Below are 72,089 nucleotides of genomic sequence, written 5' to 3'. Positions count from 1 at the left end.
GGTGGTTTCTTGTACACCCGTGAAATTTGGCCAGGTTATGCAGTTTGCATTACTGCACAATTGCGCCTGCCTAGCTATGCCGCTTTTGCAATCATTCACGCGTGGCAGCCAGATAGGCTGGTCCCCGTCGGACACTGCCAACGAACTGGGTATATCTGTTTCCAGGTCTTCTCACCTGGGTGCTACTGATTCCAGCTTTGACGGCTACACTCTACTCAACCAGAGCAGTAAGTTGAACCTCAACTTTGGTCACTTTGTGAAAGTGTGGAGAACTACAGCTCAGTTGTTTGGCACGCCACCACTCTCCATCCAGCACTATGGACGGCACTGCCTACATCTGGCTCTAATTAGTCCACCGTTGATTTCATCTGAATGACCTCTGCCGGGAACACTCAGAATGATGTTCTGAGTTGTTGAAACATAGGAGCGTTTCACTGCTTTTAAGGCTTCTTAGGAAGAATTCCTGAATCTTGCTGCCAGTGGGCCTCCGACTGTTCCGGGTGAACATCTCCTTCTAATTCCCCCGTCGTTTCTTGTACACCCGTGAAATTTGGGGAGGTTATGCAGTTTGCATTGGTGCACAATTGCGCCTGCCTAGCTCTGCCGCCGTTGCAAACATTCAGGCATGGCAGCCTGATAGGCTGGTCCCAGTCGGACACTGCCAACGAACTGGGTATATCTGCTTCCCGTTCTTCCCACCTGAGTGCTACTGATTCCAGCTTTATCTGCTACACTCTACTCAACCGGCGCAGTAATTTGAACCTCAACTTAGGGCACTTTGTGAAAGTGTTGAGAACTAGAGCTCAGTTGTTTGGCACGCCACCACTCTCCATCCAGCACTATAGACGGCACTGTCTACATCTGGCTCTAATTAGTCCACCGTTGATTTCATCTGAATGACCTCTGCCGGGAACACTCAGAATGAGGTTCTGAGTTGTTAGAACATAGGAGCGTTTCACTGCTTTCAAGGCTTCTTAGGAAGAATTCCTGAATCTTGCTGCCAGTGGGCCTCCGACTGTTCCGGGTGAACATCTCCTTCTAAATCCCCCGTCGTTTCTTGTACACCCGTGAAATTTGGCCAGGTTATGCAGTTTGCACTCCTGCACAATTGCGCCTGCCTAGCTCTGTCGTCCTTGCAAACATTCAAGCGTGGCAGCCAGATAGGCTGGTCCGCGTAGGATACTGTCAGTGGACTGGGTATATTAGCTTCCTGTTCTTCTCACCTGAGTGCTACTGATTCCAGCTTTATCTACTACACTCTACTCAACCGGAGCAGTAAGTTGAAGCCCAACTTAGGGCACTTTGTGAAAGTGTTGAGAACTAGAGCTCAGTAGTTTGGCACGCCACCACTGTCCATCCAGCACTATGGACGGCACTGCATACATCTGGCTCTAATTAGCCCACGGTTGTGTTCAGCCGAATGACCTCTGCCGGGAACACTCAGAATGAGGTTCTGAGTTGTTGCAACATAGGAGCGTTTCACTGCTTTCAAGGCTTCTTAGGAAGAATTTCGAAATCTTGCTGGCAGCAGGCCTCCGGCTGTTTCGGGTGAACATCTCCTTGTCAATCCCCGGTGGTTTCTTGTATACCCGTGAAATTTGACCAGGTTATGCAGTTTGCATTGCTGCACAATTGCGCCTGCCTAGCTCTGCTGCGGTTGCAAACATTCACGCGTGGCAGCCAGATAGGCTGGTCCCCGTAGGACAGTGCCAGCAGACTGGGTATATCTGCTTCCCGTTCTTCTCACCTGAGTGCTATTGATTCCAGCTTTGACGGCTACACTCTACTCAACCGGAGCAGTAAGTTGAACCTCAACTTAGGGCACTTTGTGAAAGTGTTGAGAACAAGAGCTCAGTTGTTTGGCACGCCACCACTCTCCATCCAGCACTATGGACGGCACTGCCTACATCTGGCTCTAATTAGTCCACGGTTGTGTTCAGCCGAATGACCTCTGCCGGGAACAGTCAGAATGAGGTTCTGAGTTGTTGCAACATAGGAGTGTTTCACTGCTTTCAATGCTTCTTAGGAATAATTTCGGAATCTTGCTGCCGGCAGGCCTCCGGCTGTTCCGGGTGAACATCTCCTTGTAAATCCCCCGTGGTTTCTTGTACACCCAAGAAATTTGAAGAGGTTATGCAGTTTGCATTTCTGCACAATTGCACCTGCCTAGCTCTGCCGCTGTTGCAAACATTCAGGCGTGGCAGCCAGATAGGCTGGTCCCCGTCGGACACTGCCAACCAACTGGGTATATCTGTTTCCCGTTCTTCTCACCTGAGTGCTACTGATTCCAGCTTTATGTGCTACACTCAACTTATCTGGAGCAGTAAGTTGAACCTCAACTTAGGGCACTTTGTGAAAGTGTTGAGAACTAGAGCTCAGTTGTTTGGCACGCCACCACTGTCCATCCAGCACTATGGACGGCACTGCCTACATCTGGCTCTAATTAGTCCACGGTTGTGTTCAGCCGAATGATCTCTGACGGGAACACTCAGAATGAAGTTCTGAGTTGTTGCAACATAGGAGCGTTTCACTGCTTTCAAGGCTTCTTAGGAAGAATTCCGGAATCTTGCTGCCGGCAGGCCTCCGGCTGTTCCGGGTGAACTTCTCCTTCTAAATCCCCCGTCGTTTCTTGTACACCCGTGAAATTTGGGGAGGTTATGCAGTTTGCATTGCTGCACAATTGCGCCTGCATAGCTCTGCCGCGGTTGCAAACATTCAGGCGTGGCAGCCAGATAGGCTGGTCCCCGTAGGACACTGCCAGCAGACTGGGTATATCTGCTTCCCGTTCTTCTCACCTGAGTGCTATTGATTCCAGCTTTGAGGGCTACACTCTACTCAACCGGAGCAGTAAGTTGAATCTCAACTTAGGGCACTTTGTTAAAGTGTTGAGAACTAGAGCTCAGTTGTTTGGCACGCCACCACTGTCCTTCCAGCACTATGGACGGCACTGCCTACATCTGGCTCTAATTAGTCCACGGTTGTGTTCAGCCGCATGACCTCTGCCTGGAACACTCAGAATGAGATTCGGAGTTATTACAACAGAGGAGCATTTCACTGCTTCAAGGCTTCATAGGAATAATTCCGGAATGTTGCTGCCGGCACGCCTCCGGCTGTTCCGGGTGAACATCTATTTCTAAATCCCCCGTCGTTTCTTGTACACCCGTGAAATTTGGGGAGGTTATGCAGTTTGCATTTCTGCACAATTGCGCCTGCCTAGCTCTGCCGCTGTTACAAACATTCAGGCGTGGCAGCCAGATAGGCTGGTCCCCGTAGGACACTGCCAGCGAACTGGGTATATCTGTTTCCCGTTCTTCTCACCTGAGTGCTACTGATTCCAGCTTTATCTGCTACACTCTACTCAACAGGAGCAGTAAGTTGAACCTCAACTTATGGCACTTTGTGAAAGTGTTGAGAACTAGAGCTCAGTTGTTTGGCTTGCCACCACTGTCCATCCAGCACTATGGACGGCACTGCCTACATCTGGCACTAATTAGTCCACGGTTGTGTTCAGCCGAATGACCTCTGCTTGGAACACTCAGAATGAAGTTCTGAGCTGTTGCAACATAGGAGCGTTTCACTGCTTTCAAGGCTTCTTAGGAAAAATTCCGGATTCTTGCTGCCGGCAGGCCTCCGGCTATTCCGGGTGAACTTCTCCTTCTAAATCCCCAGTCGTTTCTTGTACACCCGTGAAATTTGGGGAGGTTATGCAGTTTGCATTGCTGCACAATTGCGCCTGCCTAGCTCTGCCGCGGTTGCAAACATTCAGGCGTGGCAGGTAGATAGACTTGTCCCCATCGGACACTGCCAACGGACTGGGTATATCTGCTTCCCGTTCTTCTCACCTGAGTGCTACTGATTCCAGCTTTATCTGCTACACTCTACTCAACCGGAGCAGTAAGTTGAACCTCAACTTAGGGCACTTTGTGAAAGTGTTCAGAACTAGAGCTCAGTTGTTGGGCACGCCACCACTGTCCATCCAGCACTATGGACGGCACTGCCTACATCTGGCTCTAATTAGTCCACGGTTGTGTTCAGCCAAATGACCTCTGCCGGGAACACTCAGAATGAGCTTCTGAGTTATTGCAACATAGGAGCGTTTCACTGCTTTCAAGGCTTCACAGGAAGAATTCCGGAATCTTGCTTCCGGCAGGCCTCCAGCTGTTCCGGATGAACATCTCCTTGTAAATCCCCCGTGGTTTCTTGTACACCCGTGAAATTTGGCCAGGTTATGCAGTTTGCACTCCTGCACAATTGCGCCTTCCTAGCTCTGCCGTGCTTGCAAACATTCAGGCGTGGCAGCCAGATATGCTGGTCCGCGTAGGATACTGTCAGTGGACTGGGTATATTAGCTTCCTGTTCTTCTCACCTGAGTGCTACTGATTCCAGCTTTATCTACTACACTCTACTCAACCGGAGCAATAAGTTGAAGCCCAACTTAGGGCACTTTGTGAAAGTGTTGAGAACTAGAGCTCATTTGTTTGGCACGCCACCACTGTCCATCCAGCACTATGGTCGGCACTGCCTACATCTGGCTCTAATCAGTCCACGGTTGTGTTCAGCCGAATGACCTCTGCCGGGAACACTCAGAATGAGGTTCTGAGTTGTTGGAATATAGGAGCGTTTCACTGCTTTCAAGGCTTCTTAGGAAGAATTTCGAAATCTTGCTGGCGGCAGGCCTCCGGCTGTTCCCGGTGAACATCTCCTTGTCATCACCGGTGGTTTCTTGTTCACCCGTGAAATTTGGCCAGGTTATGCAGTTTGCATTGCTGCACAATTGCGCCTGCCTAGCTCTGACGCGGTTGCAAACATTCAGGCGTGGCAGCCAGATAGGCTGGTCCCCGTCGGACACTGCCAACAAACTTGGTATATCTGCTTCCCGTTCTTCTCCCCTGGGTGCTACTGATTCCAGCTTTGACGGCTACACTCTACTCAACCAGAGCAGTAAGTTGAACCTCAACTTTGGGCACTTTGTGAAAGTGTTGAGAACTAGAGCTCAGTTGTTTGGCACGCCACCACTCTCCATCCTGCACTATGGACGGCACTGCCTACATCTGGCTCTAATTAGTCCACGGTTGTGTTCAGTCGAATGACCTCTGCCGGGAACACTCAGAATGATGTTCTGAGTTGTTGCGTCATAGGAGCGTTTCACTGCTTTCAAGGATTCTTAGGAAGAATTCCGGAATCTTGCTGCCGGCAGGCCTCCGGCTGTTCCGGGTGAACATCTCCTTCTAAATCCCCCGTCGTTTCTTGTACACCCGTGAAACTTGGGGAGCTTATGCAGTTTGCATTGATGCACAATTGCGCCTGCCTAGCTCTGCCGCGGTTGCAAACATTCACGCGTGGCAGCCAGATAGGCTGGTCCCCGTAGGACACTGCCAGCAGATTGGTATATCTGCTTCCCGTTCTTCTCACCTGAGTGCTACTGATTCCGGCTTTGACGCCTACACTCTACTCAACCAGAGCAGGAAGTTGAACCTCAACTTAGGGCACTTTGTGAAAGTGTTGAGAAGTAGAGCTCAGTTGTTTGGCACGCCACCACTGTCCATCCAGCACTATGGACAGCACTGCCTACATCTGGCTCTAATTAGTCCACGGTTGTGTTCAGCCGAATGACCTCTGCCTGGAACACTCAGAATGAGGTTCTGAGTTATTACAACAGAGGAGCATTTCACTGCTTCAAGGCTTCATAGGAAGAATTCCGGAATGTTGCTGCCGGCACGCCTCCGGCTGTTCCGGGTGAACATCTCCTTCTAAATCCCCCGTCGTTTCTTGTACACCCGTGAAATTTGGGGAGGTCATGCAGTTTGCAGTGCTGCACAATTGCGCCTGCCTAGCTCTGCCGCTTGTGCAAAATTCAGGCGTGGCAGCCAGATAGGCTGGTCCCCGTAGGACACTGCCAACGAACTAGGTATATCTGCTTCCCGTTCTTCTCACCTGAGTGCTACTGATTCCAGCTTTATCTGCTATACTCTACTCAACCGGAGCAGTAAGTTGAACCTCAACCTTTGGCACTTTGTGAAAGTGTTGAGAACTAGAGCTCAGTTGTTTGGCACGCCACCAATGTCCATCTAGCACTAAGGACGGCACTGCCTACATCTGGCTCTAATTAGTCCACGGTTGTGTTCAGCCGAATGACCTCTGCCTGGAACACTCAGAATGAGGTTCTGAGTTATTGCAACAGAGGAGCATTTCACTGCTTTAAGGCTTCACAGGAAGAATTTCGGAATCTTGCTGCCCGCAGGCCTCCGGCTGTTCCGGGTGAACATCTCCTTGTCAATCCCCGGTGGTTTCTTGTACACCCTTGAAATTTGGCCAGGTTATGCAGTTTCCATTGCTGCACAATTGCGCCTGCCTAGCTCTGTCGCGGATGCAAACATTCACGCGTGGCAGCCAGATAGGCTGGTCCCCGTAGGACACTGCCAGCAGACTGGGTATATCTGCTTCCCGTTCTTCTCACCTGAGTGCTATTGATTCCAGCTTTGACGGCTACACTCTACTCAACCGGAGCAGTAAGTTGAACCTCAACTTAGGGCACTTTGTGAAAGTGTTGAGAACTAGAGCTCAGTTGTTTGGCACGCCACCTCTCTCCATCCAGCACTATGGACGGCACTGCCTACATCTGGCTCTAATTAGTCCACGGTTGTGTTCAGCCGAATGACCTCTGCCGGGAACACTCAGAATTATTTTCTGAGTTGTTGGAACACAGGAGCGTTTCACTGCTTTCAAAGCTTCACAGGAAGAATTCCGGAATCTTGCTGCCGGCAGGCCTCCGGCTGTTCCTGGTGAACATCTCCTTCTAAATCCCCCGTCGTTTCTTGTACACCCGTGAAATTTGGGGAGGTTATGCAGTTTGCATTGCTGCACAATTGCGCCTGCCTAGCTCTGCCGCGGTTGCAAACATTCAGGCGTGGCAGCCAGATAGGCTGGTCCCAGTAGGAAACTGCCAGCAGACTGGGTATATCTGCTTCCCGTTCTTCTCACCTGAGTGCTATTGATTCCAGCTTTGACGGCTTCACTCTACTCAACCGGAGCAATAAGTTGAACCTCAACTTAGGGCACTTTGTTAAAGTGTTGAGAACTAGAGCTCAGTTGTTTGGCACGCCACCACTGTCCATCCAATACTATTGACGGCACTGCCTACATCTGGCTCTAATTAGTCCACGGTTGTGTTCAGCTGCATGACCTCTGCCTGGAACACTCAGAATGAGGTTCGGAATTATTACAACAGAGGAGCATTTCACTGCCTTAAGGCTTCATAGGAAGAATTCCGGAATGTTGCTGCCGGCACGCCTCCGGCTGTTCCGGGTGAACATCTCCTTCTAAATCCCCCGTCGTTTCTTGTACACCCGTGAAATTTGGGGAGGTTATGCAGTTTGCATTGCTGCACAATTGCGCCTGCCTAGCTCTGCCGCGGTTGCAAACATTCAGGCGTGGCAGCCAGATAGGCTTGTCTCCATCGGACACTGCCAACGGACTGGGTATATCTGCTTCCCGTTCTTCTCACCTGAGTGCTACTGATTCCAGCTTTATCTGCTACACTCTACTCAACCGGAGCAGTAAGTTGAACCTCAACTTAGGGCACTTTGTGAAAGTGTTGAGAACTAGAGCTCAGTTGTTGGGCACGCCACCACTCTCCATCCAGCACTATGGACGGCACTGCCTACATCTGGCTCTAATTAGTCCACAGTTGTGTTCAGCCGAATGACCTCTGCCGGGAACACTCAGAATGAGCTTCTGAGTTATTGCAACATAGGAGCGTTTCACTGCTTTCAAGGCTTCACAGGAAGAATTCCGGAATCTTGCTGCCGGCAGGCCTCCGTCTGTTCCGGGTGAACATCTCCTTGTCAATCCCCGGTGGTTTCTTGTACACCCGTGAAATTTGGCCAGGTTATGCAGTTTGCATTGCTGCACAATTGTGCCTGCCTAGCTCTGCCGTGGTTGCAAACATTCAGGCGTGGCAGCCAGATAGGCTGGTCCCCGTCGGACACTGCCAACGAATTTGGTATATCTGCTTCTCGTTCTTCTCCCCTGGGTGCTACTGATTCCAGCTTTGAGGGCTATACTCTACTCAACCGGAGCAGTAAGTTGAACCTCAACTTATGGCACTTTGTGAAAGTGTTGAGAACTAGAGCTCAGTTGTTTGGCACGCCACCACTCTCCATCCAGCACTATGGACGGCACTGCCTACATCTGGCTCTAATTAGTCCACGGTTGTGTTCAGCCGAATGACCTCTACCAGGAACACTCAGAATGAGGTTCTGAGTTGTTGCAACATAGGAGCGTTTCACTGCTTTCAATGCTTCTTAGGAAGAATTTCGGATTCTTGCTGCCGGCAGGCCTCCGGCTGTTCCGGTTGAACATCTCCTTGTAAATCCCCCGTGGTTTCTTGTACACCCGTGAAATTTGGGGAGGTTATGCAGTTTGCATTGCTGCACAATTGCGCCTGCCTAGCTCTGCCGCGTTTGCAAACATTCAGGCGTGGCCGCCAGATAGGCTGGTCCCCGTCCGACACTGCCAACGAACTGGGTATATCTGTTTCCCGTTCTTCTCACCTGAGTGCTACTGATTCCAGCTTTATGTGCTACACTCTACTCATCTGGAGTAGTAAGTTGAACCTCAACTTAGGGCACTTTGTGAAAGCGTTGAGAACTAGAGCTCAGTTTTTTGGCACGCCACCACTGTCCATCCAGCACTATGGACGGCACTGCCTACATCTGGCTCTAATTAGTCCACGGTTGTGTTCAGCCGAATGACCTCTGCCGGGAACACTCAGAATGAAGTTCTGAGTTGTTGCAACATAGGAGCGTTTCACTGCTTTCAAGGCTTCTAAGGAAGAATTCCGGAATCTTGCTGCCGGCAGGCCTCCGGCTGTTCCGGGTGAACTTCTCCTTCTAAATCCCCCGTCGTTTCTTGTACACCCGTGAAATTTGGGGAGGTTATGCAGTTTGCATTGCTGCACAATTGCGCCTGCCTAGCTCTGCCGCGGTTGCAAACATTCACGCGTGGCAGCCAGATAGGCTGGTCCCCGTAGGACACTGCCAGCAGACTGGTATATCTGCTTCCCTTTCTTCTAACCTGAGTGCTACTGATTCCAGCTTTGACGGCTACACTCTACTCAACCGGAGCAGTAAGTTGAACCTCAACTTTGGGCACTTTGTGAAAGTGTTGAGAACTAGAGCTCAGTTGTTTGGCACGCCACCACTGTCCATCCAGCACTATGGACGGCACTCCTTACATCTGGCTCTAATTAGTCCACGGTTGTGTTCAGCCGAATGACCTCTGCCGGGAACACTCAGAATGATGTTCTGAGTTGTTGGAACATAGGAGCGTTTCACTGCTTTCAAAGCTTCACAGGAAGAATAGCAGAATCTTGCTGCCGGCAGTCCTCCGGCTGTTCCGGGTGAACATCTCCTTCTAAATCCCCCGTCGTTTCTTGTACACCCGTGAAATTTGGGGAGGTTATGCAGTTTGCATTGCTGCACAATTGCGCCTGCCTAGCTCTGCCGCGGTTGCAAACATTCAGGCGTGGCAGCCAGATAGGCTGGTCTCCGTCGGACACTGCCAACGAACTTGGTATATCTGCTTCCCGTTCTTCTCCCCTGGGTGCTACTGATTCCAGCTTTGACGGCTACACTCTACTCAACCGGAGCAGTAAGTTGAACCTCAACTTAGGGCACTTTGTGAAAGTGTTGAGAACTAGAGCTCAGTTGTTTGGCACGCCACCACTCTCCATCCAGCACTATGGACTGCACTGCCTACATCTGGCTCTAATTAGTCCACGGTTGTGTTCAGCCGAATGACCTCTGCCGGGAACACTCAGAATGATGTTCTGAGTTGTTGGAACATAGGACCGTTTCACTGCTTTCAAGGCTTCTTAGGAAGAATTCCGGAATCTTGCTGCCGGCAGGCCTCCGGCTGTTCCGGGTGAACATCTCCTTCTAAATCCCCCGTCGTTTCTTGTACACCCGTGAAATTTGGGGAGGTTATGCAGTTTGCATTGATGCACAATTGCGCCTGCCTAGCTCTGCCGCGGTTGCAAACATTCAGGCGTGGCAGGTAGATAGGCTTGTCCCCAACGGACACTGCCAACGGACTGGGTATATCTGCTTCCCGTTCTTCTCACCTGAGTGCTACTGATTCCAGCTTTATCTGCTACACTCTACTCAACCGGAGCAGTAAGTTGAACCTCAACTTAGGGCACTTTGTGAAAGTATTGAGAACTAGAGCTCAGTTGTTGGGCACGCCACCACTGTCCATCCAGCACTATGGACGGCACTGCCTACATCTGGCTCTAATTAGTCCACGGTTGTGTTCACCCGAATGACCTCTGCCGGGAACACTCAGAATGAGCTTCTGAGTTATTGCAACATAGGAGCGTTTCACTGCTTTCAAGGCTTCACAGGAAGAATTCCGGAATCTTGCTGCCGGCATTCCTCCGGCTGTTCAGGATGAACATCTCCTTTTAAATCCCCCGTGGTTTCTTGTAAACCCGTGAAATTTGGCCAGGTTATGCAGTTTGCACTGCTGCACAATTACGCCTGCCTAGCTCTGCCGTGCTTGCAAACATTCAGGCGTGGCAGCCAGATACGCTGGTCCGCGTAGGATACTGCCAGTGTACTGTATATATTAGCTTCCTGTTCTTGTCACCTGAGTGCTACTGATTCCAGCTTTATCTACTACACTCTACTCAACCGGAGCAGTAAGTTGAAGCCCAACTTAGGGCACTTTGTGAAAGTGTTGAGAACTAGAGCTCAGTTGTTTGGCACGCCACCACTGTCCATCCAGCACTATGGACGGCACTGCCTACATCTGGCTCTAATTAGTCCACGGTTGTGTTCACCCGAATGACCTCTGCCGGGAACACTCAGAATGAGGTTCTGAGTTGTTGGAACATAGGAGCGTTTCACTGCTTTCAAGGCTTCTTAGGAAGAATTTCGGAATTTTGCTGCCGGCAGGCCTCCGGCTGTTCCATATGAACATTTCCTTGTAAATCCCCCGTGGTTTCTTGTAGACCCGTGAAATTTGGCCAGGTTATGCAGTTTGAACTCCTGCACAATTGCCCCTGCCTAGCTCTGCCGTGCTTGCAAACATTCAGGCGTGGCAGCCAGATACGCTGGTCCGCGTAAGATACTGTCAGTGGACTGGGTATATTAGCTTCCTGTTCTTCTAACCTGAGTGCTACTGATTCCAGCTTTATCTACTACACTCTACTCAACCAGAGCAGTAAGTTGAAGTCCATCTAAGGGCACTTTGTGAAAGTGTTGAGAACTAGAGCTCAGTTGTTTGGCACTCCACCACTCTCCATCCAGCACTATGGACGGCACTGCCTACATCTGGCTCTAATTAGTCCACGGTTGATTTCAGCCGAATGACCTCTGCCGGGAACACTCAGACAATGTTCTGAGTTGTTGGAACATAGGAGCGTTTCACTGCTTTCAAGGCTTCTTAGGAAGAATTTCGAAATCTTGCTGGCGGCAGGCCTCCGGCTGTTCCGGGTGAACATCTCCTTGTCAATCCCCGGTGGTTTCTTGTACACCCGTGAAATTTGGCCAGGTTATGCAGTTTGCATTGCTGCACAATTGCGCCTGCCTAGCTCTGCCGCGGTTGCAAACATTCAGGCGTGGCAGCCAGATAGGCTGGTCCCCGTCGGACACTGCCAACGAACTTGGTATATCTGCTTCCCGTTCTTCTCCCCTGGGTGCTACTGATTCCAGCTTTGACGGCCACACTCTACTCAACCGGAGCAGTAAGTTGAACCTCAACTTAGGGCACTTTGTGAAAGTGTTGAGAACTAGAGCTCAGTTGTTTGGCACGCCACCACTGTCCTTCCAGCACTATGAACGGCACTGCTTACAGCTGGCTCTAATTAGTCCACGGTTGTGTTCAGCTGAATGACCTCTGCCGGGAACACTCAGAATGAGGTTCTGAGTTGTTGCAACATAGGAGCGTTTCACTGCTTTCAAAGCTTCACAGGAAGAATTCCGGAATCTTGCTGCCGGCAGTCCTCCGGCTGTTCCGGGTGAACATCTCCTTGTCAATCCCCGGTGGTTTCTTGTACACCCGTGAAATTTGGCCAGGTTATGCAGTTTGAATTGCTGCACAATTGTGCCTGCCTAACTCTGCCGCGGTTGCAAACATTCAGGCGTGGCAGCCAGATAGGCTGGTCTCCGTCGGACACTGCCAACGAACTTGGTATATCTGCTTCCCGTTCTTCTCCCCTGGGTGCTACTGATTCCAGCTTTGACGGCTACACTCTACTCAACCGGAGCAGTAAGTTGAACCTCAACTTAGGGCACTTTGTGAAAGTGTTAAGAACTATAGCTCAGTTGTTTGGCACGCCACCACTGTCCTTCCAGCACTATGAACGACACTGCCTACAGCTGGCTCTAATTAGTCCACGGTTGTGTTCAGCCGAATGACCTCTGCCGGGAACACTCAGAATGAGGTTCTGAGTTGTTGCATCATAGGAGCGTTTCACTGCTTTCAATGCTTCTTAGGAAGAATTCCGGAATCTTGTTGCTAGCAGGCCTCCGGCTGTTCCGGGTGAACATCTCCTTCTAAATCCCCCGTCGTTTCTTGTACACCCGTGAAACTTGGGGAGCTTATGCAGTTTGCATTGATGCACAATTGCGCCTGCCTAGCTCTGCCGCGGTTGCAAACATTCAGGCGTGGCAGCCAGATAGGCTGGTCCCCGTAGAACACTGCCAGCAGACTGGTATATCTGCTTCCCGTTCTTCTCACCTGAGTGCTACTGATTCCAGCTTTATCTGCTACACTCTACTCAACCGGAGCAGTAAGTTGAACCTCAACTTAGGGCACGTTGTGAAAGTGTTGAGAACTAGAGCTCAGTTGTTTGGCACGCCACCACTCTCCATCCAGCACTATGGACGGCACTGCCTACATCTGGCTCTAATTAGTCCACGGTTGTGTTCAGCCGAATGACCTCTGCCGGGAACACTCAGAATGAGCTTCTGAGTTATTGCAACATAGGAGCGTTTCACTGCTTTCAAGGCTTCACAGGAAGAATTCCGGAATCCTGCTGCCGGCAGGCCTCTGGCTGTTCCGGATGAACATCTCCTTTTAAATCCCCTGTGGTTTCTTGTAAACCCGTGAAATTTGGCCAGGTTATGCAGTTTGCACTGCTGCACAATTGGGCCTGCCTAGCTCTGCCGTGCTTGCAAACATTCAGACGTGGCAGCCAAATACGCTGGTCCGTGTAGGATACTGCCAGTGGACTGTATATATTAGCTTCCTGTTCTTCTCACCTGAGTGCTACTTTTTCCAGCTTTATCTACTACACTCTACTCAACCGGAGCAGTAAGTTGAAGCCCAACTTAGGGCACTTTGTGAAAGTGTTGAGAACTAGAGCTCAGTTGTTTGGCACGCCACCACTCTCCATCCAGCACTATGGACGGCACTGCCTACATCTGGCTCTAATTAGTCCACGGTTGTGTTCAGCCGAATGACCTCTGCGGGGAACACTCAGAATGAGGTTCTGAGTTGTTGGAACATAGGAGCGTTTCACTGCTTTCAAGGCTTCTTAGGAAGAATTTCGGAATTTTGCTGCCGGCAGGCCTCCGGCTGTTCCGGGTGAACATCTCCTTGTCAATTCCCGGTGGTTTCTTGTACACCCGTGAAATTCGGCCAGGTTATGCAGTTTGCATTGCTGCACAATTGCGCCTGCCTAGCTCTGCCACGGTTGCAAACATTCAGGCGTGGAAGCCAGATAGGCTGGTCCCCGTCGGACACTGCCAACGAACTTGGTATATCTGCTTCCCGTTCTTCTCCCCTGGGTGCTACTGATTCCAGCTTTGACGGCTACACTCTACTCAACCGGAGCAGTAAGTTGAACCTCAACTTAGGGCACGTTGTGAAAGTGTTGAGAACTAGAGCTCAGTTGTTAGGCACGCCACCACTCTCCATCCAGCACTATGGACGGCACTGCCTACATCTGGCTCTAATTAGTCCACGGTTGTGTTCAGCCGAATGACCTCTGCCGGGAACATTCAGAATGAGGTTCTGAGTTGTTGCAACATAGGAGCGTTTCACTGCTTTCAATGCTTCTTAGGAAGAATTTCGGAATCTTGCTGCCGGCAGGCCTCCGGCTGTTCCGGGTGAACATCTCCTTGTAAATCCCCCGTGGTTTCTTGTACACCCGTGAAATTTGGGGAGGTTATGCAGTTTGCATTGCTGCACAATTGCGCCTGCCTAGCTCTGCCGCTGTTGCAAACATTCAGGCGTGGCAGCCAGATAGGCTGGTCCCCGTAGGACACTGCCAACGAACTGGTATATCTGTTTCCCGTTCTTCTCACCTGAGTGCTACTTATTCCAGCTTTATGTGCTACACTCTACTCATCTGGAGCAGTAAGTTGAACCTCAACTTAGGGCACTTTGTGAAAGTGTTCAGAACTAGAGCTCAGTTGTTTGGCACGCCACCACTGTCCATCCAGCACTATGGACGCCACTGCCTACATCTGGCTCTAATTAGTCCTCGGTTGTGTTCAGCCGAATGACCTCTGCCGGGAACACTCAGAATGAGGTTCTGAGTTGTTGGAACATAGGAGCGTTTCACTGCTTTCAAGGCCTCTTAGGAAGAATTTCGAAATCTTGCTGGCGGCAGGCCTCCGGCTGTTCCGGGTGAACATATCCTTGTCAATCCCCGGTGGTTTCTTGTACACCCGTGAAATTTGGCCAGGTTATGCAGTTTGCATTGCTGCACAATTGCGCCTGCCTAGCTCTGCCGCGGTTGCAAACATTCAGGCGTGGAAGCCAGATAGGCTGGTCCCCGTCGGACACTGCCAACGAACTGGGTATATCTGCTTCCCGTTCTTCTCCCCTGGGTGCTACTGATTCCAGCTTTGACGGCTACACTCTACTCAACCGGAGCAGTAAGTTGAACCTCAACTTAGGGCAATTTGTGAAAGTGTTGAGAAGTAGAGCTCAGTTGTTTGGCATGCCACCACTGTCCATCCAGCACTATGGACGGCACTGACTACATCTGCCTCTAATTAGTACACGGTTGTGTTCAGCCGCATGACCTCTGCCTGGAACACTCAGAATGAGGTTCTGAGTTGTTGGAACATAGGAGCGTTTCACTGCTTTCAAGGCTTCTTAGGAAGAATTTCGGAATTTTGCTGCCAGCAGGCCTCCGGCTGTTCCGGGTGAACATCTCCTTGTCAATCCCCGGTGGTTTCTTGTTCACCCGTGAAATTTGGCCAGGTTATGCAGTTTGCATTGATGCATAATTGCGCCTGCCTAGCTCTGCCGCGGTTGCAAACATTCAGGCATGGAAGCCAGATAGGCTGGTCCCCGTCGGACACTGCCAACGAACTTGGTATATCTGCTTCCCGTTCTTCTCCCCTGGGTGCTACTGATTCCAGCTTTGACGCCTACACTCTACTCAACCAGAGCAGTAAGTTGAACCTCAACTTAGGGCACTTTGTGAAAGTGTTGAGAACTAGAGCTCAGTTGTTTGGCACGCCACCACTCTCCATCCAGCACTATGGACGGCACTGCCTACATCTGGCTCTAATTAGTCCACGGTTGTGTTCAGCCGAATGACCTCTGCCGGGAACACTCAGAATGATGTTCTGAGTTGTTGGAACATAGGAGCGTTTCACTGCTTTCAAAGCTTCACAGGAAGAATTCCGGAATCTTGCTGCCGGCAGTCCTCCGGCTGTTCCGGGTGAACATCTCCTTCTAAATCCCCCGTCCTTTCTTGTACACCCGTGAAATTTGGGGAGGTTATGCAGTTTGCATTGCTGCACAATTGCGCCTGCCTAGATCTGCCGCGGTTGCAAACATTCAGGCGTGGCAGCCAGATAGGCTGGTTCCCGTAGGACACTGCCAGCAGACTGGGTATATCTGCTTCCCGTTCTTCTCACCTGAGTGCTATTGATTCCAGCTTTGACGGCTACACTCTACTCAACCGGAGCAGTAAGTTGAACCTCAACTTAGGGCACTCTGTGAAAGTGTTGAGAACTAGAGCTCAGTTGTTTGGCACGCCACCACTGTCCATCCAGCACTATGGACGCCACTGCCTACATCTGGCTCTAATCAGTCCTCGGTTGTGTTCAGCCGAATGACCTCTGCCGGGAACACTCAGAATGAGGTTCTGAGTTGTTGGAACATAGGAGCGTTTCACTGCTTTCAAGGCTTCTTAGGAAGAATTTCGAAATCTTGCTGGCGGCAGGCCTCCGGCTGTTCCGGGTGAACATCTCCTTGTCAATCCCCGGTGGTTTCTTGTACACCCGTGAAATTTGGCCAGGTTATGCAGTTTGCATTGCTGCACAATTGCACCTGCCTAGCTCCGCCGCGGTTGCAAACATTCAGGCGTGGCAGCCAGATAGGCTGGTCCCCTTAGGACACTGCCAGGGGACTGGGTATATCTGCTTCCCGTTCTTCTCACCTGGGTGATACTGATTCCAGCTTTGACGGCTACACTCTACTCAACCGGAGCAGTAAGTTGAACCTCAACTTAGGGCACTTTGTGAAAGTGTTGAGAACTAGAGCTCAGTTGTTTGGCACGCCACCCCTCTCCATCCAGCACTATGAACGGCACTGCCTACATCTGGCTCTAATTAGTCCACGGTTGATTTCAGCTGAATGACCTCTGCCGGGAACACTCAGAATGATGTTCTGAGTTGTTGAAACATAGAAGCGTTTCACTGCTTTTAAGGCTTCTTAGGAAGAATTCCGGAATCTTGCTGCCGGCAGGCCTCCGGCTGTTCCTGTTGAACATCTCCTTCTAATTCCCCCGTCGTTCCTTGTACACCCGTGAAATTTGGGGAGGTTATGCAGTTTGCATTGCTGCACAATTGCGCCTGCCTAGCTCTGCCGCGGTTGCAAACATTCACGCGTGGCAGCCTGATAGGCTGGTCCCAGTCGGACACTGCCAACGAACTGGGTATATCTGCTTCCCGTTCTTCGCACCTGAGTGCTACTGATTCCAGCTTTATCTGCTACACTCTACTCAACCGGAGCAGTAAGTTGAACCTCAACTTCGGGCATTTTGTGAAAGTGTTGAGAACTAGAGCTCAGTTGTTGGGCACGCCACCACTGTCCTTCCAGCACTACGGACGGCACTGCCTACATCTGGCTCTAATTAGTCCACGGTTGTGTTCAGCCGAATGAACTCTGCCGGGAACACTCAGAATGAGGTTCTGAGTTATTGCAACAGAGGAGCGTTTCACTGCTTTCAAGGCTTCACAGGTAGGATTTCGGAATCTTGCTGCCGACAGGCCTCCGGCTGTTCCGGGTGAACATCTCCTTGTCAATCCCCGGTGGTTTCTTGTATACCCGTGAAATTTGACCAGGTATTACAGTTTGCATTGCTGCACAATTGCGCCTGCCTTGCTCTGCCGCGGTTGCAAACATTCAGGCGTGGCAGCCAGATAGGCTGGTCCCCGTAGGACAGTGCCAGCAGACTGGGTATATCTGCTTCCCGTTCTTCTCACCTGAGTGCTATTGATTCCAGCTTTGAGGGCTACACTCTACTCAACCGGAGCAGTAAGTTGAACCTCAACTTAGGGCACTTTGTGAAAGTGTTGAGAACTAGAGCTCAGTTGTTTGGCACGCCACCACTCTCCATACAGCACTATGGACGGCACTGCCTACATCTGGCTCTAATTAGTCCACGGTTGTGTTCAGCCGAATGACCTCTGCCGGGAACACTCAGAATGAGGTTCTGAGTTGTTGGAACATAGGAACGTTTCACTGCTTTCAAGGCTTCTTAGGAAGAATTCCTGAATCTTGCTGCCATCGGGCCTTCGGCTGTTCCGGGTGAACATCTCCTTCTAAATCCCCCGTCGTTTCTTGTACACCCGTGACATTTGGGGAGGTTATGCAGTTTGCATTGCTGCACAATTGCGCCTGCCTAGCTCTGCTGCTTTTGCAAACATTCAGGCGTGGCAGCCAGATAGGCTGGTCCCCGTCGGACACTGCCAATGAACTGGGTATATCTGGCTTCCCGTTCTTCTCACCTGAGTGCTACCGATTCCAGCGTTATCTGCTACACTCTACTCAACCGGAGCAGTAAGATGAACCTTAACTTAGGGCACTTTGTGAAAGGGTTGAGAACTAGAGCTGAGTTGTTGGGCACGCCACCACTGTCCATCCAGCACTATGGACGGCACTGCCTACTTCTGGCTCTAATTAGTCCACGGTCCTGTTCAGCCGAATGACCTCTGCCGGGAACACTCAGAATGATGTTCTGAGTTATTGCAACATAGGAGCGTTTCACTGCTTTCAAGGCTTCACAGGAAGAATTCCGGAATCTCTCTGCCGGCAGTCCTCCGGCTGTTCTGGGTGAACATCTCCTTCTAAATCCCCCGTCGTTTCTTGTACACCCGTGAAATTTGGGGAGGTTATGCAGTTTGCATTGCTGCACAATTGCGCCTGCCTAGCTCTGCCGCGGTTGCAAACATTCACGCGTGGCAGCCAGATAGGCTGGTCCCCGTAAGACAGTGCCAGCAGACTGGGTATATCTGCTTCCCGTTCTTCTCACCTGAGTGCTATTGATTCCAGCTTTATCTGCTACACTCTACTCAATCGGAGCAGTAATTTGAACCTCAACTTAGGGCACTTTGTGAAAGTGTTGAGAACTAGAGCTCAGTTGTTTGGCACGCCACCACTGTCCATCCAGCACAATGGACGGCACTGCCTACATCTGGCTCTAATTAGTCCACGGTTGTGTTCAGCCGAATGACCTCTGCCGGGAACACTCAGAATGAAGTTCTGAGTTAGTGCAACATAGGAGTGTTTCACTGCTTTCAAGGCTTCCTAGTAAGAATTCCGGAATCTTGCTGCCGGCAGGCCCCGGCTGTTCCGGGTGAACATCTCCTTCTAAATCCCCCGTCGTTTCTTGTACACCCGTGAAATTTGGGGAGGTTATGCAGTCTGCATTGCTGCACAATTGGGCCTGCCTAGCTCTGCCGCGGTTGCAAACATTCAGGCGTGGCAGGTAGATAGGCGTGTCCCCATCGGACACTGCCAACGGAATGGGTATATCTGCTTCCCGTTCTTTTCACCTGAATGCTACTGATTCCAGCTTTATCTACTACACTCTACTCAACCGGAGCAGTAAGTTGAACCTCAACTTAGGGCACTTTGTGAAAGTGTTGAGAACTAGAGCTCAGTTGTTTGACACGCCACCACTGTCCATCCAGCACTATGGACGGCACTCCATACATCTGGCTCTAATTAGTCCTCGGTTGTGTTCAGCCGAATGACCTCTGCCGGGAACACTCGGAATGATGTTCTGAGTTGTTGGAACATAGGAGCGTTTCACTGCTTCCAAAGCTTCACAGGAAGAATTCCGGAACCTTGCTGGCGGCAGGCCTCCGGCTGTTCCTGGTGAACATCTCCTTCTAAATCCCCCGTCGTTTCTTGTACACCCGTGAAATTTGGGGAGGTAATGCAGTTTACATTGCTGCACAATTGCGCCTGCCTAGCTCTGCCGCGGTTGCAAACATTCAGGCGTGGCAGCCAGATAGGCTGGTCCCCGTAGGACACTGCCAGCAGACTGGGTATATCTGCTTCCCGTTCTTCTCACCTGAGTGCTATTGATTCCAGCTTTGACGGCTACACTCTACTCAACCGGAGCAGTAAGTTGAACCTCAACTTAGGGCACTCTGTGAAAGTGTTGAGAACTAGAGCTCAGTTGTTTGACACGCCACCACTGTCCATCCAGCACTATGGACGCCTCTGCCTACATCTGGCTCTAATTAGTCCTCGGTTGTGTTCAGCCGAATGACCTCTGCCGGGAACACTCAGAATGAGGTTCTGAGTTGTTGCATCATAGGAGCGTTTCACTGCTTTCAAGGCTTCTTAGGAAGAATTTCGAAATCTTGCTGGCGGCAGGCCTCCGGCTGTTCCGGGTGAACATCTCCTTGTCAATCCCCGGTGGTTTCTTGTACACCCGTGAAATTTGGCTAGGTTATGCAGTTTGCATTGCTGCACAATTGCGCCTGCCTAGCTCTGCCGCTTTTGCAAACATTCACGCGTGGCAGCCAGATAGGCTGGTCCCCGTCGGACACTGCCAACGAACTGGGTATATCTGTTTCCCGTTCTTCTCACCTGGGTGCTACTGATTCCAGCTTTGACGGCTACACTCTACTCAACCAGAGCAGTAAGTTGAACCTCAACTTTGGGCACTTTGTGAAAGTGTTGAGAACTAGAGCTCAGTTGTTTGGCACGCCACCACTCTCCATCCAGCACTATGGACGGCACTGCCTACATCTGGGTCTAATTATTCCACGGTTGATTTCAGCTGAATGACCTCTGCCGGGAACACTCAGAATGATGTTCTGAGTTGTTGAAACATAGGAGCGTTTCACTGCTTTTAAGGCTTCTTAGGAAGAATTCCGGAATCTTGCTGCCGGCAGGCCTCCGACTGTTCCGGGTGAACATCTCCTTCTAATTCCCCCGTCATTTCTTGTACACCCGTGAAATTTGGGGAGGTTATGCAGTTTGCATTGGTGCACAATTGCGCCTGCCTAGGTCTGCCGCGGTTGCAAACATTCAGGCGTGGCAGCGTGATAGGCTGGTCCCAGTCGGACACTGCCAACGAACTGGGTATATCTGCTTCCCGTTCTTCGCACCTGAGTGCTACTGATTCCAGCTTTATCTGCTACACTCTACTCAACGGGAGCAGTAATTTGAACCTCAACTTAGGGCACTTTGTGAAAGTGTTGAGAACTAGAGCTCAGTTGTTTGGCACGCCACCACTGTCCATCCAGCACTATGGACGGCACTGCCTACATCTGGCTCTAATTAGTCCACGGTTGTGTTCAGCCGAATGACCTCTGCCGGGAACACTCAGAATGAGGTTCTGAGTTGTTGGAACATAGGAGCGTTTCACTGCTTTCAAGGCTTCTTAGGAAGAATTCCTGAATCTTGCTGCCAGTAGGCCTCCGACTGTTCCGTGTGAACATCTCCTTCTAAATCCCCCGTCGTTTCTTGTACACCCGAGAAATTTGAACAGGTTATGCAGTTTGCATTTCTGCACAATTGGGCCTGCCTAGCTCTGCCGCTGTTGCAAACATTCAGGCGTGGCAGTCAGATAGGCTGGTCCCCGGAGGACACTGCCAACGAACTGGGTCTATCTGTTTCCGGTACTTCTCACCTGAGTGCTACTGATTCCAGCTTTATCTGCTACACTCTACTCAACCGGAGCAGTAATTTGAACCTCAACTTAGGGCACTTTGTGAAAGTGTTGAGAACTAGAGCTCAGTTGTTTGGCACGCCACCACTGTCCATCCAGCACTATGGACGGCACTGCCTACATCTGGCTCTAATTAGTCCACGGTTGTGTTCAGCCGAATGACCTCTGCCGGGAACACTCAGAATGAAGTTCTGAGCTGTTGCAACATAGGAGCGTTTCACTGCTTTCAAGGCTTCTTAGTAAAAATTCCGGAATCTTGCTGCCGGCAGGCCTCCGGTTGTTCCGGGTGAACATCTCCTTCTAAATCCCCCGTCGTTTCTTGTACACCCGTGAAATTTGGCCAGGTTATGCAGTTTGCACTCCTGCACAATTGCGCCTGCCTAGCTCTGTCGTGCTTGCAAACATTCTGGCGTGGCAGCCAGATAAGCTGGTCCGCGTAGGATACTGTCAGTGGACTGGGTATATTAGCTTCCTGTTCTTCTCACCTGAGTGCTACTGATTCCAGCTTTATCTACTACACTCTACTCAACCGGAGCAGTAAGTTGAAGCCCAACTTAGGGCACTTTGTGAAAGTGTTGAGAACTAGAGCTCAGTTGTTTGGCACGCCACCACTGTCCATCCAGCACTATGGACGGCACTGCCTACATCTGGCTCTAATTAGCCCACGGTTGTGTTCAGCCGAATGACCTCTGCCGGGAACACTCAGAACGAGGTTCTGAGTTGTTGCAACACAGGAGCATTTCACTGCTTTCAAGGCTTCTTAGGAAGAATTCCGGAATCTTGCTGGCAGCAGGCCTCCGGCTGTTTCGGGTGAACATCTCCTTTTCAATCCCCGGTGGTTTCTTGTATACCCGTGAAATTTGACCAAGTTATGCAGTTTGCATTGCTGCACAATTGCGCCTGCCTAGCTTTGCCGCGGTTGCAAACATTCACTCGTGGCAGCCAGATAGGCTGGTCCCCGTAGGACAGTGCCAGCAGACTGGGTATATCTGCTTCCCGTTCTTCTCACCTGAGTGCTACTGATTCCAGCTTTATCTACTACACTCTACTCAACCAGAGCAGTAAGTTGAAGCCCATCTTAAGGCACTTTGTGAAAGTGTTGAGAACTAGAGCTCAGTTGTTTGGCACGCCACCACTCTCCATCCAGCACTATGGACGGCACTGCCTACATCTGGCTCTAATTAGTCCACGGTTGATTTCAGCCGAATGACCTCTGCCGGGAACACTCAGACAATGTTCTGAGTTGTTGGAACATAGGAGCGTTTCACTGCTTTCAAGACTTCTTAGGAAGAATTTCGAAATCTTGCTGGCGGCAGGCCTCCGGCTGTTCCGGGTGAACATCTCCTTGTCAATCCCCGGTGGTTTCTTGTACACCCGTGAAATTTGGCCAGGTTATGCAGTTTGCATTGCTGCACAATTGCGCCTGCCTAGCTCTGCCGCGGTTGCAAACATTCAGGCGTGGCAGCCAGATAGGCTGGTCCCCGTCGGACACTGCCAACGAACTTGGTATATCTGCTTCCCGTTCTTCTCCCCTGGGTGCTACTGATTCCAGCTTTGACGGCCACACTCTACTCAACCGGAGCAGTAAGTTGAACCTCAACTTAGGGCACTTTGTGAAAGTGTTGAGAACTAGAGCTCAGTTGTTTGGCACGCCACCACTGTCCTTCCAGCACTATGAACGGCACTGCTTACAGCTGGCTCTAATTAGTCCACGGTTGTGTTCAGCCGAATGACCTCTGCCGGGAACACTCAGAATGAGGTTCTGAGTTGTTGAATCATAGGAGCGTTTCACTGCTTTCAAGGCTTCACAGGAAGAATTCCGGAATCTTGCTGCCGGCAGGCCTCCGCCTGTTCCGGGTGAACATCTCCTTCTAAATCCCCCGTCGTTTCTTGTACACCCGTGAAAGTTGGGGATGTTATGCAGTTTGCAGGGATGCACAATTGCTCCTGCCTAGCTCTGCCGCGGTTGCAAACATTCAGGCGTGGCAGCCAGATAGGCTGGTCCCGGGAGGACACTGCCAGCAGACTGGTATATCTGCTTCCCGTTCTTCTCACCTGAGTGCTACTGATTCCAGCTTTGACGCCTACACTCTACTCAACCAGAGCAGTAAGTTGAACCTCACCTTTGGGCACTTTGTGAAAGTGTTGAGAACTAGAGCTCAGTTGTTTGGCACGCCACCACTGTCCATCCAGCACTATGGACGGCACTCCCTACATCTGGCTCTAATTAGTCCGCGGTTGTGTTCAGCCGAATGACCTCTGCCGGGAACACTCAGAATGATGTTCTGAGTTGTTGGAACATAGGAGCGTTTCACTGCTTTCAAAGCTTCACGGGAAGAATTCCGGAATCTTGCTGCCGGCAGTCCTCCGGCTGTTCCGGGTGAACATCTCCTTCTAAATCCCCCGTCGTTTCTTGTACACCCGTGAAACTTGGGGATGTTATGCAGTTTGCATTGATGCACAATTGCTCCTGCCTAGCTCTGCCGCGGTTGCAAACATTCAGGCGTGGCAGCCAGATAGGCTGGTCCCCGTAGTATACTGCCAGCAGACTGGTATATCTGCTTCCCGTTCTTCTCACCTGAGTGCTACTGATTCCAGCTTTGACGCCTACACTCTACTCAACCAGAGCAGTAAATTGTACCTCAACTTTGGGCACTTTGTGAAAGTGTTGAGAACTAGAGCTCAGTTGTTTGGCACGCCACCACTCTCCATCCAGCACTATGGACGGCACTGCCTACATCTGGCTCTAATTAGTCCACGGTTGTGTTCAGCCGAATGACCTCTGCCGGGAACACTCAGAATGAGGTTGTGAGTTGTTGGAACATAGGAGCGTTTCACTGCTTTCAAGGCTTCTTAGGAAGAATTTCGGAATTTTGCTGCCGGCAGGCCTCCAGCTGTTCCGGGTAAACATCTCCTTGTCAATCCCCGGTGGTTTCTTGTTCACCCGTGAAATTTGGGGAGGTTATGCAGTTTGCATTGCTGCACAATTGTGCCTGCCTAGCTCTGCCGCGGTTGCAAACATTCAGGCGTGGCAGCCAGATAGGCTGGTCCCCGTCCGACACTGCCAACGAACTTGGTATATCTGCTTCCCATTCTTCTCCCCTGGGTGCTACTGATTCCAGCTTTGACGGCTACACTCTACTCAACCGGAGCAGTAAGTTGAACCTCAACTTAGGGCACTTTGTGAAAGTGTTTAGAACTAGAGCTCAGTTGTTTGGCACGCCACCACTGTCCTTCCAGCACTATGAACGGCACTGCCTACAGCTGGCTCTAATTAGTCCACGGTTGTGTTCAGCCGAATGACCTCTGCCGGGAACACTCAGAATGAGGTTCTGAGTTGTTGCATCATAGGAGCGTTTCACTGCTTTCAAGGCTTCTTAGGAATAATTCCGGAATCTTGCTGCCGGCAGGCCTCCGGCTGTTCCGGGTGAACATCTCCTTCTAAATCCCCCGTCGTTTTTTGTACACCCGTGAAACTTGGGGAGGTTATGCAGTTTGCATTGATGCACAATTGCGCCTGCCTAGCTCTGCCGCGGTTGCAAATATTCAGGCGTGGCAGCCAGATAGGCTGGTCCCCGTTGGACACTGCCAGCAGACTGGTATATCTGCTTCCCGTTCTTCTCACCTGAGTGCTACTGATTCCAGCTTTGACGCCTACACTCTACTCAACCAGAGCAGTAAGTTGAACCTCAACTTTGGGCACTTTGTGAAAGTGTTGAGAACTAGAGCTCAGTTGTTTGGCACGCCACCACTGTCCATCCAGCACTATGGACGGCACTGCCTACATGTGGCTCTAATTAGTCCACGGTTGTGTTCAGCCGAATGACCTCTGCCGGGAACACTCAGAATGATGTTCTGAGTTGTTGGAACATAGGAGCGTTTCACTGCTTTCAAAGCTTCACAGGAAGAATTCCGGAATCTTGCTGCCGGCAGGCCTCCGGCTGTTCCGGGTGAACATCTCCTTCTAAATCCCCCGTCGTTTCTTGTACACCCTTGAAATTTGGGGAGGTTATGCAGTTTGCGTTGCTGCACAATTGCGCCTTCTTAGCTCTACCGCGGTTGGAAACATTCAGGCGTGGCAGCCAGAAAGGCTGGTCCCCGTAGGACACTGCCAGCAGACTGGGTATATCTGCTTCCTGTTCTTCTCAACTGAGTGCTACTGATTCCAGCTTTATCTACTACACTCTACTCAACCGGAGCAGTAAGTTGAAGCCCAACTTAGGGCACTTTGTGAAAGTGTTGAGAACTAGAGCTCAGTTGTTTGGCACGCCACCACTGTCCATCCAGCACTATGGACGGCACTGCCTACATCTGGCTCTAATTAGTCCACGGTTGTGTTCAGCCGAATGACATCTGCCGGGAACACTCAGAATGAGGTTCTGAGTTGTTGGAACATAAGAGCGTTTCACTGCTTTCAATGCTTCACAGGAAGAATTCCGGAATCTTGCTGCCGGCAGGCCTCCGGCTGTTCCGGGTGAACATCTCCTTCTAAATCCCCCGTCGTTTCTTGTACACCCGTGAAATTTGAGGAGGTTATGCAGTTTGCGTTGCTGCACAATTGCGCCTGCTTAGCTCTAAAGCGGTTGGAAACATTCAGGCGTGGCAGCCAGAAAGCCTGGTCCCCGTAGGACACTGCCAGCAGACTGGGTATATCTGCTTCCTGTTCTTCTCAACTGAGTGCTACTGATTCCAGCTTTATCTACTACACTCTACTCAACCGGAGCAGTAAGTTGAAGCCCAACTTAGGGCACTTTGTGAAAGTGTTGAGAACTAGAGCTCAGTTGTTTGGCACGCCACCACTGTCCATCCAGCACTATGGACGGCACTGCCTACATCTGGCTCTAATTAGTCCACGGTTGTGTTCAGCCGAATGACCTCTGCCGGGAACACTCAGAATGATGTTCTGAGTTGTTGGAACATAGCAGCGTTTCACTGCTTTCAAAGCTTCACAGGAAGAATTCCGGAATCTTGCTGCCGGCAGGCCTCCGGCTGTTCCGGGTGAACATCTCCTTCTAAATCCCCCGTCGTTTCTTGTACACCCGTGAAATTTGAGGAGGTTATGCAGTTTGCGTTGCTGCACAATTGCGCCTGCTTAGCTCTAAAGCGGTTGGAAACATTCAGGCGTGGCAGCCAGAAAGGCTGGTCCCCGTAGGACACTGCCAGCAGACTGGGTATATCTGCTTCCTGTTCTTCTCAACTGAGTGCTACTGATTCCAGCTTTATCTGCTACACTCTACTCAACCGGAGCAGTAAGTTGAAGCCCAACTTAGGGCACTTTGTGAAAGTGTTGAGAACTAGAGCTCAGTTGTTTGGCACGCCACCACTGTCCATCCAGCACTATGGACGGCACTGCCTACATCTGGCTCTAATTAGTCCACGGTTGTGTTCAGCCGAATGAGCTCTGCCGGGAACACTCAGAATGAGGTTCTGAGTTGTTGGAACATAGGAGCGTTTCACTGCTTTCAAGGCTTCTTAGGAAGAATTTCGAAATCTTGCTGGCGGCAGGCCTCCGGCTGTTCCGGGTGAACATCTCCTTGTCAATCCCCGGTGAGTTCTTGTTCACCCGTGAAATTTGGCCAGGTTATGCAGTTTGCATTGCTGCACAATTGCGCCTGCCTAGCTCTGCCGCGGTTGCAAACATTCAGGCGTGGCAGCCAGATAGGATGGTCCCCGTCGGACACTGCCAACGAACTTGGTATATCTGATTCCCGTTCTTCTCCCCTGGGTGCTACTGATTCCAGCTTTGACGGCTACACTCTACTCAACCTGAGCAGTAAGTTGAACCTCAACTTAGGGCACTTTGTGAAAGTGTTGAGAACTAGAGCTCAGTTGTTTGGCACGCCACCACTGTCCTTCCAGCACTATGAACGACACTGCCTACAGCTGGCTCTAATTAGTCCACGGTTGTGTTCAGCCGAATGACCTCTGCCGGGAACACTCAGAATGAGGTTCTGAGTTGTTGCATCATAGGAGCGTTTCACTGCTTTCAAGGCTTCACAGGAAGAATTCCGGAATCTTGCTGCCGGCAGGCCTCCGGCTGTTCCGGATGAACATCTCCTTGTAAATCCCCCGTGGTTTCTTGTAAACCCGTGAAATTTGGCCAGGTTATGCAGTTTGCACTCCTGCACAATTGCTCCTGCCTAGCTCTGCCGTGCTTGCAAACATTCAGGCGTGGCAGCCAGATACGCTGGTCCACGTAGGATACTGTCAGTGGACTGGGTATATTAGCTTCCTGTTCTTCTCACCTGAGTGCTACTGATTCCAGCTTTATCTACTACACTCTACTCAACCGGAGCAGTAAGTTGAAGCCCAACTTAGGGCACTTTGTGAAAGTGTTGAGAACTAGAGCTCAGTTGTTTGGCACGCCACCACTGTCCTTCCAGCACTATGAACGGCACTGCCTACAGCTGGCTCTAATTAGTCCACGGTTGTGTTCAGCCGAATGACCTCTGCCGGGAACACTCAGAATGAGGTTCTGAGTTGTTGCATCATAGGAGCGTTTCACTGCTTTCAAGGCTTCACAGGAAGAATTCCAGAATCTTGCTGCCGGCAGGCCTCTGGCTGTTCCGGATGAACATCTCCTTGTAAATCCCCCGTGGTTTCTTGTTCACCCGTGAAATTTGGCCAGGTTATGCAGTTTGCACTCCTGCACAATTGCGCCTGCCTACCTCTGCCGTGCTTGCAAACATTCAGACGTGGCAGCCAGATACGCTGGTCCGCGTAGGATACTGTCAGTGGACTGGGTATATTAGCTTCCTGTTTTTCTCACCTGAGTGCTACTGATTCCAGCTTTATCTCCTACACTCTACTCAACCGGAGCAGTACGTTGAAGCCCAACTTAGGGCACTTTGTGAAAGTGTTGAGAACTAGAGCTCAGTTGTTTGGCACGCCACCACTGTCCATCCAGCACTATGGACGGCACTGCCTACATCTGGCTCTAATTAGTCCACGGTTGTGTTCAGCCGAATGACCTCTGCCGGGAACACTCAGAATGAGGTTCTGAGTTGTTGGAACATAGGAGCGTTTCACTGCTTTCAAGGCTTCTTAGGAAGAATTTCGGAATTTTGCTGCCGGCAGGCGTCCGGCTGTTCCGGGTGAACATCTCCTTGTCAATCCCCGGTGGTTTCTTGTTCACCCGTGAAATTTGGCCAGGTTATGCAGTTTGCATTGCTGCACAATTGCGCCTGCCTAGCTCTGCCGCGGTTGCAAACATTCAGGCGTGGCAGCCAGATAGGCTGGTCCCCGTTGGACACTGCCAGCAGACTGGTATATCTGCTTCCCGTTCTTCTCACCTGAGTGCTACTGATTCCAGCTTTGACGCCTACACTCTACTCAACCAGAGCAGTAAGTTGAACCTCAACTTTGGGCACTTTGTGAAAGTGTTGAGAACTAGAGCTCAGTTGTTTGGCACGCCACCACTGTCCATCCAGCACTATGGACGGCACTGCCTACATCTGGCTCTAATTAGTCCACGGTTGTGTTCAGCCGAATGACCTCTGCCGGGAACACTCAGAATGAGCTTCTGAGTTGTTGGAACAGAGGAGCGTTTTACTGCTTTCAAAGCTTCACAGGAAGAATTCCGGAATCTTGCTGCCGGCAGGCCTCCGGCTGTTCCTGGTGAACATGTCCTTCTAATTCCCCCGTCGTTTCTTGTACACCCGTGAAATTTGGGGAGGTGATGCAGTTTGCATTGCTGCACAATTGCGCCTGCCTAGCTCTGCCGCGGTTGCAAACATTCAGGCGTGGCAGCCTGATAGGCTGGTCCCATTCGGACCCTGCCAACAAACTGGGTATATCTGCTTCCTGTTCTTCGCACCTGAGTGCTACTGATTCCAGCTTTATCTGCTACACTCTACTCAACCGGAGCAGTATGTTGAACCTCAACTTCGGGCATTTTGTGAAAGTGTTGAGAACTAGAGCTCAGTTGTTGGGCACGCCACCACTGTCCTTCCAGCACTATGGACGGCACTGCCTACATCTGGCTCTAATTAGTCCACGGTTGTGTTCAGCCGAATGAACTCTGCCGAGAACACTCAGAATGAGGTTCTGAGTTATTGCAAGAGAGGAGCGTTTCACTGCTTTCAAGGCTTCTTAGGAAGAATTCCGGAATCTTGCTGCCGGCAGGCCTCAGGCTGTTCCGGGTGAACATCTCCTTCTAAATCCCCCGTCGTTTCTTGTACACCCGTGAAACTTGGGGAGGTTATGCAGTTTGCATTGATGCACAATTGCGCCTGCCTAGCTCTGCCGCGGTTTCAAATATTCAGGCGTGGCAGCCAGATAGGCTGGTCCCCGTTGGACACTGCCAGCAGACTGGTATATCTGCTTCCCGTTCTTCTCACCTGAGTGCTACTGATTCCAGCTTTGACGGCTACACTCTACTCAACCAGAGCAGTAAGTTGAACCTCAACTTTGGGCACTTTGTGAAAGTGTTGAGAACTAGAGCTCAGTTGTTTGGCACGCCACCACTGTCCATCAAGCACTATGGACGGAACTGCCTACATCTGGCTCTAATTAGTTCACGGTTGTGTTCAGCCGAATGACCTCTGCCGGGAACACTCAGAATGAGGTTCTGAGTTGTTGCATCATAGGAGCGTTTCACTGCTTTCAAGGCTTCTTAGGAAGAATTCCGGAATCTTGCTGCCGGCAGGCCTCCGGCTGTTCCGGGTGAACATCTCCTTCTAAATCCCCCGTCGTTTCTTGTACACCCGTGAAACTTGGGGAGGTTATGCAGTTTGCATTGCTGCACAATTGCGCCTGCCTAGCTCTGCCGCGTTTGCAAACATTCAGGCGTGGCAGCCAGATAGGCTGGTCCCCGTAGGACACTGCCAGCAGACTGGTATATCGGCTTCCCGTTCTTCTCACCTGAGTGCTACTGATTCCAGCTTTGACGCCTACACTCTACTCAACCAGAGCAGGAAGTTGAACCTCAACTTTGGGCACTTTGTGAAATTGTTGTGAACTAGAGCTCAGTTGTTTGGCACGCCACCACTGTCCATCCAGCACTATGGACGGCACTGCCTACATCTGGCTCTAATTAGTCCACGGTTGTGTTCAGCCGAATGACCTCTGCCGGGAACACTCAGAATGATATTCTGAGTTGTTGGAACATAGGAGCGTTTCACTGCTTTCAAAGCTTCACAGGAAGAATTCCGGAATCTTGCTGCCGGCAGGCCTCCGGCTGTTCCGGGTGAACATCTCCTTCTAAATCCCCCGCCGTTTCTTGTACACCCGTGAAATTTGGGGAGGTTATGCAGTTTGCATTGCTGCACAATTGCGCCTGCTTAGTTCTGCCGCGGTTGCAAACATTCAGGCGTGGCAGCCAGATAGGCTGGTCCCCGTAGGACACTGCCAGCAGACTGGGTATATCTGCTTCCCGTTCTTCTCACCTGAGTGCTACTGATTCCAGCTTTATCTGCTACACTCTACTCAACCAGAGCAGTAAGTTGAACCTCAACTTAGGGCACTTTGTGAAAGTGTTGAGAACTAGAGCTCAGTTGTTGGGCACGCCACCACTGTCCTTCCAGCACTATGAACGGCACTGCCTACATCTGGCTCTAATTAGTCCACTGTTGTGTTCAGCCGCATGACCTCTGCCGGGAATACTCAGAATGAGGTTCTGAGTTGTTGCATCATAGGAGCGTTTCACTGCTTTCAAGGCTTCACAGGAAGAATTCCGGAATCTTGCTGCCGGCAGGCCTCCGGCTGTTCCGTATGAACATCTCCTTGTAAATCCCCCGTAGTTTCTTGTACACCCGTGAAATTTCGCCAGGTTATGCAGTTTGCACTCCTGCACAATTGCGCCTGCCTAGCTCTGCCGTGCTTGCAAACATTCAGGCGTGGCAGCCAGATACGCTGGTCCGCGTAGGATACTGTCAGTGGACTGGGTATATTAGCTTCCTGTTCTTCTCACCTGAGTGCTACTGATTCCAGCTTTATCTACTACACTCTACTCAACCGGAGCAGTAAGTTGAAGCCCAACTTAGGGCACTTTGTGAATGTGTTGAGAACTAGAGCTCAGTTGTTTGGCACGCCACCACTCTCCATCCATTACTATGGACGGCACTGCTTAGATCTGGCTCTAATTAGTCCACGGTTGATTTCAGCTGAATGACCTCTGCCGGGAACACTCAGAATGATGTTCTGAGTTGTTGAAACATAGGAGCGTTTCACTGCTTTTAAGGCTTCTTAGGAAGAGTTCCGGAATCTTGCTGCCGGCAGGCCGCCAGCTGTTCCTGGTGAACATCTCCTTCTAATTCCCCCATCGTTTCTTGTACACCCGTGAAATTTGGGGAGGTTATGCAGTTTGCATTGCTGCACAATTGCGCCTGCCTAGCTCTGCCGCGGTTGCAAACATTCAGGCGTGGCAACCTGATAGGCTGGGCCCAGTCGGACACTGCCAACGAACTGGGTATATCTGCTTCCCGTACTTCGCACCTGAGTGCTACTGATTCCAGCTTTATCTGCTACACTCTACTCAACCGGAGCAGTAAGTTGAACCTCACCTTCGGGCATTTTGTGAAAGTGTTGAGAACTAGAGCTCAGTTGTTGGGCACGCCACCACTGTCCTTCCAGCACTATGGACGGCACTGCCTACATCTGGCTCTAATTAGTCCACGGTTGTGTTCAGCCGAATGAACTCTGCCGAGAACACTCAGAATGAGGTTCTGAGTTATTGCAACAGAGGAACGTTACACTGCTTTCAAGGCTTCACAGGTAGAATTTCGGAATCTTGCTGCCGGCAGGCCTCCGGCTGTTCCGGGTGAACATCTCCTTGTCAATCCCCGGTGGTTTCTTGTACACCCGTGAAATTTGGGGAGGTTATGCAGTTTGCATTGCTGCACAATTGCGCCTGCCTAGCTCTGCCGCGGTTGCAAACATTCAGGCGTGGCAGCCAGATAGGCTGGTCCCCGTCGGACACTGCCAACGAACTTGGTATATCTGCTTCCCGTTCTTCTCCCCTGGGTGCTACTGATTCCAGCTTTGACGGCTACACTCTACTCAACCGTAGCAGTAAGTTGAACCTCAACTTAGGGCACTTTGTGAAAGTGTTGAGAACTAGAGCTCAGTTGTTTGGCACGCCACCACTGTCCATCCAGCACTATGGACGGCACTGCCTACATCTGGCTCTAATTAGTCCACGGTTGTGTTCAGCCGAATGACCTCTGCCGGGAACACTCAGAATGAGCTTCTCAGTTATTGCAACATAGGATCGTTTCACTGCTTTCAAGGCTTCACAGGAAGAATTCCGGAATCGTGCTGCCGGCAGGCCTCCGGCTGTTCCGGATGAACATCTCCTTTTAAATCCCCTGTGGTTTCTTGTAAACCCGTGAAATTTGGCCAGGTTATGCAGTTTGCAATGCTGCACAATTGGGCCTGCCTAGATCTGCCGTGCTTGCAAACATTCAGGCGTGGCAGCCAAATACCCTGGTCCGCGTAGGATACTGCCAGTGGACTGTATATATTAGCTTCCTGTTCTTCTCACCTGAGTGCTACTTTTTCCAGCTTTATCTACTACACTCTACTCAACCGGAGCAGTAAGTTGAAGCCCAACTTAGGGCACTTTGTGAAAGTGTTGAGAACTAGAGCTCAGTTGTTTGGCACGCCACCACTGTCCATCCAGCACTATGGACGGCACTGCTTACATCTGGCTCTAATTAGTCCACGGTTGTGTTCAGCCGAATGACCTCTGCGGGGAACACTCAGAATGAGGTTCTGAGTTGTTGGAAAATAGGAGCGTTTCACTGCTTTCAAGGCTTCTTAGGAAGAATTTCGGAATTTTGCTGCCGGCAGGCCTCCGGCTGTTCCGGGTGAACATCTCCTTGTCAATTCCCGGTGGTTTCTTGTCCACCCGTGAAATTTGGCCAGGTTATGCAGTTTGCATTGCTGCACAATTGTGCCTGCCTAGCTCTGCCGCGGTTGCAAACATTCAGGCGTGGCAGCCAGATAGGCTGGTCCCAGTCGGACACTGCCAACGAACTTGGTATATCTGCATCCCGTTCTTCTCCCCTGGGTGCTACTGATTCCAGCTTTGACGGCTACACTCTACTCAACCGGAGCAGTAAGTTGAACCTCAACTTAGGGCACGTTGTGAAAGTGTTGAGAACTAGAGCTCAGTTTTTTGGCACGCCACCACTCTCCATCCAGCACTATGGACGGCACTGCCTACATCTGGCTCTAATTAGTCCACGGTTTTGTTCAGCCAAATGACCTCTGCGGGGAACACTCAGAATGAGGTTCTGAGTTGTTGCAACATAGGAGCGTTTCACTGCTTTCAATGCTTCTTAGGAAGAATTTCGGAATCTTGCTGCCGGCAGGCCTCCGGCTGTTCCGGGTGAACATCTCCTTGTAAATCCCCCGTGGTTTCTTGTACACCCGTGAAATTTGGGGAGGTTATGCAGTTTGCATTGCTGCACAATTGCGCCTGCCTAGCTCTGCCGCTGTTGCAAACATTCAGGCGTGGCAGCCAGATAGGCTGGTCCCCGTAGGACACTGCCAACAAACTGGGTATATCTGTTTCCCGTTCTTCTCACCTGAGTGCTACTGATTCCAGCTTTATGTGCTACACTCTACTCATCTGGCGCAGTAAGTTGAACCTCAACTTAGGGCACTTTGTGAAAGTGTTGAGAACTAGAGCTCAGTTGTTTGGCACGCCACCACTGTCCATCCAGCACTATGGACGGCACTGCCTACATCTGGCTCTAATTAGTCCACGGTTGTGTTCAGCCGAATGACCTCTGCCGGGAACACTCAGAATGAAGTTCTGAGTTGTTGCAACATAGGAGCGTTTCACTGCTTTCAAGGCTTCTTAGGAAGAATTCCGGAAACTTGCTGCCGGCAGGCCTCCGGCTGTTCCGGGTGAACTTCTCCTTCTAAATCCCCCGTCGTTTCTTGTACACCCGTGAAATTTGGGGAGGTTATGCAGTTTACATTGCTGCACAATTGCGCCTGCCTAGCTCTGCCGCGGTTGCAAACATTCAGGCGTGGCAGCCAGATAGGCTGGTCCCCGTAGGACTCTGCCAGCAGACTGATATATCTGCTTCCCGTTCTTCTCACCTGAGTGCTACTGATTCCAGCTTTGACGCCTACACTCTACTCAACCAGAGCAGTACGTTGAACCTCAAATTTGGGCAGTTTGTGAAAGTGTTGAGAACTAGAGCTCAGTTGTTTAGCACGCCACCACTGTCCATCCAGCACTATGGACGGCACTCCCTACATCTGGATCTAATTAGTCCACGGTTGTGTTCAGCCGAATGACCTCTGCCGGGAACACTCAGAATGATGTTCTGAGTTGTTGGAACATAGGAGCGTTTCACTGCTTTCAAAGCTTCACAGGAAGAATTCCGGAATCTTGCTGCCGGCAGTCCTCCGGCTGTTCCGGGTGAACATCTCCTTCTAAATCCCCCGTCGTTTCTTGTACACCCGTGAAATTTGGGGAGGTTATGCAGTTTGCATTGCTGCATAATTGCACCTGCCTAGCTCTGCCGCGGTTGCAAACATTCAGGCGTGGCAGCCAGATAGGCTGGTCCCCGTAGGACACTGCCAGCAGACTGGGTATATCTGCTTCCCGTTCTTCTCACCTGAGTGCTATTGATTCCAGCTTTGACGGCTACACTCTACTCAACCGGAGCAGTAAGTTGAACCTCAACTTAGGGCACTTTGTGAAAGTGTTGAGAAGTAGAGCTCAGTTGTTTGGCACGCCACCACTGTCCATCCAGCACTATGGACGGCACTGACTACATCTGCCTCTAATTAGTACACGGTTGTGTTCAGCCGCATGACCTCTGCCTGGAACACTCAGAATGAGGTTCTGAGTTGTTGGAACATAGGAGCGTTTCACTGCTTTCAAGGCTTCTTAGGAAGAATTTCGGAATTTTGCTGCCAGCAGGCCTCCGGCTGTTCCGGGTGAACATCTCCTTGTCAATCCCCGGTGGTTTCTTGTTCACCCGTGAAATTTGGCCAGGTTATGCAGTTTGCATTGATGCATAATTGCGCCTGCCTAGCTCTGCCGCGGTTGCAAACATTCAGGCGTGGCAGCCAGATAGGCTGGTCCCCGTCGGACACTGCCAACGAACTTGGTATATCTGCTTCCCATTCTTCTCCCCTGGGTGCTACTGATTCCAGCTTTGACGCCTACACTCTACTCAACCGTAGCAGTAAGTTGAACCTCAACTTAGGGCACTTTGTGAAAGTGTTGAGAACTAGAGCTCAGTTGTTTGGCACGCCACCACTGTCCATCCAGCACTATGGACGGCACTGCCTACATCTGGCTCTAATTAGTCCACGGTTGTGTTCAGTCGAATGACCTCTGCCGGGAACACTCAGAATGATGTTCTGAGTTGTTGGAACATAGGAGCGTTTCACTGCTTTCAAAGCTTCACAGGAAGAATTCCGGAATCTTGCTGCCGGCAGTCCTCCGGCTGTTCCGGGTGAACATCTCCTTCTAAATCCCCCGTCGTTTCTTGTACACCCGTGAAATTTGGCCAGGTTATGCAGTTTGCATTGCTGCACAATTGCGCCTGCCTAGATCTGCCGCGGTTGCAAACATTCAGGCGTGGCAGCCAGATAGGCTGGTCCCCGTAGGACACTGCCAGCAGACTGGGTATATCTGCTTCCCGTTCTTCTCACCTGGGTGCTACTGATTCCAGCTTTGACGGCTACACTCTACTCAACCGGAGCAGTAAGTTGAACCTCAACTTAGGGCACTTTGTGAAAGTGTTGAGAACTAGAGCTCAGTTGTTTGGCACGCCACCCCTCTCCATCCAGCACTATGAACGGCACTGCCTACATCTGGCTCTAATTAGTCCACGGTTGATTTCAGCTGAATGACCTCTGCCGGCGACACTCAGAATGATGTTCTGAGTTGTTGAAACATAGGAGCGTTTCACTGCTTTTAAGGCTTCTTAGGAAGAATTCCGGAATCTTGCTGCCGGCAGGCCTCCGGCTGTTCCTGTTGAACATCTCCTTCTAATTCCCCCGTCGTTTCTTGTACACCCGTGAAATTTGGGGAGGTTATGCAGTTTGCATTGCTGCACAATTGCGCCTGCCTAGCTCTGCCGCGGTTGCAAACATTCAGGCGTGGCAGCCTGATAGGCTGGTCCCAGTCGGACACTGCCAACGAACTGGGTATATCTGCTTCCCGTTCTTCGCACCTGAGTGCTACTGATTCCAGCTTTATCTGCTACACTCTACTCAACCGGAGCAGTAAGTTGAACCTCAACTTCAGGCATTTTGTGAAAGTGTTGAGAACTAGAGCTCAGTTGTTGGGCACGCCACCACTGTCCTTCCAGCACTATGGACGGCACTGCCTACATCTGGCTCTAATTAGTCCACGGTTTTGTTCAGCCGAATGAACTCTGCCGGGAACACTCAGAATGCGGTTCTGAGTTATTGCAACAGAGGAGCGTTTCACTGCTTTCAAGGCTTCACAGGTAGAATTTCGGAATCTTGCTGCCGACAGGCCTCCGGCTGTTCCGGGTGAACATCTCCTTGTCAATCCCCGGTGGTTTCTTGTATACCCGTGAAATTTGACCAGGTTATGCAGTTTGCATTGCTTCACAATTGCGCCTGCCTTGCTCTGCCGCGGTTGCAAACATTCAGGCGTGGCAGCCAGATAGGCTGGTCCCCGTAGTACAGTGCCAGCAGACTAGGTATATCTGCTTCCCGTTCTTCTCACCTGAGTGCTATTCATTCCAGCTTTGAGGGCTACACTCTACTCAACCGGAGCAGTAAGTTGAACCTCAACTTAGGGCACTTTGTGAAAGTGTTGAGAACTAGAGCTCAGTTGTTTGGCACGCCACCACTGTCCATCCAGCATTATGGACGGCACTGCCTACATCTGGCTCTAATTAGTCCACAGTTGATTTCAGCCGAATGACCTCTGCCGGGAACACTCAGAATGATGTTCTGAGTTGTTGGAACATAGGAGCGTTTCACTGCTTTCAAGGCTTCTTAGGAAGAATTCCGGAATCTTGCTGCCTGCAGGCCTCCGGCTGTTCCTGGTGAACATCTCCTTATAATTCCCCCGTCGTTTCTTGTACACCCGTGAAATTTGGGGAGGTTATGCAGTTTGCATTGCTGCACAATTGCGCCTGCCTAGCTCTGCCACGGTTGCAAACATTCAGGCGTGGCAGCCAGATAGGTTGGTCCCCGTCGGACACTGCCAACGAACTGGGTATATCTGCTTCCCGTTCTTTTCACCTGAGTGCTACTGATTCCAGCTTTATCTACTACACTCTACTCAACCGGAGCCGTAAGTTGAACCTCAACTTAGGGCACTTTGTGAAAGTGTTGAGAACTAGAGCTCAGTTGTTTGGCACGCCACCACTCTCCATCCAGCACTATGGACGGCACTGCCTACATCTGGCTCTAATTAGTCCACGGTTGTGTTCAGCCGAATGACCTCTGCCGGGAACACTCAGAATGATGTTCTGAGTTGTTGGAACAAAGGAGCGTTTCACTGCTTCCAAAGCTTCACAGGAAGAATTCCGGAATCTTGCTGCCGGCAGTCCTCCGGCTGTTCCGGGTGAACATCTCCTTCTAAATCCCACGTCGTTTCTTGTACACCCGTGAAATTTGGGGAGGTTATCCAGTTTGCATTGCTGCACAATTGCGCCTGCCTAGCTCTGCCGCGGTTGCAAACATTCAGGCGTGGCAGCCAGATAGGCTGGTCCCCGTAGGACACTGCCAGCAGACTGGGTATATCTGTTTCCCGTTCTTCTAATCTGAGTGCTATTGATTCCAGCTTTGACGGCTACACTCTACTCAACCGGAGCAGTAAGTTGAACCTCAACTTAGGGCACTCTGTGAAAGTGTTGAGAACTAGAGCTCAGTTGTTTGGCACGCCACCACTGTCCATCCAGCACTATGGACGGCACTACATACATCTGGCTCTAATTAGACCTCGGTTGTGTTCAGCCGAATGACCTCTGCCGGGAACACTCGGAATGATGTTCTGAGTTGTTGGAACATAGGAGCGTTTCACTGCTTCCAAAGCTTCACAGGAAGAATTCCGAAATTTTGCTGGCGGCAGGCCTCCGGCTGTTCCGGGTGAACATGTCCTTCTAAATCCCCTGTCGTTTCTTGTACACCCGTGAAATTTGGGGAGGTTATGCAGTTTGCATTGCTGCACAATTGCGCCTGCCTAGCTCTGCCGCGGTTGCAAATATTCAGGCGTGGCAGCCAGATAGGCTGGTCCCCGTAGGACACTGCCAGCAGAATGGGTATATTTGCTTCCCGTTCTTCTAATGTGAGTGCTCTTGATTCCAGCTTTGACGGCTACACTCTACTCAACCGGAGCAGTAAGTTGAACCTCAACTTAGGGCACTCTGTGAAAGTGTTGAGAACTAGAGCTCAGTTGTTTGACACGCCACCACTGTCCATCCAGCACTATGGACGCCACTGCCTACATCTGGCTCTAATTAGTCCTCGGTTGTGTTCAGCCGAATGACCTCTGCCGGGAACACTCAGAATGAGGTTCTGAGTTGTTGCATCATAGGAGCGTTTCACTGCTTTCAAGGCTTCTTAGGAAGAATTTCGAAATCTTGCTGGCGGCAGGCCTCCGGCTGTTCCGGGTGAACATCTCCTTGTCAATCCCCGGTGGTTTCTTGTACACCCGTGAAATTTGGCCAGCTTATGCAGTTTGCATTGCTGCACAATTTCGCCTGCCTAGCTATGCCGCTTTTGCAAACATTCACGCGTGGCAGCCAGATAGGCTGGTCCCCGTCGGACACTGCCAACGAACTGGGTATATCTGTTTCCAGTTCTTCTCACCTGGGTGCTACTGATTCCAGCTTTGACGGCTACACTCTACTCAACCAGAGCAGTAAGTTGAACCTCAACTTTGGGCACTTTGTGAAAGTGTGGAGAACTACAGCTCAGTTGTTTGGCACGCCACCACTCTCCATCCAGCACTATGGACGGCACTGCCTACATCTGGCTCTAATTAGTCCACGGTTGATTTCATCTGAATGACCTCTGCCGGGAACAGTCATTATGATGTTCTGAGTTGTTGAAACATAGGAGCGTTTCACTGCTTTTAAGGCTTCTTAGGAAGAATTCCGGAATCTTGCTGCCGGCAGGCCTCCGGCTGTTCCTGGTGAACATCTCCTTCTAATTCCCCCGTCGTTTCTTGTACACCCGTGAAATTTGGGGAGGTTATGCAGTTTGCATTGGTGCACAATTGCGCCTGCCTAGCTCTGCCGCGGTTGCAAACATTCAGGCATGGCAGCCTGATAGGCTGGTCCCAGTCGGACACTGCCAACGAACTGGGTATATCTGCTTCCCGTTCTTCCCACCTGAGTGCTACTGATTCCAGCTTTATCTGCTACACTCTACTCAACCGGCGCAGTAATTTGAACCTCAACTTAGGGCACTTTGTGAAAGTGTTGAGAACTAGAGCTCAGTTGTTTGGCACGCCACCACTCTCCATCCAGCACTATAGACGGCACTGCCTACATCTGGCTCTAATTAGTCCACGGTTGTGTTCAGCCGAATGACCTCTGCCGGGAACACTCAGAATGAGGTTCTGAGTTGTTAGAACATAGGAGCGTTTCACTGCTTTCAAGGCTTCTTAGGAAGAATTCCTGAATCTTGCTGCCAGTGGGCCTCCGACTGTTCCGGGTGAACATCTCCTTCTAAATCCCCCGTCGTTTCTTGTACACCCGAGAAATTTGAACAGGTTATGCAGTTTGCATTTCTGCACAATTGCGCCTGCCTAGCTTTGCCGCTGTTGCAAACATTCAGGCGTGGCAGCCAGATAGGCTGGTCCCCGGAGGACACTGCCAACGAACTGGGTATATCTGTTTCCCGTTCTTCTCACCTGAGTGCTACTGATTCCAGCTTTATCTGCTACACTCTACTCAACCGGAGCAGTAAGTTGAACCTCAACTTATGGCACTTTGTGAAAGTGTTGTGAACTAGAGCTCCGTTGTTTGGCCCGCCACCACTGTCCATCCAGCACTATGCACGGCACTGCCTACATCTGGCTCTAATTAGTCCACGGTTGTGTTCAGCCGAATGACCTCTGCCGGGAACACTCAGAATGAAGTTCTGAGCTGTTGCAACATAGGAGCGTTTCACTGCTTTCAAGGCTTCTTAGTAAAAATTCCGGAATCTTGCTGCCGGCAGGCCTCCGGTTGTTCCGGGTGAACATCTCCTTCTAAATCCCCCGTCGTTTCTTGTACACCCGTGAAATTTGGCCAGGTTATGCAGTTTGCACTCCTGCACAATTGCGCCTGCCTAGCTCTGTCGTGCTTGCAAACATTCAGGCGTGGCAGCCAGATAGGCTGGTCCGCGTAGGATACTGTCAGTGGACTGGGTATATTAGCTTCCTGTTCTTCTCACCTGAGTGCTACTGATTCCAGCTTTATCTACTACACTCTACTCAACCGGAGCAGTAAGTTGAAGCCCAACTTAGGGCACTTTGTGAAAGTATTGAGAACTAGAGCTCAGTAGTTTGGCACGCCACCACTGTCCATCCAGCACTATGGACGGCACTGCATACATCTGGCTCTAATTAGCCCACGGTTGTGTTCAGCCGAATGACCTCTGCCGGGAACACTCAGAATGAGGTTCTGAGTTGTTGCAACATAGGAGCGTTTCACTGCTTTCAAGGCTTCTTAGGAAGAATTTCGAAATCTTGCTGGCAGCAGGCCTCCGGCTGTTTGGGGTGAACATCTCCTTGTCAATCCCCGGTGGTTTCTTGTATACCCGTGAAATTTGACCAGGTTATGCAGTTTGCATTGCTGCACAATTGCGCCTGCCTAGCTCTGCTGCGGTTGCAAACATTCAGGCGTGGCAGCCAGATAGGCTGGTCCCCGTAGGACAGTGCCAGCAGACTGGGTATATCTGCTTCCCGTTCTTCTCACCTGAGTGCTATTGATTCCAGCTTTGACGACTACACTCTACTCAACCGGAGCAGTAAGTTGAACCTCAACTTAGGGCACTTTGTGAAAGTGTTGAGAACAAGAGCTCAGTTGTTTGGCACGCCACCCCTCTCCATCCAGCACTATGGACGGCACTGCCTACATCTGGCTCTAATTAGTCCACGGTTGTGTTCAGCCGAATGACCTCTGCCGGGAACAGTCAGAATGAGGTTCTGAGTTGTTGGAACATAGGAGTGTTTCACTGCTTTCAATGCTTCTTAGGAATAATTTCGGAATCTTGCTGCCGGCAGGCCTCCGGCTGTTCCGGGTGAACATCTCCTTGTAAATCCCCCGTGGTTTCTTGTACACCCAAGAAATTTGAAGAGGTTATGCAGTTTGCATTTCTGCACAATTGCACCTGCCTAGCTCTGCCGCTGTTGCAAACATTCAGGCATGGCAGCCAGATAGGCTGGTCCCCGTAGGACACTGCCAACCAACTGGGTATATCTGTTTCCCGTTCTTCTCACCTGAGTGCTACTGATTCCAGCTTTATGTGCTACACTCAACTCATCTGGAGCAGTAAGTTGAACCTCAACTTAGGGCACTTTGTGAAAGTGTTGAGAACTAGAGCTCAGTTGTTTGGCACGCCACCACTGTCCATCCAGCACTATGGACGGCACTCCCTACATCTGTCTCTAATTAGTCCACGGTTGTGTTCAGCCGAATGACCTCTGCCGGGAACACTCAGAATGATGTTCTGAGTTGTTGGAACATAGGAGCGTTTCACTGCTTTCAAAGCTTCACAGGAAGAATTCCGGAATCTTGCTGCCGGCAGTCCTCCGGCTGTTCCGGGTGAACATCTCCTTCTAAATCCCACGTCGTTTCTTTTACACCCGTGAAATTTGGGGAGGTTATGCAGTTTGCATTGCTGCACAATTGCGCCTGCCTAGCTCTGCCGCGGTTGCAAATATTCAGGCGTGGCAGCCAGATAGGCTGGTCCCCGTAGGACACTGCCAGCAGACTGGGTATATCTGCTTCCCGTTCTTCTCACCTGAGTGCTATTGATTCCAGCTTTGAGGGCTACACTCTACTCAACCGGAGCAGTAAGTTGAATCTCAACTTAGGGCACTTTGTTAAAGTGTTGAGAACTAGAGCTCAGTTGTTTGGCACGCCACCACTGTCCATCCAGCACTATGGACGGCACTGCCTACATCTGGCTCTAATTAGTCCACGGTTGTGTTCAGCCGCATGACCTCTGCCGGGAACACTCAGAATGAGATTCGGAGTTATTACAACAGAGGAGCATTTCACTGCTTCAAGGCTTCATAGGAATAATTCCGGAATGTTGCTGCCGGCACGCCTCCGGCTGTTCCGGGTGAACATCTCCTTCTAAATCCCCCGTCGTTTCTTGTACACCCGTGAAATTTGGGGAGGTTATGCAGTTTGCATTTCTGCACAATTGCGCCTGCCTAGCTCTGCCGCTGTTGCAAACATTCAGGCTTGGCAGCCAGATAGGCTGGTCCCCGTAGGACACTGCCAGCGAACTGGGTATATCTGTTTCCCGTTCTTCTCACCTGAGTGCTACTGATTCCAGCTTTATCTGCTACACTCTACTCAACAGGAGCAGTAAGTTGAACCTCAACTTATGGCACTTTGTGAAAGTGTTGAGAACTAGAGCTCAGTTGTTTGGCATGCCACCACTGTCCATCCAGCACTATGTACGGCACTGCCTACATCTGGCTCTAATTAGTCCACGGTTGTGTTCAGCCGAATGACCTCTGCTGGGAACAGTCAGAATGAAGTTCTGAGCTGTTGCAACATAGGAGCGTTTCACTGCTTTCAAGGCTTCTTAGGAAAAATTCCGGATTCTTGCTGCCGGCAGGCCTCCGGCTATTCCGGGTGAACTTCTCCTTCTAAATCCCCAGTCGTTTCTTGTACACCCGTGAAATTTGGGGAGGTTATGCAGTTTGCATTGCTGCACAATTGCGCCTGCCTAGCTCTGCCGCGGTTGCAAACATTCAGGCGTGGCAGGTAGATAGACTTGTCCCCATCGGACACTGCCAACGGACTTGGTATATCTGCTTCCCGTTCTTCTCACCTGAGTGCTACTGATTCCAGCTGTATCTGCTACACTCTACTCAACCGGAGCAGTAAGTTGAACCTCAACTTAGGGCACTTTGTGAAAGTGTTCAGAACTAGAGCTCAGTTGTTGGGCACGCCACCAACTGTCCATCCAGCACTATGGACGGCACTGCCTACATCTGGCTCTAATTAGTCCACGGTTGTGTTCAGCCAAATGACCTCTGCCGGGAACACTCAGAATGAGCTTCTGAGTTATTGCAACATAGGAGCGTTTCACTGCTTTCAAGGCTTCACAGGAAGAATTCCGGAATCTTGCTTCCGGCAGGCCTCCAGCTGTTCCGGATGAACATCTCCTTGTAAATCCCCCGTGGTTTCTTGTACACCCGTGAAATTTGGCCAGGTTATGCAGTTTGCACTCCTGCACAATTGCGCCTTCCTAGCTCTGCCGTGCTTGCAAACATTCAGGCGTGGCAGCCAGATATGCTGGTCCGCGTAGGATACTGTCAGTGGACTGGGTATATTACCTTCCTGTTCTTCTCACCTGAGTGCTACTGATTCCAGCTTTATCTACTACACTCTACTCAACCGGAGCAATAAGTTGAAGCCCAACTTAGGTCACTTTGTGAAAGTGTTGAGAACTAGAGCTCATTTGTTTGGCACGCCACCACTGTCCATCCAGCACTATGGACGGCACTGCCTACATCTGGCTCTAATCAGTCCACGGTTGTGTTCAGCCGAATGACCTCTGCCGGGAAGACTCAGAATGAGGTTCTGAGTTGTTGGAATATAGGAGCGTTTCACTGCTTTCAAGTCTTCTTAGGAAGAATTTCGAAATCTTGCTGGCGGCAGGCCTCCGGCTGTTCCCGGTGAACATCTCCTTGTCAGTCACCGGTGGTTTCTTGTTCACCCGTGAAATTTGGCCAGGTTATGCAGTTTGCATTGCTGCACAATTGCGCCTGCCTAGCTCTGACACGGTTGCAAACATTCAGGCGTGGCAGCCAGATAGGCTGGTCCCCGTCGGACACTGCCAACAAACTTGGTATATCTGCTTCCAGTTCTTCTCCCCTGGGTGCTACTGATTCCAGCTTTGACGGCTACACTCTACTCAACCAGAGCAGTAAGTTGAACCTCAACTTTGGGCACTTTGTGAAAGTGTTGAGAACTAGAGCTCAGTTGTTTGGCACGCCACCACTCTCCATCCTGCACTATGGATGGCACTGCCTACATCTGGCTCTAATTAGTCCACGGTTGTGTTCAGTCGAATGACCTCTGCCGGGAACACTCAGAATGATGTTCTGAGTTGTTGCATCATAGGAGCGTTTCACTGCTTTCAAGGCTTCTTAGGAAGAATTCCGGAATCTTGCTGCCGGCAGGCCTCCGGCTGTTCCGGGTGAACATCTCCTTCTAAATCCTCCGTTGTTTCTTGTACACCCGTGAAACTTGGGGAGCTTATGCAGTTTGCATTGATGCACAATTGCGCCTGCCTAGCTCTGCCGCGGTTGCAAACATTCACGCGTGGCAGCCAGATAGGCTGGTCCCCGTAGGACACTGCCAGCAGATTGGTATATCTGCTTCCCGTTCTTCTCACCTGAGTGCTACTGATTCCGGCTTTGACGCCTACACTCTACTCAACCAGAGCAGTAAGTTGAACCTCAACTTAGGGCACTTTGTGAAAGTGTTGAGAACTAGAGCTCAGTTGTTTGGCACGCCACCACTGTCCATCCAGCACTATGGACAGCACTGCCTACATCTGGCTCTAATTAGTCCACGGTTGTGTTCAGCCGAATGACCTCTGCCTGGAACACTCAGAATGAGGTTCTGAGTTATTACAACAGAGGAGCATTTCACTGCTTCAAGGCTTCATAGGAAGAATTCCGGAATGTTGCTGCCGGCACGCCTCCGGCTGTTCCGGGTGAACATCTCCTTCTAAATCCCCCGTCGTTTCTTGTACACCCGTGAAATTTGGGGAGGTCATGCAGTTTGCATTGCTGCACAATTGCGCCTGCCTAGCTCTGCCGCTTGTGCAAAATTCAGGCGTGGCAGCCAGATAGGCTGGTCCCCGTAGGACACTGCCAACGAACTAGGTATATCTGCTTCCCGTTCTTCTCACCTGAGTGCTACTGATTCCAGCTTTATCTGCTATACTCTACTCAACCGGAGCAGTAAGTTGAACCTCAACCTTTGGCACTTTGTGAAAGTGTTGAGAACTAGAGCTCAGTTGTTGGGCACGCCACCACTCTCCATCCAGCACTATGGACGGCACTGCCTACATCTGGCTCTAATTAGTCCACGGTTGTGTTCAGCCGAATGACCTCTGCCGGGAACACTCAGAATGAGCTTCTGAGTTATTGCAACATAGGAGCGTTTCACTGCTTTCAAGGCTTCACAGGAAGAATTCCGGAATCTTGCTGCCGGCAGGCCTCCGTCTGTTCCGGGTGAACATCTCCTTGTCAATCCCCGGTGGTTTCTTGTACACCCGTGAAATTTGGCCAGGTTATGCAGTTTGCATTGCTGCACAATTGTGCCTGCCTAGCTCTGCCGCGGTTGCAAACATTCAGGCGTGGCAGCCAGATAGGCTGGTCCCCGTCGGACACTGCCAACGAATTTGGTATATCTGCTTCTCGTTCTTCTCCCCTGGGTGCTACTGATTCCAGCTTTGAGGGCTATACTCTACTCAACCGGAGCAGTAAGTTGAACCTCAACTTATGGCACTTTGTGAAAGTGTTGAGAACTAGAGCTCAGTTGTTTGGCACGCCACCACTCTCCATCCAGCACTATGGACGGCACTGCCTACATCTGGCTCTAATTAGTCCACGGTTGTGTTCAGCCGAATGACCTCTGCCGGGAACACTCAGAATGATGTTCTGAGTTGTTGGAACATAGGAGCGTTTCACAGCTTTCAAAGCTTCACAGGAAGAATTCCGGAATCTTGCTGCCGGCAGTCCTCCGGCTGTTCCGGGTGAACATCTCCTTGTCAATCCCCGGTGGTTTCTTGTACACCCGTGAAATTTGGCCAGGTTATGCAGTTTGCATTGCTGCACAATTGTGCCTGCCTAACTCTGCTGCGGTTGCAAACATTCAGGCGTGGCAGCCAGATAGGCTGGTCCCCGTCGGACACTGCCAACGAACTTGGTATATCTGCTTCCCGTTCTTCTCCCCTGGGTGCTACTGATTCCAGCTTTGACGGCTACACTCTACTCAACCGGAGCAGTAAGTTGAACCTCAACTTAGGGCACTTTGTGAAAGTGTTAAGAACTATAGCTCAGTTGTTTGGCACGCCACCACTGTCCTTCCAGCACTATGAACGACACTGCCTACAGCTGGCTCTAATTAGTCCACGGTTGTGTTCAGCCGAATGACCTCTGCCGGGAACACTCAGAATGAGGTTCTGAGTTGTTGCATCATAGGAGCGTTTCACTGCTTTCAAGGCTTCACAGGAAGAATTCCGGAATCTTGCTGCCGGCAGGCCTCCGGCTGTTCCGGATGAACATCTCCTTGTAAATCCCCCGTGGTTTCTTGTACCCCCGTGAAATTTGGCCAGGATATGCAGTTTGCACCCCTGCACAATTGCTCCTGACTAGCTCTGCCGTGCTTGCAAACATTCAGGCGTGGCAGCCAGATACGCTGGTCCACGTAGGATACTGTCAGTTGACTGGGTATATTAGCTTCCTGTTCTTCTCACCTGAGTGCTACTGATTCCAGCTTTATCTACTACACTCTACTCAACCGGAGCAGTAAGTTGAAGCCCAACTTAGGGCACTTTGTGAAAGTGTTGAGAACTAGAGCTCAGTTGTTTTGCACGCCACCACTGTCCATCCAGCACTATGGACGGCACTGCCTACATCTGGCTCTAATTAGTCCACGGTTGTGTTCAGTCGAATGACCTCTGCCGGGAACACTCAGAATGATGTTCTGAGTTGTTGGAACATAGGAGCGTTTCACTGCTTTCAAAGCTTCACAGGAAGAATTCCGGAATCTTTCTGCCGGCAGTCCTCCGGCTGTTCCGGGTGAACATCTCCTTCTAAATCCCCCATCGTTTCTTGTACACCCGTGAAATTTGGGGAGGTTATGCAGTTTGCATTGCTGCACAATTGCGCCTGCCTAGCTCTGCCGCGGTTGCAAACATTCAGGCGTGGCAGCCAGATAGGCTGGTCCCCGTAGGACACTGCCAGCAGACTGGGTATATCTGCTTCCCGTTCTTCTCACCTGAATGCTATTGATTCCAGCTTTGACGGCTACACTCTACTCAACCGGAGCAGTAAGTTGAACCTCAACTTAGGGCACTCTATGAAAGTGTTGAGAACTAGAGCTCAGTTGTTTGGCAAGCCACCACTGTCCATCCAGCACTATGGACGCCACTGCCTACATCTGGCTCTAATTAGTCCTCGGTTGTGTTCAGCCGAATGACCTCTGCCGGGAACACTCAGAATGAGGTTCTGAGTTGTTGGAACATAGGAGCGTTTCACTGCTTTCAAGGCTTCTTAGGAAGAATTTCGAAATCTTGCTGGCGGCAGGCCTCCGGCTGTTCCGGGTGAACATCTCCTTGTCAATCCCCGGTGGTTTCTTGTACACCCGTGAAATTTGGCCAGGTTATGCAGTTTGCATTGCTGCACAATTGTGCCTGCCTAGCTCTGCCGCGGTTGCAAACATTCAGGCGTGGCAGCCAGATAGGCTGGTCCCCGTCGGACACTGCCAACGAATTTGGTATATCTGCTTCTCGTTCTTCTCCCCTGGGTGCTACTGATTCCAGCTTTGAGGGCTATACTCTACTCAACCGGAGCAGTAAGTTGAACCTCAACTTATGGCACTTTGTGAAAGTGTTGAGAACTAGAGCTCAGTTGTTTGGCACGCCACCACTCTCCATCCAGCACTATGGACGGCACTGCCTACATCTGGCTCTAATTAGTCCACGGTTGTGTTCAGCCGAATGACCTCTGCCAGGAACACTCAGAAATAGGTTCTGAGTTGTTGCAACATAGGAGCGTTTCACTGCTTTCAATGCTTCTTAGGAAGAATTTCGGATTCTTGCTGCCGGCAGGCCTCCGGCTGTTCCGGTTGAACATCTCCTTGTAAATCCCCCGTGGTTTCTTGTACACCCGTGAAATTTGGGGAGGTTATGCAGTTTGCATTGCTGCACAATTGCGCCTGCCTAGCTCTGCCGCGTTTGCAAACATTCAGGCGTAGCCGCCAGATAGGCTGGTCCCCGTCCGACACTGCCAACGAACTGGGTATATCTGTTTCCCGTTCTTCTCACCTGAGTGCTATTGATTCCAGCTTTATGGGCTACACTCTACTCATCTGGAGTAGTAAGTTGAACCTCAACTTAGGGCACTTTGTGAAAGCGTTGAGAACTAGAGCTCAGTTTTTTGGCACGCCACCACTGTCCATCCAGCACTATGGACGGCACTGCCTACATCTGGCTCTAATTAGTCCACGGTTGTCTTCAGCCGAATGACCTCTGCCGGGAACACTCAGAATGAAGTTCTGAGTTGTTGCAACATAGGAGCGTTTCACTGCTTTCAAGGCTTCTTAGGAAGAATTCCGGAATCTTGCTGCCGGCAGGCCTCCGGCTGTTCCGGGTGAACTTCTCCTTCTAAATCCCCCGTCGTTTCTTGTACACCCGTGAAATTTGGGGAGGTTATGCAGTTTGCATTGCTGCACAATTGCGCCTGCCTAGCTCTGCCGCGGTTGCAAACATTCACGCGTGGCAGCCAGATAGGCTGGTCCCCGTAGGACACTGCCAGCAGACTGGTATATCTGCTTCCCGTTCTTCTAACCTGAGTGCTACTGATTCCAGCTTTGACGGCTACACTCTACTCAACCGGAGCAGTAAGTTGAACCTCAACTTTGGGCACTTTGTGAAAGTGTTGAGAACTAGAGCTCAGTTGTTTGGCACGCCACCACTGTCCATCCAGCACTATGGACGGCACTCCCTACATCTGTCTCTAATTAGTCCACGGTTGTGTTCAGCCGAATGACCTCTGCCGGGAACACTCAGAATGATGTTCTGAGTTGTTGGAACATAGGAGCGTTTCACTGCTTTCAAAGCTTCACAGGAAGAATAGCGGAATCTTGCTGCCGGCAGTCCTCCGGCTGTTCCGGGTGAACATCTCCTTCTAAATCCCCCGTCGTTTCTTGTACACCCGTGAAATTTGGGGAGGTTATGCAGTTTGCATTGCTGCACAATTGCGCCTGCCTAGCTCTGCCGCGGTTGCAAACATTCAGGCGTGGCAGCCAGATAGGCTGGTCTCCGTCGGACACTGCCAACGAACTTGGTATATCTGCTTCCCGTTCTTCTCCCCTGGGTGCTACTGATTCCAGCTTTGACGGCTACACTCTACTCAACCAGAGCAGTAAGTTGAACCTCAACTTAGGGCACTTTGTGAAAGTGTTGAGAACTAGAGCTCAGTTGTTTGGCACGCCACCACTCTCCATCCAGCACTATGGACTGCACTGCCTACATCTGGCTCTAATTAGTCCACGGTTGTGTTCAGCCGAATGACCTCTGCCGGGAACACTCAGAATGATGTTCTGAGTTGTTGGAACATAGGAGCGTTTCACTGCTTTCAAGGCTTCTTAGGAAGAATTCCGGAATCTTGCTGGCGGCAGGCCTCCGGCTGTTCCGGGTGAACATCTCCTTCTAAATCCCCCGTCGTTTCTTGTACACCCGTGAAATTTGGGGAGGTTATGCAGTTTGCATTGCTGCACAATTGCGCCTGCCTAGCTCTGCCGCGGTTGCAAACATTCAGGCGTGGCAGGTAGATAGGCTTGTCCCCAACGGACACTGCCAACGGACTGGGTATATCTGCTTCCCGTTCTTCTCACCTGAGTGCTACTGATTCCAGCTTTATCTGCTACACTCTACTCAACCGGAGCAGTAAGTTGAACCTCAACTTAGGGCACTTTGTGAAAGTGTTGAGAACTAGAGCTCAGTTGTTGGGCACGCCACCACTGTCCATCCAGCGCTATGGACGCCACTGCCTACAGCTGGCTCTAATTAGTCCACGGTTGTGTTCCGCCGAATGACCTCTGCCGGGAACACTCAGAATGAGCTTCTGAGTTATTGCAACATAGGAGCGTTTCACTGCTTTCAAGGCTTCACAGGAAGAATTCCGGAATCTTGCTGCCGGCAGGCCTCCGGCTGTTCAGGATGAACATCTCCTTTTAAATCGCCCGTGGTTTCTTGTAAACCCGTGAAATTTGGCCAGGTTATGCAGTTTGCACTGCTGCACAATTGCGCCTGCCTAGCTCTGCCGTGCTTGCAAACATTCAGGCGTGGCAGCCAGATACGCTGGTCCGCGTAGGATACTGCCAGTGTACTGTATATATTAGCTTCCTGTTCTTGTCACCTGAGTGCTACTGATTCCAGCTTTATCTACTACACTCTACTCAACCGGAGCAGTAAGTTGAAGCCCAACTTAGGGCACTTTGTTAAAGTGTTGAGAACTAGAGCTCAGTTGTTTGGCACGCCACCACTGTCCTTCCAGCACTATGAACCGCACTGCCTACATCTGGCTCTAATTAGTCCACGGTTGTGTTCACCCGAATGACCTCTGCCGGGAACACTCAGAATGAGGTTCTGAGTTGTTGGAACATAGGAGCGTTTCACTGCTTTCAAGGCTTCTTAGGAAGAATTTCGGAATTTTGCTGCCGGCAGGCCTCCGGCTGTTCCGTATGAACATTTCCTTGTAAATCCCCCGTGGTTTCTTGTACACCCGTGAAATTTGGCCAGGTTATGCAGTTTGAACTCCTGCACAATTGCCCCTGCCTAGCTCTGCCGTGCTTGCAAACATTCAGGCGTGGCAGCCAGATACGCTGGTCCGCGTAAGATACTGTCAGTGGACTGGGTATATTAGCTTCCTGTTCTCCTAACCTGAGTGCTACTGATTCCAGCTTTATCTACTACACTCTACTCAACCAGAGCAGTAAGTTGAAGCCTATCTAAGGGCACTTTGTGAAAGTGTTGAGAACTAGAGCTCAGTTGTTTGGCACGCCACCACTCTCCATCCAGCACTATGGACGGCACTGCCTACATCTGGCTCTAATTAGTCCACGGTTGATTTCAGCCGAATGACCTCTGCCGGGAACACTCAGAATGAGGTTCTGAGTTGTTGGAACATAGGAGCGTTTCACTGCTTTCAAGGCTTCTTAGGAAGAATTTCGAAATCTTGCTGGCGGCAGGCCTCCGGCTGTTCCGGGTGAACATCTCCTTGTCAATCCCCGGTGGTTTCTTGTACACCCGTGAAATTTGGCCAGGTTATGCAGTTTGCATTGCTGCACAAGTGCGCCTGCCTAGCTCTGCCGCTGTTGCAAACATTCAGGCGTGGCAGCCAGATAGGCTGGTCCCCGTCGGACACTGCCAACGAACTTGGTATATCTGCTTCCCGTTCTTCTCCCCTGGGTGCTACTGATTCCAGCTTTGACGGCCACACTCTACTCAACCGGAGCAGTAAGTTGAACCTCAACTTAGGGCACTTTGTGAAAGTGTTGAGAACTAGAGCTCAGTTGTTTGGCACGCCAACACTGTCCTTCCAGCACTATGAACGGCAATGCTTACAGCTGGCTCTAATTAGTCCACGGTTGTGTTCAGCCGAATGACCTCTGCCGGGAACACTCAGAATGATGTTCTGAGTTGTTGGAACATAGGAGCGTTTCACAGCTTTCAAAGCTTCACAGGAAGAATTCCGGAATCTTGCTGCCGGCAGTCCTCCGGCTGTTCCGGGTGAACATCTCCTTGTCAATCCCCGGTGGTTTCTTGTACACCCGTGAAATTTGGCCAGGTTATGCAGTTTGCATTGCTGCACAATTGTGCCTGCCTAACTCTGCCGCGGTTGCAAACATTCAGGCGTGGCAGCCAGATAGGCTGGTCCCCGTCGGACACTGCCAACGAACTTGGTATATCTGCTTCCCGTTCTTCTCCCCTGGGTGCTACTGATTCCAGCTTTGACGGCTACACTCTACTCAACCGGAGCAGTAAGTTGAACCTCAACTTAGGGCACTTTGTGAAAGTGTTAAGAACTATAGCTCAGTTGTTTGGCACGCCACCACTGTCCTTCCAGCACTATGAACGACACTGCCTACAGCTGGCTCTAATTAGTCCACGGTTGTGTTCAGCCGAATGACCTCTGCCGGGAACACTCAGAATGAAGTTCTGAGTTGTTGCATCATAGGAGCGTTTCACTGCTTTCAAGGCTTCACAGGAAGAATTCCGGAATCTTGCTGCCGGCAGGCCTCCGGCTCTTCCGGATGAACATCTCCTTGTAAATCCCCCGTGGTTTCTTGTACACCCGTGAAATTTGGCCAGGTTATGCAGTTTGCACCCCTGCACAATTGCTCCTGCCTAGCTCTGCCGTGCTTGCAAACATTCAGGCGTGGCAGCCAGATACGCTGGTCCACGTAGGATACTGTCAGTGGACTGGGTATATTAGCTTCCTGTTCTTCTCACCTGAGTGCTACTGATTCCAGCTTTATCTACTACACTCTACTCAACCGGAGCAGTAAGTTGAAGCCCAACTTAGGGCACTTTGTGAAAGTGTTGAGAACTAGAGCTCAGTTGTTTTGCACGCCACCACTGTCCATCCAGCACTATGGACGGCACTGCCTACATCTGGCTCTAATTAGTCCACGGTTGTGTTCAGTCGAATGACCTCTGCCGGGAACACTCAGAATGATGTTCTGAGTTGTTGGAACATAGGAGCGTTTCACTGCTTTCAAAGCTTCACAGGAAGAATTCCGGAATCTTTCTGCCGGCAGTCCTCCGGCTGTTCCGGGTGAACATCTCCTTCTAAATCCCCCATCGTTTCTTGTACACCCGTGAAATTTGGGGAGGTTATGCAGTTTGCATTGCTGCACAATTGCGCCTGCCTAGCTCTGCCGCGGTTGCAAACATTCAGGCGTGGCAGCCAGATAGGCTGGTCCCCGTAGGACACTGCCAGCAGACTGGGTATATCTGCTTCCCGTTCTTCTCACCTGAATGCTATTGATTCCAGCTTTGACGGCTACACTCTACTCAACCGGAGCAGTAAGTTGAACCTCAACTTAGGGCACTCTATGAAATTGTTGAGAACTAGAGCTCAGTTGTTTGGTAAGCCACCACTGTCCATCCAGCACTATGGACGCCACTGCCTACATCTGGCTCTAATTAGTCCTCGGTTGTGTTCAGCCGAATGACCTCTGCCGGGAACACTCAGAATGAGGTTCTGAGTTGTTGGAACATAGGAGCGTTTCACTGCTTTCAAGGCTTCTTAGGAAGAATTTCGAAATCTTGCTGGCGGCAGGCCTCCGGCTGTTCCGGGTGAACATCTCCTTGTCAATCCCCGGTGGTTTCTTGTACACCCGTGAAATTTGGCCAGGTTATGCAGTTTGCATTGCTGCACAATTGCGCCTGCCTAGCTCTGTCGCGGTTGCAAACATTCAGGCGTGGCAGCCAGATAGGCTGGTCCCCGTAGGACACTGCCAACGAACTAGGTATATCTGCTTCCCGTTCTTCTCACCTGAGTGCTACTGATTCCAGCTTTATCTGCTATACTCTACTCAACCGGAGCAGTAAGTTGAACCTCAACCTTTGGCACTTTGTGAAAGTGTTGAGAACTAGAGCTCAGTTGTTGGGCACGCCACCACTCTCCATCCAGCACTATGGACGGCACTGCCTACATCTGGCTCTAATTAGTCCACGGTTGTGTTCAGCCGAATGACCTCTGCCGGGAACACTCAGAATGAGCTTCTGAGTTATTGCAACATAGGAGCGTTTCACTGCTTTCAAGGCTTCACAGGAAGAATTCCGGAATCTTGCTGCCGGCAGGCCTCCGTCTGTTCCGGGTGAACATCTCCTTGTCAATCCCCGGTGGTTTCTTGTACACCCGTGAAATTTGGCCAGGTTATGCAGTTTGCATTGCTGCACAATTGTGCCTGCCTAGCTCTGCCGCGGTTGCAAACATTCAGGCATGGCAGCCAGATAGGCTGGTCCCCGTCGGACACTGCCAACGAATTTGGTATATCTGCTTCTCGTTCTTCTCCCCTGGGTGCTACTGATTCCAGCTTTGAGGGCTATACTCTACTCAACCAGAGGAGTAAGTTGAACCTCAACTTTGGGCACTTTGTGAAAGTGTTGAGAACTAGAACTCAATTGTTTGGCACGCCACCACTCTCCATCCAGCACTATGGACGGCACTGCCTACATCTGGCTCTAATTAGTTCACGGTTGTGTTCAGTCGAATGACCTCTGCCGGGAACACTCAGAATGATGTTCTGAGTTGTTGGAACATAGGAGCGTTTCACTGCTTCCAAAGCTTCACAGGAAGAATTCCGGAATCTTCCTGCCGGCAGGCCTCCGGCTGTTCCGGGTGAACATCTCCTTCTAAATCCCCCGTCGTTTCTTGTACACCCGTGAAATTTGGGGAGGTTATGCAGTTTGCATTGCTGCACAATTGCGCCTGCTTAGCTCTCCTGCGGTTGCTAACATTCAGGCGTGGCAGCCAGATAGGCTGGTCCCCGTCGGACACTGCCAACGAACTTGGTATATCTGCTTCCCGTTCTTCTCCCCTGGGTGCTACTGATTCCAGCTTTGACGGCTACACTCTACTCAACCGGAGCAGTAAGTTGAACCTCAACTTAGGGCACTTTGTGAAAGTGTTGAGAACTAGAGCTCAGTTGTTGGGCACGCCACCACTGTCCATCCAGCACTATGGACGGCACTGCCTACATCTGGCTCTAATTAGTCCACGGTTGTGTTCAGCCGAATTACCTCTGCCGGGAACACTCAGAATGAGGTTCTGAGTTATTGCAACATAGGAGCGTTTCACTGCTTTCAAGGCTTCTTAGGAAGAATTCCTGAATCTTGCTGCCAGCGGGCCTCCGGCTGTACCGGGTGAACATCTCCTTCTAAATCCCCCGTCGTTTCTTGTACACCCGTGAAATTTGGGGAGGTTATGCAGTTTGCATTGCTGCACAATTGCGCCTGCCTAACTCTGCCACGGTTGCAAACATTCAGGCGTGGCAGCCAGATACGCTGGTCGGCGTAGGAAACTGCCAGTGGACTGGGTATATTAGCTTCCTGTTCTTCTCACCTGAGTGCTACTGATTCCAGCTTTATCTAGTACACTCTACTCAACCGGAGCAGTAAGTTGAAGCCCAACTTAGGGCACTCTGTGAAAGTGTTGAGAACAAGAGCTCATTGTTTGTCACGCCACAACTGTCCATCCAGCACTATGGATGGCACTGCCTACATCTGGCTCTAATTAGTCCACGGTTGTGTTCAGCCGAATGACCTCTGCCGGGAACACTCAGAATGAGGTTCTGAGTTGTTGGAACATAGGAGCGTTTCACTGCTTTCAAGGCTTCTTAGGAAGAATTTCGGAATTTTGCTGCCGGCAGGCCTCCGGCTGTTCCGGGTGAACATCTCCTTGTCAATCCCCGGTGGTTTCTTGTACACCCGTGAAATTTGGCCAGGTTATGCAGTTTGCATTGCTGCACAATTGCGCCTGCCTAGCTCTGCCGCGCTTGCAAACATTCAGGCGTGGAAGCCAGATAGGCTGGTCCCCATCGGACACTGCCAACGAACTTGGTATATCTGCTTCCCGTTCTTCTCCCCTGGGTGCTACTGATTCCAGCTTTGACGGCTACACTCTACTCAACCGGAGCAGTAAGTTGAACCTCAACTTAGGGCACTTTGTGAAAGTGTTGAGAACTAGAGCTCAGTTGTTTGGCACGCCACCACTGTCCTTCCAGCACTATGAACGGCACTGCCTACAGCTGGCTCTAATTAGTCCACGGTTGTGTTCAGCCGAATGACCTCTGCCGGGAACACTCAGAATGAGGTTCTGAGTTGTTGGAACATAGGAGCGTTTCACTGCTTTCAAGGCTTCTTAGGAAGAATTCCGGAATCTTGCTGGCGGCCGGCCTCCGGCTGTTCCGGGTGAACATCTCCTTCTAAATCCCCCGTCGTTTCTTGTACACCCGTGAAACTTGGGGAGGTTATGCAGTTTGCATTGATGCACAATTGCGCCTGCCTAGCTCTGCCGCGGATGCAAACATTCAGGCGTGGCAGCCAGATAGGCTGGTCCCCGTAGGACACTGCCAGCAGACTGGGTATATCTGCTTCCCGTTCTTCTCACCTGAGTGCTATTGATTCCAGCTTTGACGGCTACACTCTACTCAACCGGAGCAGTAAGTTGAACCTCAACTTAGGGCACTTTGTGAAAGTGTTGAGAACTAGAGCTCAGTTGTTTGGCACGCCACCACTGTCCATCCAGCACTATGGACGCCACTGCCTACATCTGGCTCTAATTAGTCCTCGGTTGTGTTCAGCCGAATGACCTCTGCCGGGAACACTCAGAATGAGGTTCTGAGTTGTTGGAACATAGGAGCGTTTCACTGCTTTCAAGGCTTCTTAGGAAGAATTTCGAAATCTTGCTAGCGGCAGGCCTCCGGCTGTTCCGGGTGAACATCTCCTTGTCAATCCCCGGTGGTTTCTTGTACACCCGTGAAATTTGGCCAGGTTATGCAGTTTGCATTGCTGCACAATTGCGCCTGCCTAGCTCTGTCGCGGTTGCAAACATTCAGGCGTGGCAGCCAGATAGGCTGGTCCCCGTCGGACACTGCCAACGAACTTGGTATACCTGCTTCCTGTTCTTCTCCCCTGGGTGCTACTGATTCCAGCTTTGACGGCTACACTCTACTCAACGGGAGCAGTAAGTTGAACCTCAACTTAGGGCACTTTGTGAAAGTGTTGAGAACTAGAGCTCAGTTGTTTGGCACGCCACCACTGTCCTTCCAGCACTATGAACGGCACAGCCTACAGCTCGCTCTAATTAGTCCACGGTTGTGTTCAGCCGAATGACCTCTGCCGGGAACACTCAGAATGAGGTTCTGAGTTGTTGCATCATAGGAGCGTTTCACTGCTTTCAAGGCTTCACAGGAAGAATTCCAGAATCTTGCTGCCGGCAGGCCTCTGGCTGTTCCGGATGAACATCTCCTTGTAAATCCCCCGTGGTTTCTTGTACACCCGTGAAATTTGGCCAGGTTATGCAGTTTGCACTCCTGCACAATTGCGCCTCCCTAGCTCTGCCGTGCTTGCAAACATTCAGGCGTGGCAGCCAGATACGCTGGTCCGCGTAGGATACTGTCAGTGGACTGGGTATATTACCTTCCTGTTTTTCTCACCTGAGTGCTACTGAATCCAGCTTTATCTTCTACACTCTACTCAACCGGAGCAGTAAGTTGAAGCCCAACTTAGGGCACTTTGTGAAAGTGTTGAGAACTAGAGCTCAGTTGTTTTGCACCCCACCACTGTCCATCCAGCACTATGGACGGCACTGCCTACATCTGGCTCTAATTAGTCCACGGTTGTGTTCAGCCGAATGACCTCTGCTGGGAACACTCAGAATGAGGTTCTGAGTTGTTGGAACATAGGAGCGTTTCACTGCTTTCAAGGCTTCTTAGGAATAATTCCGGAATCTTGCTGCCGGCAGGCCTCCGGCTGTTCCGGGTGAACATCTCCTTCTAAATCCCCTGTCGTTTCTTGTACACCCGTGAAACTTGGGGAGGTTATGCAGTTTGCATTGATGCACAATTGCGGCTGCCTAGCTCTGCCGCGGTTGCAAATATTCAGGCGTGGCAGCCAAATAGGCTTGTCCCCGTTGGACACTGCCAGCAGACTGGTATATCTGCTTCCCGTTCTTCTCACCTGAGTGCTACTGATTCCAGCTTTGACGCCTACACTCTACTCAACCAGAGCAGTAAGTTGAACCTCAACTTTGGACACTTTGTGAAAGTGTTGAGAACTAGAGCTCAGTTGTTTGGCACGCCACCACTGTCCATCCAGCACTATGGACGGCACTGCCTACATCTGGCTCTAATTAGTCCACGGTTGTGTTCAGCCGAATGACCTCTGCCGGGAACACTCAGAATGAGCTTCTGAGTTGTTGGAACATAGGAGCGTTTCACTGCTTTCAAAGCTTCACAGGAAGAATTCCGGAATCTTGCTGCCGGCAGACCTCCGGCTGTTCCGGGTGAACATCTCCTTTTAAATCCCCCGTGGTTTCTTGTAAACCCGTGAAATTTGGCCAGGTTATGCAGTTTGCACTGCTGCACAATTGCGCCTGCCTAGCTCTGCCGTGCTTGCAAACATTCAGGCGTGGCAGCCAGATACGCTGGTCCGTGTATTATACTGCCAGTGGACTGTATATATTAGCTTCCTGTTCTTGTCACCTGAGTGCTACTGATTCCAGCTTTATCTACTACACTCTACTCAACCGGAGCAGTAAGTTGAAGCCCAACTTAGGGCACTTTGTGTAAGTGTTGAGAACTAGAGCTCAGTTGTTTGGCACGCCACCACTGTCCATCCAGCACTATGGACGGCACTGCCTACATCTGGCTCTAATTAGTCCACGGTTGTGTTCAGCCGAATGACCTCTGCCGGGAACACTCAGAATGAAGTTCTGAGTTGTTGCAACATAGGAGCGTTTCACTGCTTTCAAGGCTTCTTAGGAAGAATTCCGGAATCTTGCTGCCGGCAGGCCTCCGGCTGTTCCGGGTGAACTTCTCCTTCGAAATCCCCCGTCATTTCTTGTACACCCGTGAAATTTGGGGAGGTTATGCAGTTTGCATTGCTGCACAATTGCGCCTGCCTAGCTCTGCCGCGGTTGCAAACATTCAGGCGTGGCAGCCAGATAGGCTGGTCCCCGTAGGACACTGACAGCAGACTGGTATATCTGCTTCCCGTTCTTCTCACCTGAGTGCTACTGATTCCAGCTTTGACGCCTACACTCTACTCAACCAGAGCAGTAAGTTGAACCTCAACTTTGGGCACTTTGTGAAAGTGTTGAGAACTAGAGCTCAGTTGTTTGGCACGCCACCACTGTCCATCCAGCACTATGGACGGCACTCCCTACATCTGGCTCTAATTAGTCCAGGATTGTGTTCAGCCGAATGACCTCTGCCGGGAACACTCAGAATGAGGTTCTGAGTTGTTGGAACATAGGAGCGTTTCACTGCTTTCAAGGCTTCTTAGGAAGAATTCCGGAATCTTGCTGCCAGCAGGCCTCCGGCTGTTCCGGGTGAACATCTCCTTCTAAATCCCCCGTCGTTTCTTGTACACCCGTGAAATTTGAGGAAGTTATGCAGTTTGCATTGCTGCACAATTGCTCCTGCCTAGCTCTGCCGCGGTTGCAAACATTCAGGCGTGGCAGGTAGATAGGCTTGTCCCCATCGGACACTGCCAAGGGACTGGGTATATCTGCTTCCCGTTCTTCTCACGTGAGTGCTACTGATTCCAGCTTTATCTACTACACTCTACTCAACCGGAGCAGTAAGTGGAAGCCCAACTTGGGCACTTTGTGAAAGTGTTGAGAACTAGAGCTCAGTTGTTTGGCACGCCACCACTGTCCATCCAGCACTATGGACGGCACTGCCTACATCTGGCTCTAATTAGTCCACGGTTGTGTTCAGCCGAATGACCTCTGCCGGGAACACTCAGAATGAGGTTCTGAGTTGTTGGAACATAGGAGCGTTTCACTGCTTTCAAGGCTTCTTAGGAAGAATTTCGGAATTTTGCTGCCGGCAGGCCTCCGGCTGTTCCAGGTGAACATCTCCTTGTCAATCCCCGGTGGTTTCTTGTACACCCGTGAAATTTGGCCAGGTTATGCAGTTTGCATTGATGCACAATTGCGCCTGCCTAGCTCTGCCGCGGTTGCAAACATTCAGGCGTGGCAGCCAGATAGGCTGGTCCCCGTAGGACACTGCCAACGAACTTGGTATATCTGCTTCCCGTTCTTCTCCCCTGGGTGCTACTGATTCCAGCTTTGACGGCTACACTCTACTCAACCGGAGCAGTAAATTGAACCTCAACTTAGGGCACTTTGTGAAAGTGTTGAGAACTATAGCTCAGTTGTTTGGCACGCCACCACTGTCCTTCCAGCACTATGAACCGCACTGCCTACAGCTGGCTCTAATTAGTCCACGGTTGTGTTCAACCGAATGACCTCTGCCGGGAACACTCAGAATGAGGTTCTGAGTTTTTGGAACATAGGAGCGTTTCACTGCTTTCAAGGCTTCTTAGGAAGAATTCCGGAATCTTGCTGCCGGCAGGCCTCCGGCTCTTCCGGGTGAACATCTCCTTCTAAATCCCCCGTCGTTTCTTGTACACCCCTGAAATTTGGGGAGGTTATGCAGTTTGCATTGCTGCACAATTGCGCCTGCTTAAATCTGCCGCGGTTGCAAACATTCAGGCGTGGCAGCCAGATAGGCTGGTCCCCGTAGGACACTGCCAGCAGACTGGGTATATCTGCTTCCCGTTCTTCTCACCTGAGTGCTATTGATTCCAGCTTTGACGGCTACACTCTACTCAACCGGAGCAGTAATTTGAACCTCAACTTAGGGCACTTTGTAAAAGTGTTGAGAACTAGAGCTCAGTTGTTTGGCCCGCCACCACTCTCCATCCAGCACTATGGACAGCACTGCCTACATCTGGCTCTAATTAGTCCACGGTTGTGTTCAGCCGAATGACCTCTGCCGGGAACACTCAGAATGATGTTCTGATTTGTTGGAACATAGGAGCGTTTCACTGCTTTCTAGGCTTCTTAGGAAGAATTCCGGAATCTTGCTGCCGGCAGGCCTCCGGCTCTTCCGGGTGAACATCTCCTTCTAAATCCCCCGTCGTTTCTTGTACACCCGGGAAATTTGGGGAGGTTATGCAGTTTGCATTGCTGCACAATTGCGCCTGCCTAGCTCTGCCGCGGTTGCAAACATTCAGACGTGGCAGGTACATAGGCTTGTCCCCATCGGGCACTGCCAACGGACTGGGTATATCTGCTTCCCGTTCTTCTCACCTGAGTGCTACTGATTCCAGCTTTATCTGCTACACTCTACTCAACAGGAGAAGTAAGTTGAACCTCAACTTAGGGCACTTTGTGAAAGTGTTGAGAACTAGAGCTCAGTTGATTGGCACGCCACCACTCTCCATCCAGCACTATGGATGGCACTGCCTACATCTGGCTCTAATTAGTCCACGGTTGATTTCAGCTGAATGACCTCTGCCGGGAACACTCAGAATGATGTTCTGAGTTGTTGAAACATAGGAGCGTTTCACTGCTTTTAAGGCTTCTTAGGAAGAATTCCGGAATCTTGCTGCAGGCAGGCCTCCGGCTGTTCCTGGTGAACATCTCCTTCTCAATCCCCCGTCGTTTCTTGTACACCCGTGAAATTTGGGGAGGTTATGCAGTTTGCATTGCTGCACAATTGCGCCTGCCTAGCTCTGCCGCGGTTGCAAAAATTCAGATGTGGCAGGTACATAGGCTTGTCCCCATCGGACACTGCCAACGGACTGGGTATATCTGCTTCCCGTTCTTCTCACGTGAGTGCTACTGATTCCAGCTTTATCTGCTACACTCTACTCAACCGGAGCAGTAAGTTGAACCTCAACTTCGGGCATTTTGTGAAAGTGTTGAGAACTAGAGCTCAGTTGTTGGGCACGCCACCACTGTCCTTCCAGCACTATGGACGGCACTGCCTACATCTGGCTCTAATTAGTCCACGGTTGTGTTCAGCAGAATGACCTCTGCCGGGAACACTCAGAATGAGCTTCTGAGTTATTGCAACATAGGAGCGTTTCACTGCTTTCAAGGCTTCACAGGAAGAATTCGGGAATCTTGCTTCCGGCAGGCCTCCGGCTGTTCCGGATGAACATCTCCTTGTAAATCCCCCGTGGTTTCTTGTACACCCGTGAAATTTGGCCAGGTTATGCTGTTTGCACTCCTGCACAATTGCGCCTGCCTAGCTCTGCCGAGCTTGCTAACATTCAGGCGTGGCAGCCAGATACGCTGGTCCGCATAGCATACTGTCAGTGGACTGGGTATATTAGCTTCCTGTTCTTCTCACCTGAGTGCTACTGATTCCAGCTTTATCTACTACACTCTACTCAACCGGAGCAGTAAGTTGAAGCCCAACTTAGTGCACTTTGTGAAAGTGTTGAGAACTAGAGCTCAGTTGTTTGGCACGCCACCACTCTCCATCCAGCACTATGGACGGCACTGCCTACATCTGGCTCTAATTAGTCCACGGTTGTGTTCAGCCGAATGACCTCTGCCAGGAACACTCAGAATGAGGTTCTGAGTTGTTGGAACATAGGAGCGTTTCACTGCTTTCAAGGCTTCTTAGGAAGAATTTCGGAATTTTGCTGCCGGCAGGCCTCCGGCTATTCCGGGTGAACATCTCCTTGTCAATCCCCGGTGGTTTCTTGTTCACCCGTGAAATTTGGCCAGGTTATGCAGTTTGCATTGCTGCACAATTGCGCCTGCCTAGCTCTGCCGCGGTTGCACACATTCAGGCGTGGCAGCCAGATAGGCTGGTCCCCGTCGGACACTGCCAACGAATTTGGTATATCTGCTTCCCGTTCTTCTCCCCTGGGTGCTACTGATCCCAGCTTTAACGCCTACACTCTACTCCACCAGAGGAGTAAGTTGAACCTCAACTTTGGGCACTTTGTGAAAGTGTTGAGAACTAGAACTCAATTGTTTGGCACGCCACCACTCTCCATCCAGCACTATGGACGGCACTGCCTACATCTGGCTCTAATTAGTTCACGGTTGTTTTCAGTCGAATGACCTCTGCCGGGAACACTCAGAATGATGTTCTGAGTTGTTGGAACATAGGAGCGTTTCACTGCTTCCAAAGCTTCACAGGAAGAATTCCGGAATCTTCCTGCCGGCAGGCCTCCGGCTGTTCCGGGTGAACATCTCCTTCTAAATCCCCCGTCGTTTCTTGTACACCCGTGAAATTTGGGGAGGTTATGCAGTTTGCATTGCTGCACAATTGCGCCTGCTTAGCTCTCCTGCGGTTGCAAACATTCAGGCGTGGCAGCCAGATAGGCTGGTCCCCGTCGGACACTGCCAACGAACTTGGTATATCTGCTTCCCGTTCTTCTCCCCTGGGTGCTACTGATTCCAGCTTTGACGGCTACACTCTACTCAACCGGAGCAGTAAGTTGAACCTCAACTTAGGGCACTTTGTGAAAGTGTTGAGAACTAGAGCTCAGTTGTTGGGCACGCCACCACTGTCCATCCAGCACTATGGACGGCACTGCCTACATCTGGCTCTAATTAGTCCACGGTTGTGTTCAGCCGAATAACCTCTGCCGGGAACACTCAGAATGAGGTTCTGAGTTATTGCAACATAGGAGCGTTTCACTGCTTTCAAGGCTTCTTAGGAAGAATTCCTGAATCTTGCTGCCAGCGGGCCTCCGGCTGTACCGGGTGAACATCTCCTTCTAAATCCCCCGTCGTTTCTTGTACACCCGTGAAATTTGGGGAGGTTATGCAGTTTGCATTGCTGCACAATTGCGCCTGCCTAACTCTGCCACGGTTGCAAACATTCAGGCGTGGCAGCCAGATACGCTGGTCGGCGTAGGAAACTGCCAGTGGACTGGGTATATTAGCTTCCTGTTCTTCTCACCTGAGTGCTACTGATTCCAACTTTATCTAGTACACTCTACTCAACCGGAGCAGTAAGTTGAAGCCCAACTTAGGGCACTCTGTGAAAGTGTTGAGAACAAGAGCTCATTGTTTGGCACGCCACAACTGTCCATCCAGCACTATGGATGGCACTGCCTACATCTGGCTCTAATTAGTCCACGGTTGTGTTCAGCCGAATGACCTCTGCCGGGAACACTCAGAATGAGGTTCTGAGTTGTTGGAACATAGGAGCGTTTCACTGCTTTCAAGGCTTCTTAGGAAGAATTTCGGAATTTTGCTGCCGGCAGGCCTCCGGCTGTTCCGGGTGAACATCTCCTTGTCAATCCCCGGTGGTTTCTTGTACACCCGTGAAATTTGGCCAGGTTATGCAGTTTGCATTGCTGCACAATTGCGCCTGCCTAGCTCTGCCGCGCTTGCAAACATTCAGGCGTAGAAGCCAGATAGGCTGGTCCCCATCGGACACTGCCAACGAACTTGGTATATCTGCTTCCCGTTCTTCTCCCCTGGGTGCTACTGATTCCAGCTTTGACGGCTACACTCTACTCAACCGGAGCAGTAAGTTGAACCTCAACTTAGGGCACTTTGTGAAAGTGTTGAGAACTAGAGCTCAGTTGTTTGGCACGCCACCACTGTCCATCCAGCACTATGAACGGCACTGCCTACAGCTGGCTCTAATTAGTCCACGGTTGTGTTCAGCCGAATGACCTCTGCCGGGAACACTCAGAATGAGGTTCTGAGTTGTTGCATCATAGGAGCGTTTCACTGCTTTCAAGGCTTCTTAGGAAGAATTCCGGAATCTTGCTGGCGGCAGGCCTCCGGCTGTTCCGGGTGAACATCTCCTTCTAAATCCCCCGTCGTTTCTTGTACACCCGTGAAACTTGGGGAGGTTATGCAGTTTGCATTGATGCACAATTGCGCCTGCCTAGCTCTGCCGCGGATGCAAACATTCAGGCGTGGCAGCCAGATAGGCTGGTCCCCGTAGGACACTGCCAGCAGACTGGGTATATCTGCTTCCCGTTCTTCTCACCTGAGTGCTATTGATTCCAGCTTTGACGCCTACACTCTACTCAACCGGAGCAGTAAGTTGAACCTCAACTTAGGGCACTTTGTGAAAGTGTTGAGAACTAGAGCTCAGTTGTTTGGCACGCCACCACTGTCCATCCAGCACTATGGACGCCACTGCCTACATCTGGCTCTAATTAGTCCTCGGTTGTGTTCAGCCGAATGACCTCTGCCGGGAACACTCAGAATGAGGTTCTGAGTTGTTGGAACATAGGAGCGTTTCACTGCTTTCAAGGCTTCTTAGGAAGAATTTCGAAATCTTGCTAGCGGCAGGCCTCCGGCTGTTCCGGGTGAACATCTCCTTGTCAATCCCCGGTGGTTTCTTGTACACCCGTGAAATTTGGCCAGGTTATGCAGTTTGCATTGCTGCACAATTGCGCCTGCCTAGCTCTGTCGCGGTTGCAAACATTCAGGCGTGGCAGCCAGATAGGCTGGTCCCCGTCGGACACTGCCAACGAACTTGGTATACCTGCTTCCTGTTCTTCTCCCCTGGGTGCTACTGATTCCAGCTTTGACGGCTACACTCTACTCAACGGGAGCAGTAAGTTGAACCTCAACTTAGGGCACTTTGTGAAAGTGTTGAGAACTAGAGCTCAGTTGTTTGGCACGCCACCACTGTCCTTCCAGCACTATGAACGGCACAGCCTACAGCTCGCTCTAATTAGTCCACGGTTGTGTTCAGCCGAATGACCTCTGCCGGGAACACTCAGAATGAGGTTCTGAGTTGTTGCATCATAGGAGCGTTTCACTGCTTTCAAGGCTTCACAGGAAGAATTCCAGAATCTTGCTGCCGGCAGGCCTCTGGCTGTTCCGGATGAACATCTCCTTGTAAATCCCCCGTGGTTTCTTGTACACCCGTGAAATTTGGCCAGGTTATGCAGTTTGCACTCCTGCACAATTGCGCCTCCCTAGCTCTGCCGTGCTTGCAAACATTCAGGCGTGGCAGCCAGATACGCTGGTCCGCGTAGGATACTGTCAGTGGACTGGGTATATTACCTTCCTGTTTTTCTCACCTGAGTGCTACTGAATCCAGCTTTATCTTCTACACTCTACTCAACCGGAGCAGTAAGTTGAAGCCCAACTTAGGGCACTTTGTGAAAGTGTTGAGAACTAGAGCTCAGTTGTTTTGCACCCCACCACTGTCCATCCAGCACTATGGACGGCACTGCCTACATCTGGCTCTAATTAGTCCACGGTTGTGTTCAGCCGAATGACCTCTGCTGGGAACACTCAGAATGAGGTTCTGAGTTGTTGGAACATAGGAGCGTTTCACTGCTTTCAAGGCTTCTTAGGAATAATTCCGGAATCTTGCTGCCGGCAGGCCTCCGGCTGTTCCGGGTGAACATCTCCTTCTAAATCCCCTGTCGTTTCTTGTACACCCGTGAAACTTGGGGAGGTTATGCAGTTTGCATTGATGCACAATTGCGGCTGCCTAGCTCTGCCGCGGTTGCAAATATTCAGGCGTGGCAGCCAAATAGGCTTGTCCCCGTTGGACACTGCCAGCAGACTGGTATATCTGCTTCCCGTTCTTCTCACCTGAGTGCTACTGATTCCAGCTTTGACGCCTACACTCTACTCAACCAGAGCAGTAAGTTGAACCTCAACTTTGGACACTTTGTGAAAGTGTTGAGAACTAGAGCTCAGTTGTTTGGCACGCCACCACTGTCCATCCAGCACTATGGACGGCACTGCCTACATCTGGCTCTAATTAGTCCACGGTTGTGTTCAGCCGAATGACCTCTGCCGGGAACACTCAGAATGAGCTTCTGAGTTGTTGGAACATAGGAGCGTTTCACTGCTTTCAAAGCTTCACAGGAAGAATTCCGGAATCTTGCTGCCGGCAGACCTCCGGCTGTTCCGGGTGAACATCTCCTTTTAAATCCCCCGTGGTTTCTTGTAAACCCGTGAAATTTGGCCAGGTTATGCAGTTTGCACTGCTGCACAATTGCGCCTGCCTAGCTCTGCCGTGCTTGCAAACATTCAGGCGTGGCAGCCAGATACGCTGGTCCGTGTATTATACTGCCAGTGGACTGTATATATTAGCTTCCTGTTCTTGTCACCTGAGTGCTACTGATTCCAGCTTTATCTACTACACTCTACTCAACCGGAGCAGTAAGTTGAAGCCCAACTTAGGGCACTTTGTGTAAGTGTTGAGAACTAGAGCTCAGTTGTTTGGCACGCCACCACTGTCCATCCAGCACTATGGACGGCACTGCCTACATCTGGCTCTAATTAGTCCACGGTTGTGTTCAGCCGAATGACCTCTGCCGGGAACACTCAGAATGAAGTTCTGAGTTGTTGCAACATAGGAGCGTTTCACTGCTTTCAAGGCTTCTTAGGAAGAATTCCGGAATCTTGCTGCCGGCAGGCCTCCGGCTGTTCCGGGTGAACTTCTCCTTCGAAATCCCCCGTCATTTCTTGTACACCCGTGAAATTTGGGGAGGTTATGCAGTTTGCATTGCTGCACAATTGCGCCTGCCTAGCTCTGCCGCGGTTGCAAACATTCAGGCGTGGCAGCCAGATAGGCTGGTCCCCGTAGGACACTGACAGCAGACTGGTATATCTGCTTCCCGTTCTTCTCACCTGAGTGCTACTGATTCCAGCTTTGACGCCTACACTCTACTCAACCAGAGCAGTAAGTTGAACCTCAACTTTGGGCACTTTGTGAAAGTGTTGAGAACTAGAGCTCAGTTGTTTGGCACGCCACCACTGTCCATCCAGCACTATGGACGGCACTCCCTACATCTGGCTCTAATTAGTCCAGGATTGTGTTCAGCCGAATGACCTCTGCCGGGAACACTCAGAATGAGGTTCTGAGTTGTTGGAACATAGGAGCGTTTCACTGCTTTCAAGGCTTCTTAGGAAGAATTCCGGAATCTTGCTGCCAGCAGGCCTCCGGCTGTTCCGGGTGAACATCTCCTTCTAAATCCCCCGTCGTTTCTTGTACACCCGTGAAATTTGAGGAAGTTATGCAGTTTGCATTGCTGCACAATTGCTCCTGCCTAGCTCTGCCGCGGTTGCAAACATTCAGGCGTGGCAGGTAGATAGGCTTGTCCCCATCGGACACTGCCAAGGGACTGGGTATATCTGCTTCCCGTTCTTCTCACGTGAGTGCTACTGATTCCAGCTTTATCTACTACACTCTACTCAACCGGAGCAGTAAGTGGAAGCCCAACTTGGGCACTTTGTGAAAGTGTTGAGAACTAGAGCTCAGTTGTTTGGCACGCCACCACTGTCCATCCAGCACTATGGACGGCACTGCCTACATCTGGCTCTAATTAGTCCACGGTTGTGTTCAGCCGAATGACCTCTGCCGGGAACACTCAGAATGAGGTTCTGAGTTGTTGGAACATAGGAGCGTTTCACTGCTTTCAAGGCTTCTTAGGAAGAATTTCGGAATTTTGCTGCCGGCAGGCCTCCGGCTGTTCCAGGTGAACATCTCCTTGTCAATCCCCGGTGGTTTCTTGTACACCCGTGAAATTTGGCCAGGTTATGCAGTTTGCATTGATGCACAATTGCGCCTGCCTAGCTCTGCCGCGGTTGCAAACATTCAGGCGTGGCAGCCAGATAGGCTGGTCCCCGTAGGACACTGCCAACGAACTTGGTATATCTGCTTCCCGTTCTTCTCCCCTGGGTGCTACTGATTCCAGCTTTGACGGCTACACTCTACTCAACCGGAGCAGTAAATTGAACCTCAACTTAGGGCACTTTGTGAAAGTGTTGAGAACTATAGCTCAGTTGTTTGGCACGCCACCACTGTCCTTCCAGCACTATGAACCGCACTGCCTACAGCTGGCTCTAATTAGTCCACGGTTGTGTTCAACCGAATGACCTCTGCCGGGAACACTCAGAATGAGGTTCTGAGTTTTTGGAACATAGGAGCGTTTCACTGCTTTCAAGGCTTCTTAGGAAGAATTCCGGAATCTTGCTGCCGGCAGGCCTCCGGCTCTTCCGGGTGAACATCTCCTTCTAAATCCCCCGTCGTTTCTTGTACACCCGTGAAATTTGGGGAGGTTATGCAGTTTGCATTGCTGCACAATTGCGCCTGCTTAAATCTGCCGCGGTTGCAAACATTCAGGCGTGGCAGCCAGATAGGCTGGTCCCCGTAGGACACTGCCAGCAGACTGGGTATATCTGCTTCCCGTTCTTCTCACCTGAGTGCTATTGATTCCAGCTTTGACGGCTACACTCTACTCAACCGGAGCAGTAATTTGAACCTCAACTTAGGGCACTTTGTAAAAGTGTTGAGAACTAGAGCTCAGTTGTTTGGCCCGCCACCACTCTCCATCCAGCACTATGGACAGCACTGCCTACATCTGGCTCTAATTAGTCCACGGTTGTGTTCAGCCGAATGACCTCTGCCGGGAACACTCAGAATGATGTTCTGATTTGTTGGAACATAGGAGCGTTTCACTGCTTTCTAGGCTTCTTAGGAAGAATTCCGGAATCTTGCTGCCGGCAGGCCTCCGGCTCTTCCGGGTGAACATCTCCTTCTAAATCCCCCGTCGTTTCTTGTACACCCGGGAAATTTGGGGAGGTTATGCAGTTTGCATTGCTGCACAATTGCGCCTGCCTAGCTCTGCCGCGGTTGCAAACATTCAGACGTGGCAGGTACATAGGCTTGTCCCCATCGGGCACTGCCAACGGACTGGGTATATCTGCTTCCCGTTCTTCTCACCTGAGTGCTACTGATTCCAGCTTTATCTGCTACACTCTACTCAACAGGAGAAGTAAGTTGAACCTCAACTTAGGGCACTTTGTGAAAGTGTTGAGAACTAGAGCTCAGTTGATTGGCACGCCACCACTCTCCATCCAGCACTATGGATGGCACTGCCTACATCTGGCTCTAATTAGTCCACGGTTGATTTCAGCTGAATGACCTCTGCCGGGAACACTCAGAATGATGTTCTGAGTTGTTGAAACATAGGAGCGTTTCACTGCTTTTAAGGCTTCTTAGGAAGAATTCCGGAATCTTGCTGCAGGCAGGCCTCCGGCTGTTCCTGGTGAACATCTCCTTCTCAATCCCCCGTCGTTTCTTGTACACCCGTGAAATTTGGGGAGGTTATGCAGTTTGCATTGCTGCACAATTGCGCCTGCCTAGCTCTGCCGCGGTTGCAAAAATTCAGATGTGGCAGGTACATAGGCTTGTCCCCATCGGACACTGCCAACGGACTGGGTATATCTGCTTCCCGTTCTTCTCACGTGAGTGCTACTGATTCCAGCTTTATCTGCTACACTCTACTCAACCGGAGCAGTAAGTTGAACCTCAACTTCGGGCATTTTGTGAAAGTGTTGAGAACTAGAGCTCAGTTGTTGGGCACGCCACCACTGTCCTTCCAGCACTATGGACGGCACTGCCTACATCTGGCTCTAATTAGTCCACGGTTGTGTTCAGCAGAATGACCTCTGCCGGGAACACTCAGAATGAGCTTCTGAGTTATTGCAACATAGGAGCGTTTCACTGCTTTCAAGGCTTCACAGGAAGAATTCGGGAATCTTGCTTCCGGCAGGCCTCCGGCTGTTCCGGATGAACATCTCCTTGTAAATCCCCCGTGGTTTCTTGTACACCCGTGAAATTTGGCCAGGTTATGCTGTTTGCACTCCTGCACAATTGCGCCTGCCTAGCTCTGCCGAGCTTGCTAACATTCAGGCGTGGCAGCCAGATACGCTGGTCCGCATAGCATACTGTCAGTGGACTGGGTATATTAGCTTCCTGTTCTTCTCACCTGAGTGCTACTGTTTCCAGCTTTATCTACTACACTCTACTCAACCGGAGCAGTAAGTTGAAGCCCAACTTAGTGCACTTTGTGAAAGTGTTGAGAACTAGAGCTCAGTTGTTTGGCACGCCACCACTCTCCATCCAGCACTATGGACGGCACTGCCTACATCTGGCTCTAATTAGTCCACGGTTGTGTTCAGCCGAATGACCTCTGCCAGGAACACTCAGAATGAGGTTCTGAGTTGTTGGAACATAGGAGCGTTTCACTGCTTTCAAGGCTTCTTAGGAAGAATTTCGGAATTTTGCTGCCGGCAGGCCTCCGGCTATTCCGGGTGAACATCTCCTTGTCAATCCCCGGTGGTTTCTTGTTCACCCGTGAAATTTGGCCAGGTTATGCAGTTTGCATTGCTGCACAATTGCGCCTGCCTAGCTCTGCCGCGGTTGCACACATTCAGGCGTGGCAGCCAGATAGGCTGGTCCCCGTCGGACACTGCCAACGAATTTGGTATATCTGCTTCCCGTTCTTCTCCCCTGGGTGCTACTGATCCCAGCTTTAACGCCTACACTCTACTCCACCAGAGGAGTAAGTTGAACCTCAACTTTGGGCACTTTGTGAAAGTGTTGAGAACTAGAACTCAATTGTTTGGCACGCCACCACTCTCCATCCAGCACTATGGACGGCACTGCCTACATCTGGCTCTAATTAGTTCACGGTTGTTTTCAGTCGAATGACCTCTGCCGGGAACACTCAGAATGATGTTCTGAGTTGTTGGAACATAGGAGCGTTTCACTGCTTCCAAAGCTTCACAGGAAGAATTCCGGAATCTTCCTGCCGGCAGGCCTCCGGCTGTTCCGGGTGAACATCTCCTTCTAAATCCCCCGTCGTTTCTTGTACACCCGTGAAATTTGGGGAGGTTATGCAGTTTGCATTGCTGCACAATTGCGCCTGCTTAGCTCTCCTGCGGTTGCAAACATTCAGGCGTGGCAGCCAGATAGGCTGGTCCCCGTCGGACACTGCCAACGAACTTGGTATATCTGCTTCCCGTTCTTCTCCCCTGGGTGCTACTGATTCCAGCTTTGACGGCTACACTCTACTCAACCGGAGCAGTAAGTTGAACCTCAACTTAGGGCACTTTGTGAAAGTGTTGAGAACTAGAGCTCAGTTGTTGGGCACGCCACCACTGTCCATCCAGCACTATGGACGGCACTGCCTACATCTGGCTCTAATTAGTCCACGGTTGTGTTCAGCCGAATAACCTCTGCCGGGAACACTCAGAATGAGGTTCTGAGTTATTGCAACATAGGAGCGTTTCACTGCTTTCAAGGCTTCTTAGGAAGAATTCCTGAATCTTGCTGCCAGCGGGCCTCCGGCTGTACCGGGTGAACATCTCCTTCTAAATCCCCCGTCGTTTCTTGTACACCCGTGAAATTTGGGGAGGTTATGCAGTTTGCATTGCTGCACAATTGCGCCTGCCTAACTCTGCCACGGTTGCAAACATTCAGGCGTGGCAGCCAGATACGCTGGTCGGCGTAGGAAACTGCCAGTGGACTGGGTATATTAGCTTCCTGTTCTTCTCACCTGAGTGCTACTGATTCCAACTTTATCTAGTACACTCTACTCAACCGGAGCAGTAAGTTGAAGCCCAACTTAGGGCACTCTGTGAAAGTGTTGAGAACAAGAGCTCATTGTTTGGCACGCCACAACTGTCCATCCAGCACTATGGATGGCACTGCCT

Source organism: Dipodomys merriami, unplaced genomic scaffold, assembly GCF_024711535.1.
Source record: "Dipodomys merriami isolate MVZ:Mamm:240054 unplaced genomic scaffold, mDipMer1.0.p SCAF_3, whole genome shotgun sequence".
Lineage (NCBI taxonomy): Eukaryota > Metazoa > Chordata > Mammalia > Rodentia > Heteromyidae > Dipodomys > Dipodomys merriami.
Note: the sequence above shows the minus strand (reverse complement) of the source record.